At 34.5% G+C, this 72,089-nt stretch overlaps 3 protein-coding genes across 16 annotated transcripts in view; 1 reads left to right on the forward strand and 2 right to left on the reverse strand.

The window, feature by feature from the left end:
• Positions 1 to 2,660: 2,660 nt before the first annotated feature.
• On the reverse strand, positions 2,661 to 23,090 carry LOC112126116 (homeobox protein araucan-like). Its single transcript, XM_024227286.1, has 4 exons — positions 22,742 to 23,090; positions 13,141 to 13,645; positions 10,699 to 10,783; positions 2,661 to 2,932 (listed from the first exon to the last, which is right to left on the reverse strand). Exons 1-3 carry the CDS (start codon positions 23,088 to 23,090, stop codon positions 10,744 to 10,746), a joined length of 894 nt encoding a protein of 297 aa, XP_024083054.1. The 3' UTR covers positions 2,661 to 2,932; positions 10,699 to 10,743.
• A 34,667-nt stretch (positions 23,091 to 57,757) lies between these two features.
• On the forward strand, positions 57,758 to 61,640 carry LOC106667881 (the record flags this gene model as incomplete). Its single annotated transcript, XM_024227287.1, has 6 exons — positions 57,758 to 57,848; positions 57,933 to 57,976; positions 58,041 to 58,124; positions 58,190 to 58,334; positions 58,398 to 58,606; positions 58,669 to 61,640. Coding segments are annotated over 6 exons (2,715 nt in total), but the record flags the coding sequence as incomplete, so codon positions are not given.
• Positions 61,641 to 64,481: 2,841 nt separating this feature from the next.
• The window catches only part of LOC106667968 (kinesin-related protein 12-like), a 9,393-nt gene continuing 1,785 nt past the window's right edge, over positions 64,482 to 72,089 (reverse strand). For 2 of the 14 annotated variants that reach the window (XR_001340686.2, XR_001340680.2), the window contains exons 3-4: positions 65,517 to 65,624; positions 65,200 to 65,440 (exon numbers count right to left, since the gene is read on the reverse strand). Coding sequence is in view for 4 of the 14 variants with exons in the window: in XM_014396310.1 (XP_014251796.1) it covers positions 69,762 to 70,231 (470 nt within the window). In the remaining 10 variants the exon portion in view is untranslated. Of the gene's footprint in view, positions 64,910 to 65,199; positions 65,625 to 67,727; positions 68,198 to 68,501; positions 68,840 to 69,727; positions 70,232 to 72,089 lie in introns of those variants that run through there. The other 12 variants (XR_001340682.1, XR_001340687.1, XR_001340688.1 and 9 more) reach the window with 7 other exon arrangements.

A 72,089-nucleotide genomic window follows, 5' to 3' on the forward strand; every position in this document is an offset into this window, starting at 1 on the left:
GGCTCAAAGTGTTTGTCTTCTGTGTAATTGTGTCATTCTTGCGTGCCGTGTCGAGAGTGCCCGATAAGGAAAATGTTTTTCTGAAACCTACATCACACCAGACCGCATCTCACGATTTCTGAATAATTATCGATTAACTGTCACTATCATCACACATTCTTTAAAAGTACGACTAATTAAAAAGCTATAAAATCGGAACAATCTAACCAAAAATCTATAAAATCACACAAACTAACCAAAGAACTATAACTGTTAAACAGACACAAATTCCGATGACGTCCTACAATATTCGCTATACAAATTCTTCTAACAATGATGAGGCACCCAGTTTCCGTTTTTGTGGGAAACCGGGTATTATACGGGTACGATATTTGATTTATATCATACTTGATAGATAACTCGTTTTGCGTTTCTTTGTTGTATACTGAGTGAAGTATTTATTTAAGTGAATAAGTAGCGCGGACCGATGGCGGAATATTGAGTACCCATCGACCCTCTATTAGGCTTGGTCTGATAGAGGAATATCGAGTACTTAACCACCCTAATTAAGTGAATAGAACGTAAGTAGGACAGAATTTATTTAAGAATGGGTCCAGGTTTAGTCCAGGTTCTGTTGGGCTGAAATGCCATATTTTTTGACAGTGGAGCCTAACTTCAGCGTCGAATAATATCGAAGAATCAACAATTTATTTTTCCAGGAATGTGAATTGTCTATTTTGTTTATGTTTATTCGCAGGCATTGTATAATAAAATGTAAAGATCTGGGACTTTGTTACACTTGTTTTTAAAATGAACAATTGCCTGAGATAAATACTTTTTTTTCAATTTATTGGTTACCTATACACGATAGTATACTATACAAATATGTACACAAGTTCACTAATTTCGTGAACCGCTTGACCAATTAATACTTTACAATAAATTAAGGTTTTTACTTGAGATGAAAAAAAGTTGAGTTGATGTCCGAGTGGATCGAGGTCACGATAGCTCAAGTGGTAGAGCAGCGGCGTATCAAGCCGAAGGTCGTGGGTTCGAATCCCTCTCGTGCCATTAACTTTTTTTCATCTCAACTAAAAACCTTAATTTATTGTATGTACACAAGATTAATATATCACACAGCACGACACTAGCACTAATGCCAGCACTGCACCGGTAGAACATGTTGCTTTGAGGAGTCAGTCATTGCTGGCACTCAGTGTGTATGATTGCGGGTCATGAAGTCCCGAGGCCATCGTCGGCTGACGCGACGTGGTGGGTTGTCAGGATGGGAATGAGTTGAGAGGGCTCGAGCAGTATAGTTAGGATGGTCCAAGGTTGGTGTGCAAGGTTTGTAACCTGGACCGGATCTGTTCGTTGACAAAAGGAATGTGGAGGTCTTTGTGGGCAGTGAGTCTAGTGAAGATGCTTTGACAATTTGTCTAAGGACTTTCGATTGGATATTGGAAGCCTTGGCTGTACCCGACAGTTCCACTCCGCCTGTCCATATTGGTTTAAGTATAGTCTTGTACAGTGTCTGCCTTAATTGTCAAGGCGATTTCGGTCTTGGAAGTCTCCGTAGTAGTCCAAGTCTTGTATTAAGTTGCTGCTTTTTATGTCTTGTGTCGGGACGTCAGTCTGCTGTCGAGATATAGTCCCAGGTATGTGACCTGAGTGGAAACTGATATCTCTTTGCTGTCGACGTACAATGGAGGGCAAGACTGATTTTTCAGCGTAAAAGTGCACTGAATGCATTTTTCTTCGTTCAGTCTTGTCCTCCATTTTTGAGATAAATACAAGATATTAAAAATAATAACTTCGGACATTCTCGCAAAGGATAAAGAGGAAATTAAGGATTAGTAAAATAGATAACGTACAAATATCTTTCTTCATACAATTTGTCAATAAGAGAAAATAATAAACCTCCAAAAAAATAATATTAAACAAAAATATTTTATTAACATTTCATAGAAGGATAATAGAAAGCTTTCTTTTTATAATATTCAAGCTGGGAGAACTTTAAAAAAAAGTAGAAATTAGTTGACTTTAATACAATACAGAACAGATTAAGATAAATTACCTATGATGTGAGAATTATAAGAACATAGAGACAGTGACCTTGATTCTCTATTTATTCTATGTGCCTCTGACAAATTACACTATTTCGCTAAAGAAAATTCCGTGTATATCTATAATCTAGTGGAGAGAGAAAGAGAGAGAGATAGAGAGAGAGAGAGAGGAGGTACTCGTTCTATACATAGTTTCATCTTTCTTACACAGTTAAACTCTAACACAAAAATCTGTACCATTTACACAAAAGGAGTTTTTTCTCTTCACAGGATCACTTTTCTTTCCCATTTTAAGTACATTATTATCAATTATCTGATTACTAGCAAGGAATTAATTGATTGAAAGTTTGAAACAATGTATAAACAGAAATAAAAGAGCCTTGTGGCGTCACTGGTAAATTTTGACTTGTTTTGCACATTGCCCTAAAAAATACTATTTACATTTGTTTGTTGTTAAAAACAATTCGACCTCAGGCCCTAGCCTTTTAGGTCCTATATAATATAATTAAATTCAATTATATTTTGTATTTATATAAATATGTTCATTACACGATAAACACAATAAATAATAAAAACGATATTTTTTTAATCTTTTTCTCATTAATTTTTTTCTCTTTCAACAATTAACAAAATTAGCACAACCATAAACAATTAAAATGTATATGTCAAAGTATATCTTTTTTCTTTTAATCTAAGAAAGAGTAGTACAACTATTATGTTTATTCTTTCATTTAAATATATACAAGAGAAAACACAAATCCAGTGGCCCCAATCAAATTGTCCATTTATGGGGATCGTATACTTTAGAACACTTGGAAAAATTTACAATATACAACAATCGTCTTCACGTTACACTCTGTCCTCGGAGATTCACTTTGACACCTTCCCTGTAACACAAGACAAACTTATAAAAAACATGTAATTAGCGAATTGTTTTATTAAAAGTTATGATTAATAATTAATAAAGGTTCAAGGAAAACTTGATAAAATGCTGTCTGTAGTTTGATCGTTTTCAATTATTCTGGACTGACTTTCTTCCTTAGTCTCTAAGACGAGTTTAGGCATTTCTTTACGTACGGGTAATAAAAACCAGCGAGGATGCGCGGACTAGGATGATAGGAAACGGCCAAAGCACAAATTCTCAGAAAATGATTTTATTATGAGTAATTAAGGTTTTTAGTCGAGATAAAAAAGTCAATTATAATATATTAATATTATATTAAAGTTATTATATTATATATTATTATTATTATATTATATTAATATTATATTATATTAGCAGACACGAAATTCGTGAATTTAATGATTAAAAAAACGAAGTATACTTCACTAAAGCTCTCCGTGGCCATTTCATTGGTCGTCGAGAATCCAATCCGATTACACGACATTTGAAAAATGGCAAAAAGGAGGGAAAATTCAAAAGGTGCGGTTGAGATGAGAAGTTGGTGTCCGAGTGGATCGAGGTCACGATAGCTCAAGTGGTAGAGCAGCGGCGTATCAAGCCGAAGATCGTGGGTTCGAATCCCGCTCGTGCCATTGACTTTTTTTATCTCGACTAAAAACCTTAATTAATTTTAATATATCAATTGGTCAAGAGGACCACGAAATTAGTGAATTTTATTATGAGACTTCATTTATTTCAGAGTTACTGTAGGATCTATTTTTTGATATCCGACCTATTATTGACAATTGTTTAATCTTTCACTGATGATAAACGGCGATGGCCTGTAACTAAAAACTCCGATGGACCCAGAGGTCAAACAGGAAAGTTTAGTAAGCTGTTTGTAATTTGGTCATTACATAGAAGCATGTACTAAGCCAGCGAGGAAAGTCGGGCCAGGATGATCGTGAAAGGCCTCTGAGTCTTCAAGAAGAAATCCGAAAAAATATTTTCGTCATAACACCTAATAGTCCAAGTCAGCGGATGAATTACTGTTTGATGTCCGACCAAAATTACCAGCTTTTGTCGTCACTTGTTTAAACTTTCACTGATGATGAACGACGGCTCGAGACACTGTCGGACCAGAAGTCGAACAGGATACTGTGATAATAAGGTGTTTGTAATTTGGCAATTGCCAGTCTGGTTAACCAGTCCCAGACAAGCATTATATGGTTAAATGCACTGATGATACTAAACTAGCGAGGACGGGCGGACCACCAGGATGATCGTGAACGACCTCTTAGACTTCAAGAATCAATCTTAGATTGCTTGTTATGGGACTAGACAGTGGATGATATTCGATAAAAAAAAGACTTTGTTTGAGCTTCCGCTGTTGATGAACGGCGATGGCCTGTTAGTAAAGACACGGACGGACCCAGAGGTCAAACAGTTTTACCCTTTAATTTGGTCGTTATTTAACAAGATTGCTCGGTTTGGGTAAATTCTGACAAAATCAAGCTTTTCATTCTGTATTGTGCCATAGACTAAACCAGCGAGGACATACGGACCAGGATAATCAAAAACTAACAAACTGCAGATTAGAACACTTAGATCTCTGGAAGCAATCACAACAAATGTTAAGATCTGATTTTTTTTTTTTAATATGCCCTGTTGTAAGCTACTATTCAACAGAACCAGCTGTAGCTTACAAGCACTGACGAACCTCCAGGTCAAACTCATTCTAGCTCGAATTTGGGCCATCTAAAACATTTGGTCTTTTCTGTTATCGTTTTCTACTACTTGCGTGTTTGATCTGTAAGACTACTTTTCTCATTTCATTTTCATGGATCGAATTAGGTACTAAGCTAGCCACCATGGACTAAGATGAACGACCATGCTGCAGGTTCATCATCTCAAGAAGAAATCACAAAATATTTTGTTTCTTAGGAAACTTGATAGTAATCCCAGTTATTGGATGACCTATTGATTGACATCGGACCTTTACGGTTTATGGTACTGGCCTGCAGCAAAAGCTCCGATGTTAAACAGCTTTTACCCTCGGCAACCATCCAAATAGACAAGAATCAAAAGAATATTTTAAGTTTGGTAGTTCCCATTCTGGATTGCCAATCCTGGATTATTTGGTCTTGAAAATTAAGTTTGACATTTTGTTATATAAAGCGATTGACAAAAAACAAGGAGAACAGGCACACCAGGATAATCGAGACCAAACCGCATGTTTATCCACCGTGAAATAAGGAAATCTGATGATCAAATGATGTTTGTTTTGTTACAATTGATGATTTCAATGGAGGAATTTTTATTTGGCAGTCATGTACAATTGAATTAAACTTCCATTGATGAACTTCAGGGCAAGTAGATAGTTATGACAGAAGAGAGGTTAAACAGCTGTTATCCTTCAACCATCCAACAACCCGAGAATGGACAAAAAGACGTTAAAACCGAAAGAAATCATCGATTTATCTGATGATGATATTTCAGGAGGAAAGAAAGAACCAACTTTAGACAACTTGTTTGGTTCTTTCTGTAACATTTACTCGAAAGTACTCCATATCAATTTCAGCTACTTTTGGGAAAGACGTCTAAGGTATTTTTGATATTAACAATTGTTTTCTTTCTATTGTAAAATTCTTGTACTGTTTGAGCAAATTTTACAAGGAAGCTTTATATTCGTACAAATAAAAGAAAATTTTGTTCAGTTCCTGAAGCCATTTTCACTCAAATTATTGTACCATTTTCAACTACAATCCGAAGAGATCCACTATAAAATAATCTACTTAGGTACTTTGAGAAATTGAAAATTATTTGTACCCTCTTCCCACGCCAAGTATGAAATTTATCTGTAGATTGAAAGTCTTTATAAATGTAGGTAGGCTTATCTCTTGACGTTTTTCATGCTATGCTTTTGGTCTAGAAACTACGATCAGGCTGTCGAAAGACAAGAAAAAGGTCCGAGGGAGAAGAAAAAACACATCGAAAAAGTCTACATTTAACGGAACCACTCCTGAAAGAAAGGTGCCTGAATCAGTCTAAAAGGATGTGTCGTTAGATAAGCCGCTCTACGACTAATGACCGGGGTAGACAAAGAAACCTGAATGGGATAGGACCACTCCTATATATAAACATCGGTAAAATGTGATGCTATCTCGGCCGGAGAGGCATCCCACCTTTCTCAATGGGTCTACACGTCACATTTCAACCGGGGAGAGCGATAAATCCGTAATCTATATCGTTCCCCCGCGCCGTTTTAAAATCCGATTAACCAAGACTGAGATCGGTATCTGAACAAGGTACAAATTGAAGACGGGAGTCGGTTTCGTCTATCATCGGTCCATCATCTGATATTTCCGATGAAGGTGAACAAGCAGAAGTATTTTTAAAACTGATCAGATTTCGCTACGGTCAAAACTTGAAACTGCCAAATCGGAAGCACTAAAACATGGTTTCCACCCTAAAAAGTAACTAGGAACACAATAAATCTTAACTTAATAAACCTCGTACTAAGTACAAGTGATAACTACTGATGAACGCTCATATTATATGATGATGGTGATTCATTCTTGCTTTATTCAACGATGAGGTTTTATGTATTATTTCTAGTTTTGTCGTTTAGATATTATTTATTTATTAACTGCCCAGTTCGAACACTGAAGATGGCGAGAAGCCCAAACATGTCTGACTGATCAGTACAGCAAGAGTAGGCATATCAAAATGACCGGAAATTACCTAATATACAATAATTTATTTAATTAACCATTTCATAATTTAGTTAAGTTATCCCAGTCCATATTGGAAAATTGTATAACCCAATTGGCCAGTTGAAAAAGTGGAAAAATAGAAACTTTAGAGTTTTGTGATTAGTACTTCATAAGCGTTTCAATCAGACCAAGAAATAATATGAAAAGTCATTAGAAATAATAACTGCAAAAAAAGGTCTAATAAAAAGAATTAATTGCGTTAATTACCACAGCACACGTTATCATTTCCTTTTCAAAATAAAAGCGATTTTTATCATTTTGAACCTCACCCTACAATTTCATTGTCTATCACGCTATTTTTATATTTATTTTTATTGAAATACAGTATTACCAATATATCTTTTTATATACGGTTTTGGTTAAAATGAAAAAGTTAGCATTACGAGTGGGTTTCGAACTCACGACCTTCGGCTTTATAAGATCAACATAGCTGTCCTAATCACCTGAGCTATCGTGACAAGCCGAAGGTCGTGGGTTCGAATCCCGCTCGTAACACTAACTTTTTCATCACAACCAAAACCTTACATAAAATATTAATTAATTGAGAGAAGTAATTTGGTCAATCAGACCACTAAATATAATGGAATTTCTAATATACTTTTTCTCAGTTAAATGTGAATAACTTTTCGCCTTTTTTTTTTTTTTTTTGTAATGTTCTCCTAGGACAGCACAATTTTTTTAATTCATCCTAGTGTAGATTTGCTTTTCAAACCATGGATGGCGAATATCAGAAATCTTTATAAATATTTGACAGAATAATGAGTCGTTTTGGTATTTATGCTTCGTATTTAAAAATTACTCAATAATGATCGTTTTTCTCTTTGTGATGGTATATCAAACCCACTAAATTCCCGACAATATAAAATGTATTAAAAAAATGAAAAATAGTGAAAAATTTAATTGCGATTAATTGAGACGACAAATATTTTAAAATCGATATTTTATCAGTTAACCAGAGACTCTCAAGTCGAATTAATCAGCGTTTTGTCGCATTTCATTGGACAAAATTTTCGTCAGTATATAAAAACAAACAATTTTATTATCTATTATTCACAAAGAAAACTAAAAGAATTTTTAAAAAATTGAAACACTGTTCAGGGGTCTGCAGTGCCCGAGTTAAACGAGTCCGGTCCTAATTTTGTCACGTTGAAGGTTCTGGGTTGGAAATTTATATAATTATTTTATAGAGAAAAATTGTCTAAAAATTAGTCGTAAAAATTGTACGACATAAATTTAATTATAATTTACACATAGGCTAGACAAAAATCAGCAACTTTTCTGCAGTCAGATCTCGAAATATTTCTACCCTTGAGGAGTTTGACTATTTCAGTTCTTATCTTGTCTTTTCCTTAATGGTAAAAATTAAAAAAAACTTTATTGTATTTTAAGAAAGCCCTTAGCTGAATAAATTGCTTGGTTGAAAAATTTAATTATTTAGTTAAGTAATTTTTGATCATTTTGGACTGCAGATGATAGATTTTCGTCTGACAGATTCGTTTTAGCTTTACGCCACTCAATAATGGGTTTATCTCGTAAACGACCAAGTAACAAATTCATCACGCAGTGATCTTAAGATAATCTCACAGTTTATCAATGAGGCCACAGAGAGAAAACAGCTGAAGAATTGGATGCAGTTGACACAAGGACCAAAGCCCGCGTATAATCAGGCAAACTAAGAAAGTTTGTTCAATCTCACTTAACTGTAATGTATTTATTAGCGTAAATTTTTAGTATGGGAGAGTCGATGGTGGAGTGTTAAGTTCCACATCGAGCCACAATTAGACTAGTTAGATTTATAGTTGTAAAGTTGTTCAGGCTTAAAAAGGACTTTTTAAATTATTATATAAATAACAATTACAATAGCCAACGAGAAAAGCCATTGTGAATGACAGCCAAAATTTGGTTAATAGAGTCCATAGACCAAAAAAACTCAAAATCATCCTCTTATGAAAATAAAATTAATGGTAAATCAAATAGTTTGAATTTGTCAGATTTTTGCACATTAATGGACACTTAGTTTCCGAACGCATCCGGCTATTTACTTAGTATCATTCCTTGGCTCCGTATAAAAAGCGTGTAGGAATGTCATTGGGAGTGAGAACTTTGCTTGAGCATGGTACCTTGAATCTCCTGTTTTGAATTTTGGAAAAGGCTGTCGAATGCTTTTTTCATTCGATAAGGTAAAATGCAACATTAAGACTTATCGCAGTTGGTGTATCTCAAGGTGGCATTTTGGACCCTTTCCTATTTAGATTGCACACATGGCCCAAATCCCGCGAACGTCTCCAACATTCAAGCTCGATGTGTCCCACATAAGTGAAGGTCTTATTCCTCGGCTCCATATAGACAGCTCGTATGACGGCGACACTATATGAAAACTGTTCGTGAGAATTTGAAATGATTTGGGCCCTCTTAAACATGACATTTTACTTAGCACTTAATAGATATCTAGTTTTGTGTTTCTTTTTATGAGATTTTATTTATTAGTGTGAATGTGTACTGTGAGAGGGTCGATGGTGGAATAATGAATACTTCATAGACGTCAACAGATTAATGATATGGAAGTGAGTGATTAGCATGACAATAATAAAGGATTTAAGAATAAGTGAGTTCAGGTTACAACATGCATTAGGACTGAGATGACCTTATGGAAAACTCTTTAATTCTAATTTCGGTCTTGGCCGTGGGACATAGGGACAACGGTGGCCGATTGGTTAAGGCGTCCGACTCGTATAAACCAAGCTTGCCGTTCTGGGTTCGAATCCCGGCAGAGCCCGTTGTTTTTTACTGGACTATAGTATGAAAATTATGTTGTAAATGGTTGGACCCCTCGTCCGCAACAATAGATGGTAGTTGGACGTTAAGCCTTCCTGTACAAAAGGAATTGGCAGATGACATGTGATGCCAGCTAAATTTTTTTCTTATAACATTTCCTCATGAAGTCTGCGGGATGATGCACATGTTTTTCGGTTGTTGAGTGATATGACATCTCTGAAGATGGCCAAAAGCCGAAATATCTACCAAGCCTAGTATATCTATTTTTATATGGATTTGTATGAATATGTAATAAACTAAAACGTTCCTGGTGAACAATTAGTGTGAAGATTTAATTAAAGTTACGCCTTTTTTGAACATATGCTCTAAAACAAGAAAAGGTTTGATTGCGGAGGAGTCAAGGATAATAACAGGTTATGTAGACGTCGGGATCGTAAGCTTACCGCCATTTTAATAAGAATGTTCGTACCAACGTATGTAAGAGAACAATAAATAAGACATGTTGATGTTAACGGATGGGTTGAAAGAGATCTCTGTTCCAGAGGGAGAAATGAAATATGCTAACGTGGCTCTTCGTCGAAAAGTAACCGGCCCCCAAGAAGAAAGTCGGTCGTACATAATTTATGGAGTAAATTTCTTATAGTGGGCGGTTGAAGTGGGGGTCGATTGCCTAAGTGTTCAGGGGGAGGGCTTGATTCAAGTTTTTCCCTAGGTGCAGCGGCCATCTTGTACTCCCCACCAAGTTGGAACACGGTTGAGTCGGTGGTTGTTGCACAATCAATCCAGTCCGACCATCGTCCAGGAGGGATTTCACGCCAAGCCTTTTTCCGTTTTGTTTTCGAAAGGGGGGAAAACCGCGTTTTTTTCGTTTTTTAAAAAAAGGAGCTTTTGAGTAATTTGCGCCGATTTCCCGGACGCCTGTTAATTTCCATACGTAGTGGGAGTTTCCCTTTTTGGCTGATATATAGACCGAGAGCCGGGTAGGTGTCTGTAGCTCGGAGGCGATAAATTCCCGCAGGCGGAAATCTGTCTTGGTCCAGAATAAATTACAGGATCTGCCCTACTCGGCTTGCAACGAGGCATCCCTGACATTTCTCGGATGGGTAAGACGTCGGACGTGACTGCCATGGCTGTTCCGACAAGAAATCCCGATATTTTTCAGACAATATTTTTTTAGAGACTCGACGAATTTTGACTGGTTTTTGGTTCAAGGGCTCACCTGTGAAAATGGTAGACGAAGGTACGTTGACTCGGCGTCTTAGCTTTACACCGGAGAAACAAAGCTTCCACTCATCTGTGGTGAACTGGAAAAAATAAAGAAAAGTGAAAAATTAAAAAATAAAACAGACAAAACAAAAACAAAGCATGTAATAAAACTTTTTCATGATGTACCATAAAGGAGGGGGCAATAACGTACAACTTACCATCTACGCCACTTTAACATTTCTTATAAAGGGTCATGCACAGTACAAACAAGCACCACCCGCTTAAATAGTACGTTTTTAAAAATTTTAAACACTAAAAAAAATGATTTCCAACTTTACAATATCAATTTTTATAAATAAATTCCATAGAAACTTGTCAGGTTTCGCGGACTTTATTTATAAAGGAAGGTGGCATTACTGTTTAGTCCTAGTTATGCGGACTCGCGCGGAGGGGGGAGAGGAGCCGGCCATTGCTGGAACACTAGTGTTTCGGATTGTTGGTTGATGTTTAGGGTTGTGTTAGAAGGTCACGAGGGCCGAGAGGCGGCGTGGAGGATTGTTAGGGTGGGAAGAAAGGGCTTAAGCTAGGGGATGTTTGAAGTAGAGCCTGGACTGGAGGTTATGGAATCGTGTTTGGATCATGTCTGTCACGAATGAGATGTCTTTGGGTATGGTTTTGTTAGTGGCATAAAAGGGAGCGTTGAAGATGCGACGAAGGACATTTGATTGAAAGTATTGGATTCTTTGGAAGATGGATGGCTTTGCTGAACCCCACAGCTCGAATATTAAGTCCAAATAGGTCTAATTAGTGTTTTGTATATGGTTAGTATGCTATGTGCATTGTGTATTCGGGTCTATATTGGCGCCTAGGTTTTGAGGTTGAAATGAGGGCTTTAGCTAGTGGTCAGGGGAGGAGAGCAGTGAGTGGAAGTTGTGGAATCGTGTTTAGATAATGTCACGAATGGTATTTGTGTCGTTGAGGATGGTTTGATTAGTGTCATATAAGGGAGAGTTGAAGTGATTGAAAGGATTTTGGATTCTTTGGATGATGGCTTTGCTGAACCCCATAGCTCGAACCAAATAGGTCTAATTAGTGTCTTGTGTATTGTTAGCTTGTTATACTCATTGTGGATTTGGGTTCAAACAGGCGTCTGATTGGTCCGAATATTCCGTTCAATTGTTGTCTTTTTTTACATGTATGTTCCATATCTGCTGTCCAAGTAGAAGGTTGCAATAATGTTATAGTCCTAGTAATGTAATGTTGGGACCGAATGTAGCCTTCAAAGAACTTTGAAATCGTCTGAGGAAAACAATTATTTCAATTTGTAGGCATATTTTTGTTTTGCCTTGATGATGAAAGGTCGGAAGCATGACCAACATCAAGACCATACGATCCAGAGCATTCACGTCTAAGAAGAAGCAAAGGAGTTGGTTGGATGTCGGGATTACCTTACTGTATATGTACACTGGTGGGAATTTAAGTAAATAAAGATATAAAATCCACTGATGGTAAATGAAAATGTATTAGGTGCTTCCCTATTTTTTTAAATAGTAAAGTTTGGATAAAAAAAAAAGCACTCAAATGTTCGAAAACTTTTCCAGCCGCATCAGACAATTCCAGTAAGTCTCTCACTTATACCAGCGCCATACCATCACGAAATTGAACAGGATGTTGTAATTAGGTAATAAAACAGATTTATTTAATAAGCATTGAATGAAAATGTAGAATGTGAGTTTGTAATATTAACAGTGAATCCATGCTTAGTTACATTTGAGATTTTCTGAACAGGATTAAAATAATTTTAGCTGGGTTAGAATATTCTGCACTCGGGGGTTGAGTGGGTAAAACATTTCTGTGTAGTTTGATCGTTCTCGATCATTTTAGTCCTGCCCTTGTTGGTTTGTCACATGTGTTTCATCATTTCGGCATCATCAGTGTAACTGGGTGAATTCATGGCACGCCAAAATGCAGGTTAATCAACCTTAAGACCACAGAAAGAAATCAAACATGCTAATGATTAACAATTTTGAAACTGGCTGGAATTTGAAATTTGTTCGTTCTACCAACGAGGATTGAGCGAAAACTAGCGCTTCTCGGCTTCTTTCTGTTGTCATTAGATGAAAATTTACATTAAACCCACAGGATTTCATAAAATAAACAAATTACAGCATGTTTTTATAACTGATGATATCAACTCAGTACAACTGAGAACTTTTATTTAGATGACTGCTGGAAAAATGAAAACCCAAATTTTACATGACATTCTTTAGTTTTGTAGATTTCCTAAAATCATCAGTTTTCCCTTGAATTAACACAACAAAACAGGATCACCTTGGAGGTAATTTTACATGTAAACTAAGCACAGTAAAGGATGAATTGCAAATGAAAGAACGTGTCTTGTTGCAAAACGAACACTTTCTGTAAAGACAGTAATTAAAAACAAGGCAAACTCTACCTTTTGTAAAAAGGTTTGAAAGCAGTTTCTTCGTTGTTGGGCTGGTGGTGAGGTGGCGGTGGTTGGAGAGGACTTGCCTCCTGCCTAGGGTAGTATCCCGGGTGTCCCTGGTACCCTTGGGGCGGCCCTTGGTAGGAAGGGAGTTTCATGTTCGGCGGAGTCTGCGGCGGTGTGTCCGTCTGTACGTCCGGGTAGCCTCCGAAGTAGCCGTACCCGCTGCCCGGAGGCGGCCTGTAGGACGGCGGCCCCCAGGTGGCCTGCACCGAAGGCGGAGGTGTCTTGCAGGCGGCGGTGTCCGCCAGGGACCAGATCTTCGGCTTGGTCGCCGGGACGGGAACCCCGCAGTCCTTGGACATTTCGTCTTTGAGCATCATGTGGTGAGAAGGTGGACCGAGCATGTGGTGTGTCGGTATCATGTCGTTGCCCACCTTGCCCTCGTCGGACATGTCGTCGTCTTCGTCCAGCTCCTTCAGCCTGTGCTCGGCTTTCACGTGTAGTAACGAATCTAAAACACAAATTTTCATGCTGTGTGACGCGAGTGATTTGACATTTCCAGCTCTTTCCAAGTCGTCTGCTGTGTGCGTTTCTTCCGAATCCTTTGCGGCCTGGGAATCCATCGTTCATCGACTTTCGAGATAGGTCGGAAATGCTTCAAGGGAAAAAAAATTCTGCTTGGTTTCGGATGAGAACGCATACAATAGACAACTGTAAAGACTAACTGGGTCAATATTTAAAATTCAGCCTTTTTACAAAAGACATGATCTTCTTGGCCTATAATAGAATATTTTATGCAAGCAACTCAGAAAAATTGACCTTTTTGCTAAGCAATATGATTCTAATAACTAATGTAGCTAACATAATACAGCCTTATGTTCTACACTTTGATCTTTGGCTTCTGGCCTTTAATCTATAACGTATGATCCATGTATCACTGAACATGACGAGATGTCGAAACTCGACTGACGAACGAAAGTAACGAGAGAAGGAAGACAAAAAAGATCAGAAATAACCGAACATCCCGCAGATCCCATGTTATTTTATATTTATTTTTCATACTTTTAATATCAATAAACTCTTCTAGCAGCCAGTTTTGATTTACCGACCAATCTGTTCAGTTTGACCGTGTAATTTGAAATGAACTAAATTTAGTACATTCTACTTTATAAACGTTTGATCGTTTACGAATATTTTGGTCTGCGCATATCACCGTTTTGTTATGTTAGATGAATTTCTGCGTCTAGTCATCTTTATAATTGGCATTTTTTATTTATTTAGAAATCGTGAGATACGGTCTGGTGTGATGTAGGTGTCAGAAAAACATTTTCTTTATCGGGCACTCTCGACACGACACGCAAGAATGACACAATTACACAGAAGACAAACACTTTGAGACCTGAAGATGATCTCAATAAAGATCGAAACGTTGCACGATAAAGAAAATGTTTTTCTGAAACCTACATCACACCAGACTGCATCTCACGATTTCCAAATAAATATCGATTAACGGTCACTAATCACCACACATTTATAATTGGCTAAGAATGATGTCAGAAACCTGAAACACGCCGGACAGACCATAACATCCACAGTAAGTTTTTCAAAACGATTACAAACAATTAAACTACAGGTTTATCTCCCCAAATTTATCCTTTTTTACTGACATTTTCCATAAATGTTACTGGCATCGACCCGAATTGTTTTCCCTACCGGTCAGTCCAGTTTTCGTGCATAATTTGAAATGAACTAAATTTAGTACATTATTATTTACTACAGTTTGAACTTTCCAATCGTTTTAGTCTTCGTATTTTCCCTGTTTTGGTGTGACCGATGTATTTCGGCTTGTCGCTGTCTTTAGTATTGGTTCTCTGTGTCACCGAAGATGTCGACCTGACCAACGGCAGAACTAGGTAAGTACTAAAATGTTAATAGGACTATTGGCATATAGTCTTGGTGCACCGTGAAGATGTGCCCTGAAGATATGTTCAAATTGGATGTATTGGGCTTTCCGATGCATTTTGCTTCCCTCTATCTTTAATGTTGGATCTATATGTCACTGAAGATGGCAGGAAGCCGAAACGGTACAGACCGAACAAAAAACAGATGGTATGTCGACTAAAATGATTCGGAAATGACCAAACTGCATGGATGTAGTCTTGGAGCACTGTGAAGATATGACCAAAAAGTAGGCGAAACTGCTGGTGCGGAAGGCCAGACTAAAATTACTCGTAGGAGCCCGATGGTTACACACGGGAGTCTTAAACATAGCTTTGGGATCTGGGGTAATTGCAATATTTTAAAAAACCGACTCCTCACCTGAACCTTCTTAACTTCTTCCAGCAAAATCAAGTGATAGACTTTGACGGTTTGAGCTCAGTGCGATCTAAAATGTTATGATTTTTTAATGGGTACAAGTTTGTGGGAGGCTTTCTAGTTGTAGACATACAGTTCAATATGATAATATAAAATCTAAAGGGCATGGAAATTCACTAATCACAGTATGAACGTCTTAATGAGAAAAATATTCCCATCTGAAATAGATAAACGTAATAATCTCCATTAGACGTTTGTAGGAGATTTGAACATAAATGAAATATATAAACACCCCTTTTGTGGATTTATTATGGTCACGTGGCGAAATGCAAATAGGCCGTCTCATCGGCCGAGATAACTGTCGGAGTCAACAGAGTCTGTTGCTCCTCAGATTATACGGCAGATAAGCCGGGGGAGAAATGATTTCATTAACAGCTGCCGATGGCTTTCCAATGGTAATAGACTGGGGTGGGGTGGATTAACCCTCCGCCACTTAGGATATTGACACTCTTCCCCTCTGAGAAACGGCCCCCCAGCTCCTTTTATGCCCGCTGTTGACTCAGTCACCTAAGAGCTATATTTTTCCCATTATAAGTGCCTTTTCTCTCGAACAACAATCTTGTTACACTTTCTTCCCTTGGTTGAAACCGAGGATTATCATGGGGAAAGTGGGGTAAATGTTCCAAATTACACCCTTTCCAGCCTATCGAATTTCTCGACAGTTAGCAGTTTCATGGATATACTATTTTTTTTTTTAATGTTTTGGGACAAGGTTCTGTCAGAGACAGTTTACTGACAAAAGTTCAATTTAAATGATAATATGAAAAAAATACCCGAATGGCATGTCGTCATTTGCTTTTATGGTTAAACCGATCACAATTTTCACAATTTTCTACTTTTAATGATTTTTAAAAAATGAGATCAATGTTAAGGCAACATATTCGGATTTTCGTGTGGTGTATAGTGACCGTTAGTCAGATTATTCGGAGATCATGACATGCGGCCTGGTGCGACGTAGGTTTTAGAAAAACATTTTCTTTATCGTACCATTTAACTAGGGATATTCAAGTGCATTGTCCAAAGAAATAGTCTCAGCAATTTAAACATTGTAAACTCTAAAAATTTGCGGACACAATTAATTATCGGAGATTAATCGGAGATCGTGAGATGCGGTCTGGTGCGACGTAGGTTTTAGAAAAACATTTTCTTTATCGTGCGAACGTTTCGATCTTTATTGAGATCATCTTTATGGCCTGGGATTTATAACATATTGTTTAAATTTTATAAATACATGTAGGATGTGGAAAAAATGAATTTATACAATGCTAGAAAATTTTGGATTGACAAAAAAATGAATTTATACAATGCTAGAAAATTTTAGATTAAAAAAATGAATTTATTCAATGCTAGAAAATTTTGGATTGAAAAAAAAATGAATTCATACAATGCTAGAAAATTTTAGATTAAACAAATGAATTTATACAATGCTAGAAAATTTTGGATTGAAAAAAATGAATTTATACAATGCTAGAAAATTTTAGATTAAAAAAATGAATTTATACAATGCTAGAAAATTTTTTAGATAAAAAATGAATTTATAGCATTGTATAAATTCATTTTTTTATCTACGTTTTCTAGCATTGTATAAATTCATTTTTTAATCTATAATTTTCTAGCGTTGTATAAATTATTTTTTTAATCTAAGCCTTCTAGCATTGTATAAATTCATTTTTTTTTCAAATTAAAATGGATTGAGAAAAATGAATTTTTACATTGCTAGAAAATTTTAGATAAAAAAATGAATTATACAATGCTAGAAAACGTTTTGCATAAAAATGAATTTATAGCATTGTATAAATTCATTTTTTTAATCTACAATTTTTTAGCATTGTATAAATTCATTTTTTTTTAATCTAAACTTTCTAGCATTGTATAAATTCATTTTTTTTTCAAACTAAAATGGATTGGGAAAAATGAATTTATACAATGCTGGAAAATTTTAGATTAAAAAAATGAATTTATACAATGCTAAAAAATTTTGGATTGAAAAAAATGAATTTATACAATGCTAGAAAACGTTTTGCATAAAAATGAATTTATAGCATTGTATAAATTCATTTTTTTTAATCTAAACTTTCTAGCATTGTATAAATTCATTTTTCCCAATCCATTTTAGTTTGAAAAAAAATGAATTTATACAATGCTAGAAAATTTTAGATTAAAAAATGAATTTATACAATGCTAGAAAACGTTTTGGATAAAAATGAATTTATAGCATTGTATAAATTCATTTTTTTTAATCTAAAGTTTCTAGCATTGTATAAATTCATTTTTTTAATCTACAATTTTTTAGCATTGTATAAATTCATTTTTTTTAATCTAAACTTTCTAGCATTGTATAAATTCTTTTTTTTTCAAACTAAAATGGATTGATAAAAATGAATTTTTACTTGCTAGAAAATTTTAGATAAAAAAATGAATTTATACAATGCTAGAAAACTTTTTGGATAAAAATGAATTTGTAGCAATGTATAAATTCATTTTTTTTAATCTAAACTTTCTAGCATTGTATAAATTCATTTTTTTTTTCAATCTAAAATTTTCCAGCATTGTATAAATTCATATTTTCCACATCCTATATGCATTTGTAAAATTTAAACAATGTTTATAAGTCCCAGGCCATGAAGATGATCTCAATAAAGATTGAAACGTTGCCATGATAAAGAAAATGTTTTTCTAAAACCTACGTCACACCAGACCGTGTCTCACGATCTCCGATTAATCATTAGGATTTTCGTTATTTCCTGACCCGTTTTTAGAGTTTACAATGTTTAAATTGCTGAGACTATTTCTTTGGACAATGCACTGAAAGTCTAGGCCATATTTCTTTGCCCCCTAGCTCTATATTGTCCTTGCTGTAATGGAACTTCTCATTGTATCCCTGGTTTATGCCGTTCTACCGGCTAAATAATTGTCCCCAGCGGAGGTGTTCCAGCCGCATTCCACACGGTAACTTTGAGGAGAGAAAACGTTGCAGAAGAGCCGAAATAAAATTGAATATCCCTAGTTAAATCCCCGACTATCCTTTTATTACTAATACCGTTCAAATCCCCTTTTTTCAGATGGTCAATCAAGATAGCTTTGTAGATATTTAAAAAACGATATCGTTTTTATTTCCCTTCTGAACACTTCTAGCGTTGCCAGATAAAAATGTTTCGATTTTTCTTTATCGCACAAAGATCTTTACACCAGCGCGTTTAGGTGTTCCAAACCTCTTATTTCGTCTAATTTTTATTATATCCGGACACCTCGTTCAGCGAGAGCGTAACGAGTGTCACAATAGACCGATCCATCATCGGTGGGGACAGATTAATTGCGAAGGCTCTGCTCCTAGGACGGAGAGCGGAGAGAAGAACAAGGTTGGTAATGAGGAGATGCCACATTAAGATAATCCCAGTTCCAGTCGACCTACCCCTGCCATTGTCCTCTCTATTCTTTATTACTTTTAACCATGCAAGTCAAAATGCGTTTTTTTCATTGCACCCTTCTCCCGGTCTCGGGCTGACCAATGGTGTTCGATTTCCGGTCGGTGGTTCACAGGGGTAATTATTTCAAAAGATAAAGTTTCACCAATAGAAAACTCTATTTTAAATATCGCAAATTCTCCTTTCAGAACAACTTTTAAATATAATAACCTGCGGTATCATGAAATGTATGTTGGTCTTTACGTATCATTTTAGTCTATTTTAGCTGGATTGGACTGTCACCGGCAATTAGCTATCTTCACTAGACCGTTTGTGCCGTAACTGTCCCTACTTATAACCTTGAACAAGTAAAATCCAAGCATACATAACAAACCGTATATTTATGAGATTTATACATGAAGTTAGACCCAGAAGGAATACTGAAGTAGTTGGCACTACCCTCGCAGACCCCATGTTAATTTATGTTTATTTTTTGGACTGTTAAGAGCACAAACTCTACTAGAAGCTTCTCGTTTTTTGACCGAGCGGGTCAGATTTAGAGCTTAATATGAAATTAACAAAATTTTGTACATTATTATTTTTATAAATCCATTAGGTTTCGTGGTACGATTAAACAAATAAATTCCTTTCAATTAATTACCCTTTACGTAAAGTTAAAATTAAGGCTAAATACGCCGCTGCTCTACCACTTGAGCTATCGTGATCCACTCGGACTCGAACTTCCCATCTTAACCCATCTTTTGAATTATTTTTATATTTGATCGTTTCCAATCAATTTTGACTGCGCAATCTCACTGTATTGGGCGTTTCGATGCATTTGGCTTCTCGACATCTTCAACAATGAGTCTGTGTGTAACTGAAGATGCCAAGAAGCCGAAACCCGACTGACGGACAAACCAACGAGTGTGAGATGATAAGACGATTTGAAATGACCAAACTGTACTCAGCAGGCCGTTTTATGCTTATTTTTTAAATTGTTAATGTTACGTCACACCAGACCGTCATAAACTCAATAAATCTTCCATCAGGCTACCTTTTCATTTTCAAACAGATCGGTTCAGTTAATCGTGAAATATAATGAACTAAATGTAATACATTTTTATTTATTATTAATTGGAGGTCGTGAGATGCGATCGGTGTGACGTAGATTTTAAAAAAACATTTTCTTTATCGTGCCAACGTTTCGATCTTTATTGAGATCATCTTCAGGGCTCAAAGTGGCGCTCTCAACACGACAGACAAGACTGACAGATCTACATTTGAGCCCTGAAGATGATCTCAATAAAGATCGAAACGTGGGCAGGATAAAGAAAATGTTTTTCTAAAACCTACGTCACTCCAGACCGTCACGACGTCGAAATATTCATCAAGTAACAGTCACTCAACACCACACATTTATTTATTATGGTTTAATAATTAACAAATATTTTGTTCTGCATATTCTTACCTATTTTTGTCTTTCTTTGGCTTCTCGCCATCTTTAGTCTATGATCTGTGAATAGCTGAAGATTGCGAGAAGACATCCGAAAGATCAAACCTAGCGAGAATATGCAGACGAAAACGATTGGAAACGAAACAACTCATCTCCCCGCATACCATATTTTTCTATTTTTTACAATAATAAATACTCCATCAATCCATCAGATCGGTTTTCCAACCGTTCTATTCGGTTTTAGCGCATAATATAAAATGAACTAAATTTAGTACATTCTTATTTACTACAGTTTGAACGTTTCTGATCATTTTAGTTTCCGTATCCTCACTATTTTGGCCTATCCGACGTATTTCGGTTTTTCGCCGTCTTTACTATTGGTTCTTTGTGACACTGAACATGTCGAAATGCCGAAAACCGCCTGAGAAACGGCAGAACTACTCAACCTAAGACTTATAAGTATTAAAATATTGGAGGACTCTTAGCATATGAATAGTCTTGGAGCAGATTGTGAAAATATTCCGAGGAAGAGGAAACTGCGGGACATATCTTCTGTTAATACATAGGGCAGGTCACTCCTAGGAACCTTACGGACACAAAGCATTATTAACAATTAATTTTTTTAAAATTCTCTTTAGTTTAACTAACTCCCACTAAAACAATTCAGTAAAAGAGGATAGAAGAAAGAAATATGTTTTATTATGAAACGAGAAAATACCAAAACATAAAGGAGTTAATTGGTGTTCAGAAATATTCGTTTATCTCGTGTAGAAATGTGTGGTGATTAGTGACCGTTAATCGATAATTATTCAGAAATCTTGAAATGCGGTCTGGTGTGATGTAGGTGAAGATGATCTCAATAAAGATCGAAACGTTGGCACGATAAAGAAAATGTTTTTCTGAAACCTACATCACACCAGACCGCATCTCACGATTTCTGAATAATAATTCGTTTATATATTAACCGTTGTGTTATGCATGCATAACATAAACATAACGGTTTTTTTTCAGTTTTGTTTAACGTTTCCTATCAATGTTCTCCGTAATGACTAGATTATTATCGATTGTGATTCTTCTGCAAACGAACTCCTAAAGCTAACTTCTGGGTTGTCTTTAATAAGCTCAGATAAAATCCAGCTGATAGAGTGATAAAAAACGTGAAGAGACTGAAAACCGGACCAGGGAAATTAATCGAGGTGTCTGACAAGTATATTGTTTACACCTTTCTTTTGAACATTACCTGTTTGCTCTAATTGTACACTCCTATATCCAAATTAATAGAAATTATGGAGTGTGTGCGGTGTGGTCAATCCTGTTTTAAAAAAGATAGTTCCTACTCACAGGATGTTGTTTTCCAACGATCGGGATTTCGAGCCCTTAGCTCATCATCAGGTTGTAGAAATCCTACAACCTGATGATGAGCTAAGGGCTCGAAATCCCGATCGTTGGAAAACAACATCCTGTGAGTAGGAACTATCTTTTTTTTTTTTTAAAGGACTCCTACATTCAAATGGAACCATTCAATTAATTGTAGAAAGAAAAGACGATTTCGAGTGTGATCTATTTACCCTCAAGCAAGGGCGATGTAAAAATCTTCTCCAGGAATATCGCAGAAAAGTCAGAACTAGTAAACCTAGGACATCTAAGGACTAGAATGACAGTAGGACTTTAAGCAGAAAAGCAAGCCTGTGCAAAATTGCCAGGAAAAAGATGAAACAGCGGTATATGTCCTCTGGTGTTCTATTGCCTGAAAGATATAAACTGAAAGTTTTAATAAATTTTTGGAAAAAGCCTCGCGCAGTATGTCAATATTGGCCCAGAATCGACCTAATGGTCATAGAGATGGAAGAAGTTCAACAATAGTTGACATGAAGACAGAACGGGATCATCCCTGACGTGAAGAAGAAGGTAAACAATAACAATAACTGTTTTTAAACAAGAAATTAATTTATAATGCAAAACTGTTTAACATAAATTTTAATGAATCGTCTCGTTAGCCAGGTAAATTGGGGCGATGCAAATCTACCCGAGCTGGACGGCTCATAGATTTTTAACGAACGGATAATCGAAGGAGTTGTAATTTAAGAGTAGGTTTTTTGTTTCATCCTTTCGTCCCTGTCGCGTTCATTGAAAAGACCGTGGGTCCGGTTTGTTCCCCCCTCGCCCCAGAAGGAAACCCACGCACGGGTTTATCGCATCGTCCCCCTGATTTATGCGATGAGAGTATCTCCCATAAACGTCATCGGTTTATTGATCACCCCCTCCTAGGCGCAGTCATTCACAAGCTGGCCCATTATCTCGGCGCCTCCACGGCCTAACCCGGTTTTACGGCCAGGTAGCCCTCGGTGGAAACATAACTCACGGCATAACTGACCTTTGCCGATCCTGTGGTGATCCTTAATCTTGTCCTCGTCGTCGTCTTTGTCTTTGTCGTCGCAATCGGAGAGGACGGCGTCGTCGTCGTCGTCCGTCTTGTTCTTCGGCTCCCAGGTCATCTTGTTCTCTTTCTTAAGACGGCGGCGGGCGTTGGCGAACCACGTCGAGACCTGGGTCAGTGTCATTTTCGTGATTATCGCCAACATGATCTTCTCTCCTTTTGTCGGGTAGGGGTTCTTCTTGTGCTCGTTCAGCCACGCTTTCAACGTCGCAGTCGACTCTCTCGTCGCGTTCTTCCGCCGCGCTGCCAAATCGTAGCCCGCTCCATACCTTAAAAAACAAACCATTCAGTATAAATATAATCACTTAAAATACAGTTATTTAGATAAGATAGCATATTTGGAACCACAAGAATAAAACTGCCAACTAACAGCAACTTTGCCATAAAGATTTCGCTTTTTTTATTAAAGTAACGAAAAATGGTCATTTAATAATCAATATTTCAGTTCAATAGAACTAGAAAAATCTGCTTAAAGCAAATCTAATATCTATTGAATTTATGACGCTAATATTTTTCCTGCAAACTTCCCACACATCATTTGATCTCCCAGTATGTGGGAGTGTCCCTAAGCAGTATATTAATTGATTCGGACGACCCCAGAGGTGCCATATTTCAACGTCGAGAACAGTGGCTAGAGGCTTCTTTGTTTAAAAAAAAATATACTGAGCGGTTATGAGGAACACGAATAACATCCGGTCCTGCGAGCGAACGAGTTGCGTGTCTTGCCACCTGTCACCTGCCACTGGACACCTATTGATCAGGAAATTCAACGACAAATGTACCGCCGATTACGGTTAAAAAGGGTATTTATCGATTCCGTGACCTCTTTAAGTTCACGGGAAAAAAATTATATTTTTTCCTGAACTTAGGACTTTACCCACTAAATCTGTAATACCCGCTGCTAGCAAAAATTTGTTTTAATTAAGGTTTAAGTTCAGCTTTTAGGACTTAAACTGTCAACATTCAAAGTTGAGAAATCAAAAAATCACTGTTGTTTTAAACAATAAAATAAGATTATGCCGTTGCAATGAATATAATAAGTGGTGTAAATGAACTAAAACTTGAACTACAAACTATTCTTCTTCGAGTCGTTTAAAATCTTTGTTATTATCTGTATATTTTTTTTACAGGGGCATCCGACAGCTTGGTAATTTCAGCCCCGAAGCACTAACTAAATACCGCTAAACACAATCACACTAATAAATACATTCATACCTATATACATTGAACGCACTCATTCTGTTAGGTATATGAAGTACTCGATATTCCTCCATCTACCTATGCACTACAATAAACTATTCAAATTTGAGGTCGATGCGGTACTTTAAAAATTTTCCGTCGTACACCCAGGTTACGCACGCAACAAGGGGCGATGTATGCTACTTCGCCATCAGCCCCTCCCCTTCACACCAATAAATACATTCACACCAACATAATTCACAATCAGTCAGTTTCGTAGATGGAGTATTCGATATTCCTCCATCTACCCGTTCCCTGTAATAAACTAATCCAAAATGGGGTCGATCGGATATTGTTATAAAATTTCCGCCATCAGCCATACACACAACCTGAGAGGCGATGGAGAAGCTACTTCGCCATCAGCCCCTCCCCATTCACACTAATAAATACATTCACTCTACAAGACACAGAAACACAAAACACATAACTTAACTTCTATATACAATAAAAAATTCCCAATTCCCTTAAAAAGCGAAATAGGGGACTGTGAAACTCGCTGCTGTGGCCGAGAACCTTCTTTAAATCTGGCGGCATGCCTACTGGCGCCCTGTAGGGCGCCAAGGCATGACACGCTTCGACTATGAGGGAGCAACCTTTCTCTGCATAAGCGACACCTTCGGGGGATTGGCCCACCAGCAAGTGCCCATGTGTCAACCGCGTATGACCTATTCTTAATCTGGCCAGAACTATTCCTTCTTTACGGCTCAGATCCTCAACCAGTGTATTAAAATGTATGATTAACATTGTAATAATGGTAGCTCCGGTACGCAATTGGGGATCCGACGTGTATCGGAGGCCCGGAAGTCGGGGCAAATTACCGGATGAATATGACGTAAATTATTCAGCCGAAATATTATCTAGGGCCTCGGATACTTTCGTTAAATTATGCGCGCTTCTTGAACCGGACCCACCCTCGGCGAAGTTGTCGGAAACTCATTAGCACCGAGCAGGCCGAGGGGGGACATTTTACGACCCTCGACGCGAAATAGAGCAAGAGAATTTATATTAATGCACTACAAAGTGGTTATCAGCGATCTGACATGTGTAGTAGGTTTCACGTTCGGTTTTTATTCCATTTTCCCGCTTGTTCCATCGTCAGATCCCAACCATTAAACAACCATTTCCAAGACGTTTAAAAAATAATTACTCAGATATAAAATTTCCTTTTATTACACCAATTACAATTTTTACAACGCTCACCTTTCATATTTACTCATGAATTTTAAATGTCGTAAATATGTATAAGTTGTTATTTATTCGGCAATCAAATCTTATAGCTTCACGTTTCTGCCAAGACCGAAGATAAAATAAAATATTGAATTAAAAAAAAAAAAAATCATAAAAAGCCTGTACATATCAAAATGCATATTACATATATGAGCGTGTATGTTTTTTTTTTCTTCAGGACACAAATCTTACTACAGCCTGTACTACACCCTCAGGTCACATGTGGAAACGACGCTGGCACTCAACATGAGATTTAATGGGCCAGGAAGTCTCGAGGCCATCTACGTGGCAAGTTCTCAGGATTGAAAAATTGTAGATAAGCTGTTTTACGTTTTAGTGGTCTATTGATCAAGTTACTTCTTCCAATTAATTATTCTTTCTATGTAAGATCTTGGTTGAGATAAAAAAGTCAGTGTCACGAGCGGGATTCGAACCTACGACCTTCGGCTAAAAACGCCGCTACTCTACCACTTGAGCCATCGTCCTCTCGGACACCAACTCAGTCACTCTCAAAAAGGGGGAGAATTCGAACGGTTGTAGGTTGAGATGGAGAGTTGGTGTCCGAGAGGATCAAAGTCGCGGTAGCTCAAGTGGTAGAGTAGCGGTGTATTTAGCCGAAGGTCGTAGGGTCAAATCCCGATCGTGACAATGACTTTTTCATTTCAACCAAAAACTTACATAGAAAGAATAATTAATTTAAATTACAGATAAGGCTTGGGCAGCCATATTAGAATAGACCGAAACAGTGAGGAGAGGTAGTTAGAAGTTTTGACTATTTGTCTGAAGACTTTTGATTGGAAGGATCGGATGCCTGGATATTAAATAACTTGGCGGAACACTAAAGATCTACTCCTTATGTCCATAATTGTAGCAGTAATGTGTCATAATTGAGTTTTGACGGATTTCTTCCTAAAAGTCTTCGTAGCTCTCCATGCCTTTTGTTGTCATTTAAGTTGTGAGGATTCCACATCAATTTGCTTTCTTAGGTCCAGTCCTAAGCATCTGACTTGAAGTAAGATCGGAAGCCTTTTTTGCTTCCTTATTCATTCTTGTTTTAAGTTTTGCTGTAATCCTTGATAAGCTTAAGTGTTCTTGATATTGCATAGAAGACTGAAATGCGGTGTCATCAGCTAATGGTCATGTTGGGGTGTAAAGGAATGTTAGAGGTTTAAACTTACAGGGTGGGACCAAGAATGCTACCTTGCGGGACGCCGCCTTGTACTGGTCTTATATCCGAACAGTCCGTGCTAGTACTACTTGCTGCTCCGCACTCTGGAGCAGTGGTCAGTTAAATAGGATCCTTGGTGAGGTGACGGAATTTGGAAATGACAGGTAAATGGCTGGAGGATGTATAGGAGGATGTATGATTAGGAAGTTTGTGAGCTTTAAATATAAGAATGACTACGAAGTACTTAGAGAGGAAGTTTACTAAGAGAGAAAAGTCAGTGATAGTCGGTAGTATTGTATGTTGTGGTTAATTTTTTTTTATTTACACGAATAAAAACCCACTTAATATGTATAAAAGAATTCCTCAAACTTTTAGACTTCCAAACTCTTACGAATTTTTTGAAAAAACACCAAGGTGGTTATAACTTTCAAACAACTAGACCGATCTAACGAAAATGTACAGTAGTTTAGAAAATTAGAAACTACACGAAATGGCATATCTGGTCTCCGTAGATAAATGTAAAAGTTTAAGGAAATGAAATAGTCTAAAAAATAAAAAATTAAGCTTTCCCACTCTTGTAAAAAAAATTAATTAAGAATTAATATCATTAATTATTGATTAAACAAATAATATCATTTCTATTAATTAAGGTTTTCAGTTGAGATTAAAAAAAAGTCAATGGCACGAGCGGGATTCGAACCAACCATCTTCGGATTGATACGCCGCTGCTCTACCACTTAAGCTATCGTGACCTCGATCCACTCGGACACCAACTTCCCATCTCAACCCCCCCTTTCGAATTTTCCCTCCTTTTTGCCATTTTTTTATCTCAACTAAAAACCTTAATTAATTGTAATATATTAATTGGTCAAGCGGACCACGAAATTAGTGAATTGAATCTTGTAAAAACGTTGAATTTGGGAGATTTTCACGAACGAAAAACCCCAGTACAAAATTTTTGGAAAAGTCACCTCAAACCTTTGGCCATCCAAATGCCTCTGATTATTTTTTTGAAAAATCATAAAAATGATGATAACTTTAACGACTCTACTGATCTACAGGAAACTTCACAGGAATTTCAGACCTCATAACTGCTCGCAATAAAGTAAATCTGACATCAATAATCAAATTGGAAACGGAAATGTCTTCGGTATCTTTAAATAAATTACAAGTGGAAATATAAATAAAATGTTCGAGGTTGTTGATTCCATACTTGTTTCACTTATGACGACATAAAATCCAAACATAGTTGACACAGTCTAAAAGTTGGAAAACGCTGTGAAAACGTTGAACTTTAGGGTAAGTTTTACGGACAAAAAATCCTAAACAAAATTTTTGGGAAACTTGAGAACTATTTTTCCCAAAACTATTCTAAATTAAATAAAATAGACAAAACGTAATAATAGTGCGAGCAAAGCAAGCAGACAAAAGGCGATAAAGACTGTACATATTGTCCATTGTCCCATATAAGGGATGGCTACGTTTTCCAATCAATCAATTACGCCTAATCTAGTAGGCAGTAGGTAGTTAAATTAATATCTACATTTTCCTTATGGAAATTAGAGATATACTTGTACGAAAATTAACATTGACAATCTAAATTGTACTATTTTTATGGGCAAAATTATATGTCTGTTTCTTCAAGTTTTATCCTAAAACACATATTTTTTTTAAATTTCTAACCAGAACAACATTTTTCATTGTCAAAATTATATGACTTGCTTCAAGTATTATCGAAAACATAACTTAGATTTTATTTTTTTACTTCAAACCCTATCAAAAGTGTTAATTGTGAAAATTATATGTCTGTTTCTTCACGTTTTATCCTAAAACATACATTTTTTAAATTTCTAACCAGAACAAAATTTTTCATTGTCAAAATTATAGGACTTGCTTCAAGTATTATCTAAAGCATAACTTAGATTTTATTTTTTTACTTCAAACCTGATCAAAAGTGTTAATTGTGAAAATTATATGTCAGTTACTTCTCGTTTTATCCTAAAACATACATTTTTCAAATTTCTAACCAGATCAAAATTTTTCATTTTCAAAATTATATGTCAGTTTCTTCAAGTTTTATCCTAAAACTTAGATATTTTTATTTTCAACTAAATCAAAATTGCTCATTATCAAAATTATGTCAGTTTCTTCGTTTTATCTAAAACATAACTTTTTTAAAATTTCTAACTCGATCAAAATTGTTCATTGTCAAAATTATATGTCAGTTTCTTCATGTTTTATCTAAAACATAACTTTTTTAAAATTTCTAACGCAATCAAAATGGTTCTTTGTCAAAATTATATGTCCGTTTTTTTTTCATGTTTTATTCTAACCCAATCAAAAGTGTTCATTATCAACATTATATGTCTGTCTCTTCAACTATTTTCCTAAAAATTAGATTTTTATTTTTATTTCTAACCCGATCGAGTGTTCTTTGTCAAAATTATATGTCCGTTTTTTTTCATGTTTTATTCTAACCTAATCAAAAGTGTTCATTATCAACATTATATGTCTGTCTCTCTCAGGGCCTGGGATTTACAAACATTGTTTACATTTAACAAATACATTTAGGATGTGGAAAAGTGGATTTATACAATGCAAAATATATTTCTTATATTCAATGAAAGTATTTCTACTCATTCAAAGTGTTTGTCTTCTGTGTAATTGTGCCATTCTTGCGTGTCGTGTTGAGAGTGCCAGTGAGATTTTGCTGTCTCAATAAAGATCGAAACGTTGGCACGATAAAGAAAATGTAGAAACCTACATCACACCAGACTGCATCTCACGATTTCTGAATAATTATAGATTTTATTTTTTTAAATTCTAACCTGATCAAAATTGTTCGTTGTCAAAATTATATGTCTGTTTCTTCAAGTTTTATCCCAAAATATAAATTTTTTGTTCATTTCTAAATCGATCAAAAATTGTTCATTGGCTGTGTTAACCTGAAGATATTTTTCAAGGAATTAAGAAAGCTTTGAAAATTTTATGAAAGATTCCCGAAGTGATATTTTACAACGAGTCGGCGTCGTAAATGGTGTAAAAATCGTAATGGATACAAAACATTTATAATGGGCAAAGGGCCGGGGGTGAGACCTGTGAATAAAAGGGCTCTAGAAAACGTGCTTAGCATGTTATAACTCTCGGAGTCTGTTTAAAATTCAGCCCTAAATGAGCTCAGTGTTGCTCCCGAATTACGCCATATTGGCCGTTCCTGGCGGATCTAATGGCTCGCCTTGCCCTCTTCATTACCCCCGGTAATACCAAGTAATATAATACTCTGTAATAGAATTAGCATCATCCACTTTTAAGCTGCGATGAGCCGGCGAATAATTACGATTTGGGCGATTCAGCATGCCACTGGCACCCTTAAAGCCACACGTCAAGTTTCTATCTAGACTTCACCTGTATGTTTTATGTGTATACATATATTTATGTTTATATATTACATTAATCGACTTTGAATAACTGTTTACATATAGAAAATAAAACACGAAATAGTAATTTTATTTGACTTTGAACTTAATTGAGGTAGACATTAAAAATGCCGCCAGCTTTGCAGCTATAATTATAATCACATTTCTATTTGATTCCATGTATGATTTATTGAAATTTTTTAAATCTTTTCAATTGAATTTATGGTATCTCAGTACCTAGTGCTATAGATCTTGTGAAACGGGCAGCTTGGACATTTCAAAACGGTAGATTTAATCGAGAGGACTTGACTGCAATCGGGACTTAATCACGCCGAGGCCTTTGCCAACATCTAGATAAGCCTTCTCCTTGGCATTTACTCGTGAAGGCGGATTTCATTCCCGTTCATTCTGACCCGTGTGTCGAAGTGCAGTCGGTACGTTTCACCGATGGCGGACCGGGTTCATGCCAACCGGTCGTAAGTCAACACGAAGCAGATGGTTGACAAAAACACTCCGACGACCATTTGTCTTCCGGATTAATGACTACTAACATGGTTTATGGACGGTCGGATTGTTTATCTCCCACACACAGTTATCTACCGCACGAAAATGACGCCATGTTTAATTCAAAGCCGGACATAAAGTCCCTATCTTTTTATTTCCGTGTCATCCCATTTGAGTGAATTGTATAAATCCTTTGAGAACGTCCATTATCGACAACAACATACTTCCATAGACAATTACATTTAGACAAGTACACTAATCTCAGCATTATATATTTGTCCAGTGTCAGTACTTCATTATTTCATAGTCATAAATATAAAACATGATGATTTATACTATGCTTTCTGCCGTTTTTGGCTGTTTAATTAAATGCATCTAAGGCTGATGAACTAGATCAAATATCCGCTTCTTTATATCAACAATTCAACAGCACACAGTCGTGATCAACGTAGAGCAAAGGTACAGCATTAGTACACGACCCAACTTACTAAAATCTTTTTTCCACTATTGGCTCTCTTGCATTAAGATGCCAACGGTCTTGGGTGTTTCTGCATAATAAAAGTCGGCAACTTTCTTGCATCATCCGGCTCAGCAACAGCGCCGACACCTACCCGAGAGTGCACGACGCTGAACAGCTCCACATGAATTAAGAAGAAAATGGCATAAATTTCCGAAGGGTCCTGGAATTCAGTTTGAATTCTTTAAATGCTGAGTATTCGGTGGATTCCCAGAATTTAATTATGTTTTCTGTAAGTCGTTTATTATTTAAGAATAGTTTAGACATAGAGGCTTCGAGTAATTTGAAGAGCATTTGATGGCGTATATTGGGTCCAGAATTTTAGGCACCATGCCTGTCTTTTAGAAAAATAATTACATAAATTTCGAAAATAGCAATGCATCTTTTTTATGTTTTACTATGCTGACATGTAATTTAGTGTACTTGTAATTGACATTTAGTTATTTGTTTTATTAAATTATACAGCTTTATAGATGAAAATAAAACAAAACAGGGTCCTGGCGTTTGGCGTCAGACGGAGGGCACTGCGCAGAGCCGCGATCAACGGTACAGCGACCTCTACTCGACCGTCTTCGGTAAAAACCCCTTTACAGTTTTTATTTCTCTTACGTTAAGATGCCAAAAGTCTTGGGTGTTCCTGCAGGCTTCAACTATATCGGTGTTGTATAATAGGATTTATCATATCAATGTTAAAACGATCTTTTGCACATTAAAACAACTTGTAGACTTCTAAGGAAGTTCTAAATTATTTGGATTGTACATATTCTTATTTTACGTTTCAATAATGCTCTGAACCTGACTAAAGTAAAACGAAATGGGTCGATTTTAATCTGCTAATGGTGTATTTCATACATGGAAGTATCGCCCGGAGTTTCGGGTATGGTGATGTCGACGTGAGAGCCTCAAAACCCAATGTAATTAATAGCCTCTTGTAATTGCTCTTATCATTCGATCTGCCTAAGGAAATTAAAGCTAATTGTTATTAATACTGCCGCCTCGTCGAGCCTGCCGGCGCTGTTTTAATACCAATAGTCATCTGAATTCTACAGAACACAAAAACGTACTGTACTATAAAAAATCAGAAGATTTCAGATCCAAGATACAAGAAGAAAAGATCCCAATCAAATAAATTCAGCAGTTTTGCGTTAAACTAACTGGAAAGATAAAAAATAAATCAATATTTCCATGATATTTAAAATGTTGTCTCTGGCCTGTCATTGGTAGAAATTTTCCCGAGGAGTATAGTGTATTACAACACTAATCCCTTTCACTTAAGCTAGTTTAATAGAGGCTTAACTTAAAGCAAGTTCACGACATTCAATATATATATGTACTACCACGCTTATCGAATGCTTTCACGTTTAAACTGCCATTTTTATTGATGTCGGTTTTATTAGACTTTACGAGACGTCGTTTCTAATCGAATTATGCCAAGTAATAAATGAACGTCAGCCGAGCGGCAAGTTCGCATAATCAATCCTGGGGCGTACCTCGCAAAAATAAACGGCTGCTGTTGACAAAACGGCTGAAACGCTTTTCAAATATTCAACTTCACGGCTCCCCATCTGCTGAAAGTTTTATCAACCGAGTCTGAGCCGAAGGCGCTCGCCCGGTTCTGTTTTTTCAACCGTACCGACGACGACAATGGTACTTTCTAGCGTTGCATAAAGCCCCGTTGTGATATTGCATGGCGCAATTGAAATTACCATGACGTAACTTATTGTTCCTGCTTACATTTACAGGCGAAATGTATCCCATCGCTGACACAATGTCACAATTGATTTAATTGCACTGTGTATGAAAATAAAATCCAAAACATCTCTAGACCAGTACTTATAATACTCGATAGATGGGAGTTACTTTATATGAACGTACTTTTAAATCAATTAATCTTTTTATTTAAGGTTTTGTTTCAAATGAAAAAGTTAGTAACACGAGCGGGATTCGAACCCATGACCTTCGACTCAATACGCCGCTGCTCTAACCACCTGAGCTATCGTGGCAGGTTAGAACAGCGGCATATTGAACCGAAGGTCGTGGGTTTGAATCCCGCTTGTGACATTAACTTTTTCATTTCAACCTAAACCTTATATAAAATGATTAATTAATTGAAAGAAGTAATTTGGTCAATAGATCATTAAATACAATGGATGTACTTTTACATATTTAAAAATATTATATTTCATGTTTATGACTATGTGGAAGTCTTTCTTCTTTAAAAAGATATTAGAAAGAATTCACAATTCACATTTGAACTTCAAAGCGATTTTGTTTTTTCTTTACTTCTCCTTTCGTTGGCCATGCTTTAGTAAGCTTATTTGAGCTCTTCTTTAAAAAGGCCAAATTATCTAAGGAGGAGTACAGACAAGGACTTCCCAACGAAACGTGAAACAAAGACTAAAAAAAGCGCTGTAAAGCTCAATAATAACAGTACTGATTATTTGAAGATCGTGAGATGCAGTCTGGTGTGACGTAGGTTTTAGAAAAACATTTTCTTTATCGCGCCAACATTTCGATCTTTATTGAGATCATCTTCTGGACTCAAAGTGTTTGTTTTCTGTGTAAATGTGTCATTCTTGTGTGTCGTGGTGAGAGTGACCAAAATGAGTATGTCAGGATTATTTTTGAGAATTTTTTTTGTTGTTTTGGTTTTGTGTTAATGCATTTTGATCGTGTTATGTCTTTTCCTTCTTCTGTTTTTGTTGACTTTTGGAGTGCATAGTCTACATCAGTAATTAATTTAGCTGTTGGGAAATCTGTTTTGTTGTAAGGAATGGAATGCTTGGGACCAAGTGATAGGAAGTTTCGGATTTCAGGAGGAATGTTAGTTTTTGTTAGGTATAGAAACCAATTGTTTGTGTTATCAGCTGTTTTTTTGCAGGCACTCTCAGCACGACACGCAAGAATGACACATCTACACAGAAAACAAACACTTTGAGGTCTGAAGATGATCTCAATGAAGATCGAAACGTTGGCACGATAAAGAAAATGTTTTTCTGAAACCTACATCACACCAGACCGCATCTCACGATTTCTGAATAATTATCGATTAACATAAACCACACATATATAAAATACTTTTGAGATTTTTTCATGGGTTCTGATGTGTGATGAATTTGTTATTTACCGATCATATTTTGGTCTGTTAGGCACGTTGCGGTTCCCGCCATCCTCAATGACACACTAAATTGGCGAGAAGCCGAAATGCATCGGAAAGACCGAAACAGTGAGGATATGCAGGCCAAAAAAGATAATAATATATAGGGATAAGAATACACTAAATTTGGTTCATTGTAAGTTATACGGTAAAACTGAACCGATCGGTCGGAAAACGAAAAAGTGGCAGCTAGCAGAGTTTGTCGATAATAACAATATAAAAAATAAACATAAAACATGGGGTCTGCGGACTTTAATCTTCTTCCTTTCCTTGTTTTTGTCCGACAGTCGCGTTTAGGTTTCACGCAATCTTCATTGATATCATAGACCATCCCTAAACATGGCGAGAAGCCAAATGCGAAAAATTCTATACAGTGAGAATGAACAGTCCTAATTATAGAAAATGAGAATGAACTAAATTTAATGGTCAATACTAACTTTTTAATTACTTTTATCAGCTTATTCTTAATTTTAGAATTACTCAATTAATTATACAAAATTTTTTCGAAGTGAAAAATTTGTGTCACAGAGGGATTCGAACCCACGACTGAGCTACCGTGACTTCGATCGCCCATGCCACAAACTTACCATTTCGCTTAAGTGGTAGAGCAGCTGCGTATTTAGCCGAAAGTCATGGGTTCGAATCCCGCCTGTAACACCAATTTTTCATTTCGAAAAAATTGTACATAATTAATTGAGTAAATTTAATTCATTTCATGTTAAGCTCTAACATTGCCCCGATCGGACGCTTTTCGTCTTTTTACTATATTTATAGTTTCATTTTATATTATTTATAGCTAAATATAAAAGTAGCACTTCTGTAGAACGTAATAAGCCGAAACGGACCAAATTGATTGCAAACATAAAATACAAATATTACTTTTTTTAAATTAAAACCCTTTTTTTCTTAATTACATTTAAATATAGCAGTTTTTAGATCAATCATTTTAATATTTTGTCCTTATGCTGGTCTGTCAGACGCTTTTCCGCATTTCCCCATGCAGAGCATATTTAGCATAGAAGCTGGTTAGATTGCGAATTTTATGCCGTTCGGAGTAAAAACGGTAGGGTTAGTTAAATGCACGCGGGCAAATATATTTAATGTTCATATCATTAATTATATAGCTGGTTATTGAATGTTTATTAGTCTCTTTCTAGGCACATATGCTCTAAACGGTGATGATGTCATCTCTGAATATTAGCTTCTAAACTCGCCGACCCGCTTATTTTACAGCTTTATATTAAAAGGGGCCGTAATCCGTTGGACGACATATGCGACTCCGTATCACCAGCCGTGGAGGGGTGCGAATGCGTGCTAAATCATAAATATTGGATAATGCCGTTCTAAGCAGAGTGCCGGGGGTGGTGTGACGGCTAAGTGACTCGAGTAATCACCGCCGGGGGGAGGCGCACATGAAGATTTAAGAGGGGTCTCTAAGTGGTCACCACGACCTCCTGGGGGACCACATGCTGGATGCCCTCATGAATTTTACATCGGCGCCTCTTGGACACAAGTCCAGGATTCGAGCCGTATTCAAAAATAGTTCAAACCTGCTCAAAGGTTGTAAAATCCGACTTTTTTCCATACTAAATACTCATATAATTTTCATATCTTTAAAAACCAGCTTTCATTCGACCATTCAATCAATTTTATTTATTTTTTGTTAGTACATATTAAAGTTTTAAGTAAAACAAACATAAAAAGCTTACAAAGGGAGAAAAATTACACATGAATTATTATGGTAGGAGGTCCTGTGGTCATGTACTTTTGTGTAAGTAGTGTAATCTGTTTTCGTGGTGTTTTCTATATGAATATAAAATACACCTTGTATTCTTTTTAAGAAGTTAATTTAAGTATAGACTACCGTTCAGGTGTCCTGGACTTTGGCTTGAGGCGGAGGGGTTCAAACCACAATATGCAAATCCACATTAGCATACTAAGTTCCAAGGGCAACACCAGGAATTTGAGAATGTCGTCTATTTTTTTCTTCTGTTTTCCACAGGTGAAAGTTAGGCTGTTCGTGGTGTGAGCTAAGGCCATTTAACATACTGGTCGTTTTGTTTGCTATGGCTTAATAAGGAAAGTTTTTTTTTAAGTTAAGATTTATTAAAGCAGTAGCATAAAAGTAGCACGTAGCATAAAACACATGTATCATATTGAATTTATTAACTTGCCATCAGTGGAAAAATAAAATGATAAAGTTGATGTATAAACAAAAAAGTGAGAAATATTGTCCTTAATTTCAACTATGATATTGTAAATACGCATTCGCTTTGAAAGTAAAATAAATAAAACGCAGCTCGAACCATGTCAGCTTTACCCGCGATAAGGCATTTTTTTGCCCTGTGATCCTCACGTGGTAATGAGCAGGAACGTACGCTGTTAAAAGTTATTAGAAATTCGTGTCCCGCGGATGGCGTGCGTCAGGGAACAGTGTAGCCACCCTTGTTTTCAACACTGATCTAGATCTAATTCCTGATGGCACGATGTTTCCCAGATACTGTTTCATTTTATTCCAAACGTGTTACCATTTAAAATGGACTTTCGCTACAGAGTCGAGAAGACTGGTTAAAACTGGAACCTTCTATTAAACATGTTTTCGTATATTGTTCCGTTTTGAATTTATAACAATTGGCTATTACATAGTCTGATTTTTAACTAGGTGGTATCTATCTGTTGTCGGATTATTGGCAAGACTCGCCATCATCTTGGGACGGGAGGTAGTGGAGTGGTCATGGGCTGTATGTTTAGGATGAAGAAGTGGAAAAAGATAAATTCTTTAGCCTAGAGAATTCTTCCGAGGACTTTCGATAGGAGAGCTAGTTGGCACCCTACAGCTATATTATGTCCAAATGTTTTGTACTAACCATTTAACTCAATCTGTTATGGGATTAAAGAGCGGAGGTTTCGTCGTTTTAGGTATGATAAGTAGTTCGGGTTCGAGCAGTAAGGTTGAGTTGAAACACTGGCGGTCAGCAGTGTACCTGGTGGACATATGTTATCATAAACTTGCCATTTCTAGCAATTAATATGAGTGAAAAGGGGAGGACTCGATCGTCTAAAACTACGTGCCGGTTTCTCGGGATGGTCAAGTGTGGTTAAGGCTTGGGCAGTAGCATTAGGCTAAATCGATAGGTTAGTGTGGAAATTTTGGAAGCGGGATCCGTTAGTTGGCTAGAGGAAGGTCATTATTGATAATGAGGTTAGACGCGTATTAAGCAAAATATTACAGTCAGCACGACATACAGATGGGCGAGGATGGACTTAGGGGTGTTCATGTCAGTAAGAATAATGAGATTAGTGACATAGACAAGTTTGTACATTCGTTTTAAGAGTTTTGATCGGAAGGACTGGCTGCTAGTTATAGTACGATTGTAGGTCACATTAATACTTTGTATAAACTTTTTTATTCATAGTTGTACATACAAATTTAAACAGTGACATTACAGCCTGCACGATTCCCATAGATACATGGAAGAAACCCGATGGACCTTGGATGTGGACATCTTACTTAGGTTGGAAGAGGATTGACATGGCTTGAGAAGTATTGTACAATGGATTGGATTATAAAAGGAGCTATTTATTATAGGAAGGTTCAGGTCATTGAGAGTAGTAAAAGTTATGGCATAAACAGAAGCTTGGAGAATTTTTCTGTAGTTTTGATCGGAATACTCGGATTAGTTTGATGTTATACGACTCTTGGTAATGTTTTATACCATGGGAGCTGTTACAGCTGTAAAGCTCAGTCGTATCTTCGTAGTTGTCTAAGTCGTCCGATTATTTCTTGTCGTTTGTGCTTTGTGTGTGGATTCCACTTTAGTGTATTTATATTTAACCATTGTAAATGTCGCTAGATCGTTGCTGGTAATGTTCAGACTGTTTACTTATGTAGTTTGTTCAGTTTTATTTTCCATGTTTTGCACATTCATCCATGAGATCAAGATGCTCCTGAATGCAATTATATGAATCCATTCAAGATAGGGCCAAGGGGCAAATGGTCTTTCTTAAAAGCGTGAATGAGAGAATGGAGGTTTACAGTTTTTGGAGTTGTAATAGATGATATATGCAAGGAAGAACTTGTACACTTACTCACAAAGTATAGAACTGTTCTGTGATTTACAAATCAAGTGAAAAGAATCAGAGTCCAAGGGTCCTTGCTAATTGAACCTATGACCATGTCATTGCATCACGTGATGATTACTTTACATTATCTTATGTTGCACGACCTGTTTCGTGACAACGTGTTTTGTTTCTTTCATTGAGCATTATCGTATAACACAAAGATTTTCACCTTAAACCATCCTGCGTTCGGAAGAGGTCATAAACGTCTTCCGCGAACTTTCCCCCGAGGGTACAAACGGAAATTTTATATGACTATAAAACCGATGCCAAGTTCAAATGTAAATGTAAGTGAGTATATCCAAAGGGGGTGTTGAGAAGAGCACCTGGGAGGGAGGCGTCTTGTCAAGTCGCCATGACAACAAGGATCGATGTCTACTTCGGGGTCGATCCATTATTGATGTCTGGGGCGGCAAACAAATAGAGCCGCTCTATTACCGCCGCCTCCAAACAAATCAAAACACCATTTTTCTCCCCCTTTTTCTCCTTTCGGCCCTCTCCAGAGGGAATGGAACATTTGTCAACAAGTGATGGTTGCGGATGAAAGCGTTTTTCGTCCGATAGATTCTTTTACGCCTTAGGCATTTTACTTTCTTCTCCTGAAGTAGTTTTTTCTAATAGGTTTTGTTACTTTTTTTTGAAAACGAAAACTGCGGAAAATTTCTTACGATTATATTTTTTTCTCTTTATCAACTCATATAGAAGGGCTTCAAACATTCAACAGTTCAGCTGCCCGTTAGGTGAAGTCGTCTGCGGGTCAGAACCACTTTACAAATAAGTTTTTCCAAATTGTTCTCAAATAAAACCGAAGGGTTATGTTGGGGTTCGAATCCAGAACTGATAACATGACAAATGCGATTTCGGAGACCTAACCACACGACAAAAATCAGTATTATTTTATGTAAACGATGATCCTACTCATGGTTCTACTAAATCCTTAAAAAAAATTAAATCTGTGAGTTGGACCATCATTTACAAAAAGTGAATCTATATACTGACTCCTCCTTCATCATTTTTAAAAAAATCAGTTTTATTTTATTTATTTATTTTTTGTAAACGATGATCCTACTCATGGTTCTACTAAATCCTTAAAAAAAATTAAATCTGTGAGTTGGACCATCATTTACAAAAAGTGAATCTATATACTGACTCCTCCTTCATCATTTTTAAAAAAATCAGTTTTATTTTATTTATTTATTTTTTGTAAACGATGATCCTACTCATGGTTCTACTAAATCCTTAAAAAAAATTAAATCTGTGCGTTGGACCATCATTTACAAAAAGTGAATCTACATACTGACCCCTCCTTCATCACTTTAAAAAAAATTAGTTTTATATTATTTTATTTATTTTTTGTAAACGATTGTTCAGATCTCAACCCCCACCTTTTGAAATGGGAAGTTAGTGTCCGAGTGGATCGAGCTCACGATAGCTCAAGTGGTAGAGCAGCGGCGTATCAAGCCGATGATCGTGGGTTCGAATCCGTTCGTGCCATTGATTTTTTTATCACAACTAAAAACCTTAATTAATTGTAATATATTAACTGGTCAAGCGGACCACGAAATTAGTGAATTTCATTATAATGCTATGTTTCTACTAACTGTTCTTGTGCAATGAAACTAAATGGTTATGTTAATTGGTCCATTTCCACTTTTTACCTATCAGTATGGCACGTTAATTGCAAACAACCGATCCTTTGAAGTAGTTTTGTATGAACCGTCCCTAGCCACATTCCACTTTAATTCGTGAATGCATTTCTGTCATTGGCACCGGCAGATCGTATAACAAAACTCACCGAGTGGCATATTAGCCATGAGCTGTAATTTATCGTCAGGTAAATCATTCCGTTAATTCCTCCGGTTGGGCAAGTCGGTTGAGAAAGCGGCAACTCGTGACGTGAGAGTTCGAAAAGTTTAGTTGCAACCGATAAGCCAGCAGCTTTCTCGCATATATGGGCAATTGTCACGCTGATAAAAGCCCATGGATATGAATTAAAACACTAGGGAATCCGCGTTAAAAGCCACCTCCTAGCCGGGTCCGAGCCGGGTTTGAAGCTAATCGGTGACCTTCCATTTGAAACCTTGACATTCCTTTTTCAGAGAAGAAATCATGTTGGGAATAGGTGGGAAAAAAAGGAAATAGCGACGATTTTCAAGTCAACTGTTCTTCTTCGGCTGAAAACACGGTTAACGCATGAATTTTTAAAAATGTTCGAACAGCGTAACATTCTAAACCCCTGAAAGTTAATTCCAATTCCCTTTTGTGAAAAATTAAACACGTCAAAACTGGACAAAAGTAATCAATACGTCAACCTTTTATAAATCACCCTTGGAACATTGTTTCACTTTTGGACAAAATTTATTCTTATTGTGCCATTTTTAGGCCTATTTTTACATCTTGTCATTAAAAAACTAACCTAATAAACATCAAAAAAATAACCTAATAAAAATTGTCCACGATGGAATACATCAAGGAGAATAAAAAACAAAAAATAGGAAGAACATAATTACAATATATTCTTCGAAAAAATGTTTTTAGTTGTTCTGTGCAGATACGTAATACAAAAATGTGCATACAATTTCATAAAATCATTAAGAACAAGCCGTATACTTTTAACATGGATAAAACCGCTTTTTTGCCCACTTTTGATTATTAACTCTACCCTATTCTCCCCATGCATGTTTAGTTTCCGAATTTTTGATTAGATAATTTATTTCCTGTGGTGTTTGTAATCAAGCAAGACCAGGCGGACGAAGACATTACTTTAAAATTCCGTTGCTGCTTTTTTATACCATTTAAAAATAAATAATTTATTTGTAGCTAATACATATGAAAATACATATAAAAATGTTGTGATTATATGGTTGGTTTCTACTGGTCACAACACTATACAATGGCCACTATACAGCACCTGATGGAAAACGTTGGAAGAAACCATCTAACTATGGCCGACCAGGCATTTACTATGTGATTAAAGGGCGAGGTCTCGAAGATTTAGTTTAATGTGGCGATATCTCAAGATGGGAATGTTGATAAACCTTGGGTTAAGACGGATGTTGAGGTCATTGTGGATAGTGAAGTTGGTGGCGTTGTAAGGAGCTTTGACAATATGTCTGGGGACATTTGATTGGATGCGATGGATATTTGATGACATGGCGGAACCCACAATTCCATTCCGTATGCCAAAAGTGTCGCAGTAATGTCTTGTATAGTCGGTTGAGATTTGGCAGTCAAAACAGGTTTTGATCCTAAAAGTCTTCGTAGTCCGTCTTCTCTTAAGTTGGTGTCTCTTCAGTTTTGAGAGAGTTCACATCAGTATGCTCTGTAGGTAAGTAAGTTCTAAGTATCTCACTTGAATGGAGGTTGTTGTCGATATACAGTGGAGGGTCAAGACTGTTTTTTCAATAAAAATGTACCCTGTGTATATTTTTCCTCATTCAATCTAGGCCCTCCACGTTTTGCACTAGTCTTTGTTGAACTCAAGGTGTACTTGGATGTTGGATGTTGCTTGGATAGGATTTGGATTAGAAAACAGACTAGTAGTTTCATCCTTATGAGGGTGGTAATGATGGTGTTGGGATGTGTAAGAAATGAGCAGAATACATGATGGGACCTAGAAGCTCCCTTATGTGACGCCGGGTTGTGTCGGTCTAATGTATGTGCATTCGTAGCCGCACCCCGGTCTGAAGCAACGATTAGTTAATTAGGATTCCAAGATGAGGTAATAAGGGGCGAGTAGGAAGCGTTTAAGTTTATGCTGATGAAGTGTAAGTGATGCTTGTGTGCCAGACCCGATCAAAAGCCTGAGCCATTTAATAATATTTTTATTTTATGTTGAAAAATAATAGAGATAAAAACCTTATTTATTATATTCACTAATTTCGTGGTCCGCTTGACCAATTAATATGTTACAATTAATTAAGGTTTTTAGTTAAGATGAAAAAAAGTCAATGGCACGAGCGGGATTCGAACCCACGATCTTCGGCTTGATACGCAGCTGCTCTACCACTTGAGCTATCGTGACCTAGATCCACTCGGACACCAACTGCCCATCTCAACCTCACTTTTTGAATTTTCCCTCCTTTTTGCCATTTTTCAAATGTCGTGCAATCGGATTGGATTCTCAGCGACAAATTAATTAATTTATTAGTTATTTATTATATTAAAAGTAAGCATCTTACACAGTGGTTCATTTAAAAAATAAAAACAAATGGATAAATAAACTGCATCTCTGGTTACTTTACTTCAATGTTTGCAATAGTTGAGAAGTATATTTTTGGTTTATACTTGCGTAAAAAATTAAAATAATCAGAGTATTTTTAGATCCAAACTTTTATCCGTTGGCTAATCTTTTTATCTTTTATTTGACGATTCCAGACAGGCATAACATTGCCCTTTGGGTTTTTCGTTTATTTATTTTATTTTACATTTTAACGAGCCATATCAGTATCTGAGTAGGACGAGCGACTCCCACAAACTCGTTTTATAACCGGAGACTTTCTATTGCGGATTTTCAGACAGCATCTATAAAAATAGAACACAAATTCTTTTTTTATATACCGACAAGGTCTATTGATAAAAGTTCAAACTACGTTTAAGACGGCTTACACGCCAGATTTATCAAAATAAATAAATAAACAAATTTTAAGGAGTGGAACAAATAAGAAGTTTTGTGGTTCAAACTTTATATAAATTTAATGCGTAGTTGCTTCTAAATGCGTTTTAAAATGAATGACTTTTAAGATGATTCCTCTGTTCTTTCTAAAAATCACTATTGCCACCTGAATTTCATTACTTCTCTCGGTACTTACTCCCCCTCTAGACCTTGCTATGGTCCCTCGGCGAGGTCCAGCCACATTGCTAATCCAACAGCTTTGGTCTTCCCCTACTACTCCTTTTTCTATCTAATGGAGTGATAGATAGATGCTTCGGTGTTAGTAGAACGGTATGGATCTAGGTCAGGTGCATGGAAGTGTTCGACAACTCCAGAACCTCCACTCTTCGTGTCGATTATCGAAAGTTCATAATTTGTTGGTGAAACGACTCTGGAAACGATGTAAGAATCATCCCTCTTGGTGGCTAACTGTTTGTAAAGCTCTTACTTTGAGAAGAGAGGGTACGTGTCTTAAGACCCTGTCACCGCCCTTAAAAACATTCCTCCTGTTTTTATCTGCAAGATCTTTCCTACAGTCCTGTCGTAAAACCAATACACTCAGTAGCTACGTAAAGACTTTAAGACAATGCCTACGAGTATGGCGTTCCGCTGAACATTTTAAATACATTTTAAACTATCAAAAAACCTTGTAAAGATACGAGATCACGAATGAACGTGACGAATACAATCACCTAACTAATTCCTTTCCAAAGTTTGCAAACTATAATGACTAAATAAACATTGTTTCAAAACATAAGAGGGGTAAAATCGAATTATTGAAAAACGTTACGAACTTAATTTACAATCCGATAGAACATTATTTGTTCGGCAATTTTTTATATGACGATTTACATTGACATATTGCTTAAACACGTAAGAAGACTTACTTTTCTTAGGTGTAAGCAAATTATTTCACAAAATAATAACTACCAAACGTTATACATTTAAAATCGACCTATCCTCTCTTAATTCCCTTACGTTTGTTTAATTTTGTCTAACAGTATTTACCCACATCGGGAAAATATAAGGAAAACATACGTCAATTTGAGAGTTTTCGCTCAAAATGGAAGGCTTAAAAAAATATTCAATGATAATAAATTATGACTATTTGGAGATCGTGAGGTGGTCTGGTGTGACGTAGGTTTTAGAAAAACATTTTATCATGCCAACGTTTCGATCTTTATTGAGATCATCTTCAGTGCCTGGGATTTATAGACATTGTTTAAATTTTACAAATGCATGTAGGATGTGAGAAAAAAATGCCAGAAAATTTGAAATTAAAAAAATGATTATAAATTATTTTGAAAGGAAATGCTTATTACTCTACTAAAAAAGGATTAAAAAACGCCTAATAATAACTCAATTTTTGCAAAATGATAATATTAGATCATCCTGTAGTCTTGACAATTTTCATTACTCACCCCATCACACATAGCCTACGATAATTTTTAAGAATTATGTTTCGTTGAGAATTGTCAGTGTTTTGTTGTTAAAAATCTGTAGAAAAGAATTTATAATGCATTTTTATTGGTAAAATTTATCAAAAGTTGAAGGACTTTACAAAATGTTGCTTTGAATAGAACATATTTTATCCATACGTATTGTTAAAGGATAGCTTTGGAAATAATTTGTCAAATGTGCGAAAATCTTACTGTTTAGGCATTCGTTACCCAGGTCAGATATATTTCTGTGGCATTTTACCGGCCGCTGCCACCGTTTCGCGAGCAATGAGCGGTTATGTTTTCCATCGGAACGACCTCTCCTACCATGCACGGATGACACGATTTGGCCAGGCAGCATACCTTCAACTGTTTGGAATTTGATTTACAGTTATTCATTCTGCTTTCGCAGGAAACAATCCTTCTTGATCTTTCCCTCACGTCGGGCTACATCCGTTAATAATGCTAATTTGGCACCTAACGCGTCTCCCGTATGAAAAAATAATAAGGGACGCTTCTGTTGAACCAATGGAGAATTATGAAAAAAAAACTGTTACCAAACCTTGTGGTTCTAAGCTGTATAGCAATTATACTATATTACTAGGTTGTTTGGAAAACCATTGTGCATAAAAAATGTTACATTCAAAAATATTAATGTGAAATACTTCTATGAATTTAGTTACGCAAAAAATTATAGATTATTATCGACAAATTTTCACATCTTTCAAATAAAAATTCTAGGCGGAATAACTCCTAAGATCCAAATTTGAGGTTTATGATGGTTTCAGAAGAGTACCGTTCTTTCAAAAAAATTTTTATAGGTTTTTCGTTTATTTAAACAAATTTATTCTACATGTACCGTTTAAAATATGACATGTATTATTAATATCGAATATTTAAATAATTAACAGTTACAATTCCAAAAGAAAAACAGATCAGTTAATTGTAAATATTTTTTCATGATTGAAAGAAAACTATATACCAAACATATCTATAACCTCCATGATAAAACCACTATCTAAATGAAATTATAAAACAAATAACACTTCTATTTTCAATCGTTTATTTAATAACAGAACAAATTTATATGCATATTTTTTTAGATCAATTCTCGCTTTTTAAGGAGTCAGGCTTTACTATTTAGTACATGTCTAATTAGACGTTAGTGTTAGAGTTAAGAGCAGTTAGGTTAGTTTTAGGTTAAGTGTTAGGGTTAGGTTAGGTAGCGTTGGCGTTAGGGTTAGAGTTAAGAACGGGGTTAGGTTAGGCGTGAAATAGAGAAAATATACGATTACCTTTTAAATCTGTTCAATTGAAAAGTTTGTTGTGAATTTACACTAAAAAAACTGGTATTGTTATAAAAAAAAAATTTTTAAATTTCAAAAGTTAACCTATTATGATCTGATTTTAATTTTAAGTCATTATTAAATTCTAATTGTTCCGTTAAACAAAATTATTTTATAATATTTCGATATACATTTTTTCTCAAGTACTCATTGCAATTTTGATATGTGTTTAAAAATAATAATATAAATATATTGTTGACAATGTGATCTGTTTACAATAGAGGATCGAGCATCTGGTCAACCTTGGGTTTGGCTGGCACAGGACAAAATCTACTGGTGTACCTGTATACTAATCGTATTTATTTTCATATTCAAGCTGCCGAAAAATTTTGTTAAACTATTCGTTATTTAAAGTAATTGAGTGGAAAATTCTAAAGGCAAAATAGAAAATATACGAAGAAGGCTACGATTCTAAATACTAATTCAAGGACATATTAAGTAAGAATTATACAAAATACCATTCCTTTCAGAAATACAAGTCACGGACTAACAAACATTGCTTCATCTACAATTATCTAAACATTTATTATTATTAATATTACATCTATTAGGTTTTGTGATCCGATTGACCAAATAAATTCTTTTCAATTAATTAATCTTTAATTAAGGTTAGGTTGAGATGAAAAAGTCAGTGACACGAGCGGGATTCGAACCCACGACCTTTGGCTAAATACGCCGCTGCTCTACCATTTGAGCTATCGTGACTTCGATCCACTCGGGCACCAACCTCCCATCCATCTCAACCCCACCTTTTGAATTTTTCTGAAAAATGGCAAAAAGATCTCTTTTATGCATTATTAACACCAGATCAATGGCATTATGTGTAATTTGATGATCTTTGATACTTAAAACCGTCTCCTGTCGTTAGGATTTGTATAAATAAGATTTTAACTAGGAAGAATGGAAGGGAAGACCAAGAGTTAATGTTAGTTTGTTTTTAAATTATAAATTATGTTTTCTTACATGACTCGAGTTCCACACTTATCAACATTTGCCCGCTTAATAATTTAAGTTTTGTCGGCCCATGTAAACAATTTTCTTTACCAATAGAAAACAGCGCTAGAGACTCATGCTGAATATTCTGAAAGGAACAACAGTGAGATTAAATAGTCAGGTTGCTGAGTGAAGTCGTGCCAACCACTTGTACAGATGGTAGTTTTTTCTTGATAAGCATGGTTCAACGTGCAATTAGTCCGTTGATTTAAGGGACTTAAAATTACTATTCATTTGCCCTCACGTTCTTCTATCAAGGGTTTCATTTTCTCTTAAATCTTCTCAACACCGTCTATCCATTTGCAATATTTTAATCCGCACAATTCAATTGTGTAATATAATCCTATGTTGTCTGTAATGGCTAATTGTTACATGTACTAATTTTTTTGTATGAAATACTTCTTTTAATTAGTTAAAATTCTATTTTTTTTTTTTTCAATTGAGGGGTGACTGGTGACTCTTATCTCCCCTTCTTCACTGCGACCTAAAAATTTTTCTTTAATTACCCCGGAAAATAGCACTATTTTTAAAGGTAAATAAACACTTTATGGGGTTTCTTATCCCTAAAATCCCTAGGCGTTAATAGAGGTACCTTTTTAATGTTTTGCAGTCACCCAAGACATGTTCCGATGCCGCTTTTTCATGAAAGTCGGCAGGTCTCTGTTTAGTTTTTCCTTAATTCTCGCCTGCTGAGAGAGAGGTACATTTTTTCCTGGTTGAGATGTTAATGAACTTATTTTATTGTTTTGCGCCTGGTGAATTCATCGAATGTGTTGTCATTTCTTTCTCCGCCGATTTGTACAGTCCTGCATGATTTGGGGCGTGTCAATTTTCGGTTCTGCTCCAAAGGGTGGGATGACTTTTCATATTTTTGCTACATGTCTCATGTTTTGGCTGTTCGTTGAATTCATTCCCCTCGTGTCCTGGGGCAACCCATATCATAGCTGATTTGGTTTTCTCAGGGGCTGGAGATATGTTAGCCACTCCCAGACCAGCTTTGATTGGAGTTTGGATTTTGATTTGTATAAGCGCAGATTCGCAAACATATATACAAACACGTGCCGAGTTGAGCCTGTTGGTTTCTCGTAGTAAGAGAAAGCCATAATAAAATCATAAAAAAGAATAAAAACAAATGAAATGGTTAGAAAAATGTCTGACAAAATGAAATTTTGACAGACCCTCCAAATCTGGCAAAATAACAAGGGCTCCTTGTGAAAGGATCGTATGTAACTATGGCAAAGGGGCGTCGGTGGCCGCAACGGTTTAGGCGTTGACACGGCGCTCATCACTGTAAGGTAAAGGTCCCGGGTTCGAATCCAGCGGCCCTGCATTCGAACCCGACAAAAAAAAAAAAAAAAAAAACTGGCAATCTCAGTGCCAATTTCATTGCTGAAGTTGGGTAAACCAAATTTTTTTCCTGACTAGTATATTCAATACTAGAAAAATTGCAGGATTTAGAAATGACATCTTAAAATTATTATTATTTCCGAGGCTCGTTGTCCCTCTCGAGTGTTCTAATTGGCGCAAATTTTCAGACGAAAGAGAAACCGGTTGGAGATACTTCGTCCTCCCGGATGGGCGGGTTCTTTAGCATTTATTCATTATTTCTAAACAGGATTCTGTTTAGCACCATATACTGGATGTTGTCAAACAACGGATTATTCCACAGGAAGTACGTTGGCCTCACTCTTGTGCGCCGTGATTTTGCCAATTTTCTGCAAATAATACATCACGACGGCAATTTCCCACGTATTTTTGTTTTTTTGTTGTTAAATACCCACGCAACTAGTGTACGTTTCATGAATCCTCAGTTATCCAATCGTCCTACGCACTCCTTCTGATAGCATTTTTTTCTTCTAATGATAGACAATTAAGGTGCTTTTTAAAAAGTGCCTTCTTATCTTGAATATCTTCCCACTGGTACTTTAAACTTCATAGTATGTGCTTTTAAATTCCAAGTGAGAAAAAAGGCCAAAATGAACATTTTAAAGTTTATCGCCAACTTTTATATACATGCGAAGTTTCATTAACTAAAATAAATTATAACTACTATAAGTGAACAAAAGAGAAACACCTTCTCTGATGATCAAGGCAGAATTCTTGCGAATTTTAAACTATCCCAATTATAATGTTTTTATACCGATGGGTCTAAAAATCAAATTGGCGTGGGATATTTGCTGATGAGTATAACCTCAGCTGGCCTCTATCGAATGAGGCTAGCGTATACACAGCTGAACTTCATGCAATCAGAAGATCATTGAGCATTATAAAGGAATCGCAAGGAATTTGTAATGCCATTATTTGCTCTGATTCGAAAAGTAGTCTCGAAGCAATCAAAAATAATTTCTCGGTTGACCCTTACATCTTAGAAATTCACAAATATCTCTATGAAATCAGAACACTCAACAAACATGTGATATTTGTTTGGGTTCCTAGTCATGTCGGCATTTCTGGAAATGAAAAAGCTGATCAACAGGCAAGAAACGCTGCAAACCATCCACAAAGAACAGATCAATTTCCTCTCCGTCCAGATGATATAGTCGGTTATGTTAAAAACATTATCAAACGAAAGTGGGCGGCAAGATGGAATGTCTGTAGAGATAGTATGAAAGAAATTAAGCCAGTTGTACATAAGTGGCCAACTGAGGAACTTGAGAGAAAAGAACTTGTGATTCTCACTAGATTGCGAATAGGTCATATCAGGCTAATCCATAATAGGCTTTTAATAGGCAACAACCTTCCAACTTGTCCTCGATGTACGCGAAGTGGAGAACGCACCATTTTGACAGTAAAACATATTTTGGTCGACTGTCCCACTTTACAACCCTTTAGGCAAAGGCTCAACCTTTCGAGTGATTTACAGGAGTTACTGGGTCCCCAGTGTTTCTTTCGAAGAGCACTTTTCAGCTTTCTCAAATTTATTGGAATTTATAATGAGATTTAGGCCTTTTCCCAAATTGTTATACCATTGAATGCCTGCTAATGTTTGAATAAAAGTTGTGCGTGCAAGATTTCTTTTTTCAGAGGTTTTTGAGGTTGCCGGAGCGGAAAAATGAAATGGAAGAAAATACAAATTGCGGGGGAATAAACTGCAATGCCCAAAATCGCAATTTAAATAAGAAAAATAGCTCAAAAAAAAAAAAAAGTTTTGTTTCTTATTATTGTTATGTAGAATTATTTATGTATCATATTTCAATGGAAGAATAAAAGGATAATGATGAGCCTATACTCATGCTGAGACTGTTAGTCTGACTTCATTATTATTATTATTATTATTTTTATTATTAGCCATACAAACCTATGGGAAATGTTTAAATTATGGAACAAAAAAAAAACAATAAATTTTATATGTAATTTAAAATGGGTTTTTTGCATACATTTGGCCTTCCAAATCAAGAATTTTAAAAGAATAAATTAAAGCTTGGATGGCAATAGGATAAATTAGTTTACGAGTGAATGTTTGGAGTCCGAGCTTTATAGCACTCAGAAGGGTATAGCAAACTAAGGTAGAAGGTTTGGAATGTTAGGGCGTGAAATGACCTTACCCGTTAAAACGCCCTTAAAAAATAATAATAACTACTATAAGTAATAATTATTATACGCCCAATTAAGGTTGGTTCAAAATTCCGTTTTGAACGTGTACTAACAATTTTCAATTTCACACTCCATTCATGGCTAAATAAATACATAAACCTGCGTGATTAACCAAGCAGAAAACTTAATTAAAATATAAAGTAATAAATTTATTTTTAACTTTCGTGAACAGTAAATATACAAAATCCTAGAACTGGAATAATTTTACCTTTAAACGATTTGAACAAACCGTGTCAAATGTGAATTTAAGTGTGTATTTTTTTAAAACTCACATTCAAAAATTAAACCGTGATTTCATTTTACCGCCTCTTTGTATGTTGTTGTTAAATACCCACGCAAATTTTCTAAGTTCCGTGAGAGCAATCTTCCACTCATCCTACGCACTTGTGCTGGCGTAATTCTGTCTAATAATAGATAATTAAAGGAGCTTTTAATTTTATTTTTGAGAACCACTATATTGCCTGTTTTTATTTATAACTCTCTGCTATTTTCCTGGTAATTCTATGATACCATTCTTCCAATACTTTTATCAGATTTTGGTCGAAACGTTGCAACATCCCAATTTTCTCCTTTCATCTACAAAGCTTTATGTTTTTTCAAACAAATTGAATGAAAAGGCATAAAACTTTTTAGATGAAAGGAGAAAATTGGGATGTAGCAATGTTTCGACCAAAATCTGATAGAAGCATTGGAAGAATGGCATCATAGAATTACCAGGAAAATAGCAGAGAATTATAAATAAAAACAGACAATATAGTTTTTCTTTATAACTCTCTGCTATTTTCCTGGTAATTCTATGATGCCAATCTTCCAATACTTTATCAGATTTTGGTCGAAACATTGCAATAATCCTATTTTCTCCTTTCATCTACAAAGCTTTGTTTTTTTTTTCAAACAAATTGAATGAAAGGCATAAAGCTTTGTAGACGAAAGGAGAAAATTGGATTATTGCAACGTTTCGACCAAAACCTGATAAAATTGGAAGCAAGGTATCATAGAATTACCAGGAAAATAGCCCAGAATTATAAATAAAGGCAGACAATATAATTTTTGTTATAACTCTCTGCTATTTTCCTGGTAATTCTATGATGCCATTCTTCCAATAGTTTTATCAGATTTTGGTCGAAACATTGAAATAATCCAATTTTCTACTTTCATCTACAAAACTTTGTTTTCTGAAACAAATTGAATGAAAGGCATAAAGCTTTGTAGATGAAAGAAGAAAATTGGATTGTTGCAATGTTTCGACCAAAATCTGATAAAAGTGTTGGAAGAATGTATCATAGAATTACCAGGAAAATAACAGAGGGTATAAATAAAGACAGACAATACAGTTTTTATTTATAACTCTCTGCTATTTTCCTGGTAATACTATCCCATTCTTCCAATGCTTTTACCAGATTTTGGTCGAAACATTGCAATAATCCTATTTTCTCCTTTCATCTGCAAAGCTTTATTTTTTTTTCAAACAAATTGAATGAAAGGCATAAAGCTTTGTAGATGAAAGGAGAAAATTGGTTTGTTGCAATGTTTCGACCAAAATTTGATAAAAGTATTGGTAGAGTGGTATCATCATTACCAGGAAAATGGAAGAGTTATATGACCAGAAAATATAGTTTTTGTTTATAACATCTGCTATTTTCCTGGTAATTCTATTAAACCATTCTTCCTATGCTTTTACTTTTTTTTTTAATTTTGGTCGAAACATTGCAATAATCCAATTTTCTCTTTTCATCTACAAAGCTTTATATTTTTTCAAACAAATATCCACTTCATCGGCTTTTTAGGCAATTTTATACTATAACTACTGAAGTGAATCATTGATCTTAATGAAATTTATTTTGTGATACTATTTCGAAAAACATTAGACGTCCGATCGATCTTTCCAATGGGCCCTAGAAGCCGAGAAAAAATATTCATGTAATTTGTATATTTCTTAAGTGTGAGTTTCTGTCTTTATTTCGGTTTGTCATACACCAGTAGATTTTTTAAAAATATTAGATTTATAAACAGTTGCAAAAACAAAAAGACGATACTAGTAAGGACAAAACATATTTTTGTTTTTAAAAAATCGCATTAGTTTTAAGCACACCTTAAACCTTTAAATACGCATTTTGATCGCAGTAATAGACATTTTTGGCTAGATTCGCCGGGGACTTATTTTCTTGCCGATGTCCCGTTTTGCACTTAAAAATTCATAACTCTTCTGGATTCTACCCAAATTCAACTTTATTACAACCGTTCGAAAGTTTAATTTCTCTTCTTTGTGCCTTTACCAAGGTTTATATATTATGTCATTATATGAGAGAAAACTAAGGATGGACCAGTGGCTCGTAATCGAGCTTCTGAGTCTTCGACTTAGAGTAAGTAAGCTGGCATTAACATTTCTAACTTGTCGTTGCGGTAGAAGTCGTGCTCAACAGCGGTAGAATGTCGATTACGGAGTGCATTCGAAACAATAAAACCATCATCTCTCTGAGATCTGACACAATGGCGGGCCTTCTTGAGTATCCTCCAGTATCTTGGTAACGATGGAACACCCTTAGGACATTGTTCTGAGAATGTTAAGTACCCTGGCTACAAACTTTTGACTCCCATCTTCCAACAAAGATTCTAGCCGAGTCTGTATCATTTAAAATCATCACTCAAACAAATTTGAAACTTAGAAATGGTAAAATAATCATACCACCGGAATGTTAGGAAGAAGCTTTACAGAAAAATCAACAAAGAATAGATTTATTATTGATAGATTTATTTACAAAATCCAATTGTATCTTTTATCAGTGTTTTATTTTCCTCTAATCCTTTAAAATGGACTAAATATTGTTGTAAGATAATCAATGTATGATTATCTAAGAGATTATTAAAAATATTAAGGGTGGCCACTTTTTTGCCTCACAGTCTAATAACATCAAGAAAATATTTCATAAAAAAATCGATTTTTATCATCGAATCATCCTTGTAAGATTCTTTCAAAGTTTTTGAAAAATCCACTTTTTTTTCAAAAACCTTTAATGTTTAAAAAAATTTGCATTAGATAAGATTGTAGTGATTGCCCGGCCAATCTTGTGGGTGAATACGGCAATTTTTGCCGCGTCACCAATTGCCCCTTCGTGTTGTGATTGGTCAAGAACAGATTTCGATCAGTTTGTTTTACTGACCCGAAAGGTTTTCGTAATTGATAATCGCAAACCTCTTAATCATAAATCATCTCAACCTTCAATCTTTAATTTAGAAAATATGTTCGTTCAAAAATGAACTATTTAACAAATATGCGTGATTTGATATTTGTGTGGTGATTAATGACCGTTAATCGATAATTATTCAGAAATCGTGAGATGCGGTCTGGTGTGATGTAGGTTTCAGAAAAACATTTTCGTTATCGTGCCAACGTTTCGATCTTTATTGAGATCATCTTCAGGGCTCAAAGTGTTTGTTTTCTGTGTAATTGTGCCATTCTTGCGTGTCGTGTTGACAGTGCCCACTTTTTGATTTTCGTGTTTGATATTTGTATTCGACTGTAACACCGTAATAATCATTAGACTTTCTCTAATAAAATAAAATACTACTACCAGTTAGGTAAATGTTAAAAAACAGTGTCGTATTTTTAATCATAATCCTATTTTTGTAATATGGTTAATAATAACTACAAGATAACGACTTCCTACTATTTTTCATGTCAATTGTATTATTGCATTTTAACCTTTTTGCAAAAATAAATACATTTCTATTTTCTTCTTTAGTTAAAAAAGTTTTTTTTTCTCTAGTTAAAAAATTAAGAAATAATTTTGAAGTAAAGACGTCGTCTGGCTTGGTAGTGGTGATGAGCGCAGCAATTTTTGCAAGCTCGCCAATAAAATTGAAGCTTTCTAGCTGGGCTTTTTCATTTTTGTACAAACTTTGTTTGTGATAGTAGTTTTGGTTTTTACACATTTCTGTGTAAACTGGTAGAGTGATAATCGGAAAGAGCGATAGTTCGCGAATATGGTAGGTGAATTTATACGACTCAATTTGTAATAGAATAATAAACATGGTTTTTAGGTTTGTTTTCTTTTGTTTAAGAGGCATTAAGATTTTTTTAACATAATAATTTATCTAAACGGAAATCAGTTGTGTTTACAAAAAGAATTCAAGAAGAATTGTTGCCTTAATTTTCGAAAGGTGTGAATTTGATATTTGAGGTTTTGTCTGAGAAGATGGTGGTTTATAATCAATTTTTATATTTAATGAACAGCATTAATTTTTTTTATGAACCTACATATATAATAAAACTGAGATTACCAGGATGATTGACTATGCAGACTTATTTGATAAAATTGCAGGTTTTTTGTCTTTTCTAGCACGTTTCATTGCAGTACTTTGTTATGTTCCAAATAGCCACTTTTGCAATAATGCATTAAAATTTAAATTTGACGGTTCGAAAACTAGGACCGGGTCAACCCGTCTCGTTGGAAACCCAGTTTTTCTCCTTCCGTCCTGTCACTTCCTGCCTTTGCTTTCTACCCGATTCGTCTGACGTTCCCAAGGAAGAGAATGGGAAAGCTGTCTCTCGAAACGTGCCAGATTTGCCCTAAAAAATGTATTTTCCCCATCGAGTCCAATCTGTAATCATCGCGCTTGCTTTAAACTAAAGCCTGACCTGTACTTTTGACGTTTGCGATCGATCATTTTGTACTGACCATTCGTCGTTTTAGATGTGTCAAGCACGTTTCAGCTTCTTCTTCGGTGCCGGGTCTGTGTGATTTATTATTTTAGAAAACAGACTTTGATGGCTCACCCACGAACACTTACTTTTGGTCGTAAGCACAAAGATAATATCGTTTGACATGCCCCTCGTAGTAAAAGTGTGTTACTTCACTCCATATAGAGAGGGATAGCAATTGCTCTTAAGCACAGCAGTGAGTTTATGCATTTTTTACGAAGGAAATAGAAGGCTTTTATTGCAAAAAAAGTGTTTATTTCTCTGTTTTTGTGTTAGAATGTTTCATTGACTAGATATAATTATTCAGAAATCGTGAGATGCGGTCTGGTGTCATGTAGGTTTCAGAAAAACATTTTCTTTATCGTGCCAACGTTTCGATCTTTATTGAGAACATCTTCAGGGCCTGGGATTTACAAATACTTTGAAAGAGAATTACTTTGGTTGAATAAAAAATATATTTTTTTGCATTGTACAAATTCACTTTTTTCCACATCCTTCATGTATTTGTTAAATTTAAACAATGTTTGTAAATCCCAGGCCCTGAAGATGATCTCAATAAAGATCGAAACGTTGGCACGATAAAGAAAATGTTTTTCTGAAACCAACATCACACCAGACCGCATCTCACGATTTTTTTAATAATTATCGACAAACGGTCACTAATCACCACACATGAATAAATATTTATTTATTTACGGATCGAAATCCACTATAAAAAAGACATTTTACAATAACAAAAAATATAAATAATGTATGTAAAAATACAAATAATATGTATAAAAAGAATAAGGACGTATATACATGATAATAATATAAATGATAAATATAAAAACACAATTAAAGAGTAAAAACTGAACAACAAAAATGAAAGACATAATTACTAACCAAATAAGGCAGAGGAAACGAAATAAAGCTGAAAGACAATTGAAACTACAATAATTAGGTACATATTTAATGAAAATAATGCTCTTTGTAAATATATAATAAGACTAGAGTGTGAGAATTAGTTGAACCAGTAAATGAAATTGTAATAATTTTGTACAGCATGAAATATAAAAGCATTCAACTAAGGTTGTAGGATAAGGTTTTTCACAGATTGCACAGAACTATTGAAGAAGTCAATGCTATTGCAGATAGCATGTAGTTAGAGCTTTGGAATTCAATATAAAATAATTTATAGGTTTTAAGAGAGTACGAAGGGACATGTAGCTGTAGTAGAGGTAGGAGATAAGGACTATCAATGAGATTGTTTAATAATTTAAATACAAAAACAATATCAAAGTAATCCCTTCTTAGTGCCAGTTCGAAAAGTTTAAATTCAGAGCGGATTCCAGGGAGGAAAGGTTTAAATTCAGAATTCGGAGGAAGATTGAATTTGTAGGAAAGTTTTTTTTTAAATTTGTTTTGTACAGATTGAAGAATTTTTTGATAATTTAGATAGAATGGGTTCCAAACAGGTGTAGCATATTCTAGTATGGGTTGTACAAAAGCTTTTTAAAGATGGACAAAACATAGAGGATTTTTAAATTCATAGGTGTTCTAGATGATGAAACCTAGCATCTTCATAGATCTATTTTTTATTGAAGAAATATGTTCTTTAAACTTGAGCTTTTGATCAAAAAGTACACCAAGATCCTTTACGGCCTCAACTCGCGTTAAAAGAGCATCGTGGAGAGTATAGAGATAAATAAAAGGTTGTTTCTTATGAGAGAATGTAATTGTGTAGCATTTGGAAACATTAAGAGCAAATTTGTTATTGGAGCACCAGGTTAGCACGTTATTGATAGAATTTTGTAATTGTAAGCAATCAGAAGAAGAAGTGATTATGGAATAGATTTTCAGATCATCAGCAAATAATAAAAATTGAGCAGAAGGGAGAGCAAGATGGATATCATTAATAAATAAGGGAAACAAAACTGGTCCAAGATGAGACCCTCGCGGGACTCCCGAGGAAGCTGCAAAGGGACATGATTTAAATGATTTTATTTTGACTATTTGTTTTCTGTAGGAGAGAAAGCTGGATAACCAATTCAAGATAGTTCCAGTGAAATCATAATCCATTAGTTTCCTTAACAGTATTGTGTGATTTACTTTATCGAAATCTTTAGAAAAATCAGTATACACTGAGTCTACTTGGTGTCCAGAGTTTATTGCATCTAAGATGTAATTTTGAAATGTGAGCAGGTTAGTAACAGTTGGTCTATTAGAGCAGAAACCATGTTGCTGAGGTATAATAAAAGATTTAATGTCGTTTTTAAGTTTATTACAAATAATAGAATCAAATATCTTGGAGAACATGGATTGAATAGATATTGGTCTGTAATTGAAAACATTAGATCTATCGTCAGCTTTATGTAGAGGAATGACAAAAGTGCTTTTCCAAGCTTTGGGGAAAATACCTGTTTTTAACGACTGATTCAGAATATAGTGTAAAGGAGCAATAAGAGCCGCAGAACACTTTTTAACTAATATAGGGGGTATGCAATCAGGACCAGAAGACTTTTTCACTTTGAGTAATGAGATAGAATTTAGTATTTCATAATAAATATATTTATGAGGACGAATGTTATGAGAGGGTCAATGGTATAATAACAAACCATTATTAAAAATCTGTTGTATATTTTGTATATATGGTGGGGTATTCTATTGCCCTATTAGTATAATAATATTAATATATTGGAGAAAATGAGAAAATTGAGAACGTATGAGAAAATGAGTGATGCATGTTTGGAGGCTGTTATTTTATTATCAATAGCTGCAATTAATATTTGGTACCAAAGTTTAACCCTCAACTGCAAACAACACTATAGAGATATCTAATTTCAGAAATGCATACAGTGTCAAATACAAATATGAATAAACTTTTAACAGTTTCCATTTTTTAATTTTTACAGGTCAGCACCTTGTTTTGATCTCAGATCCAGAGAAAGGTGAATCTGTTTTTGCATTTGACAACCCAGGCTTTAAAGGTTAGTAAACTTGATTCCTATCTAAATTGTCATTTAAATTTGAATTCTCATGTTAATTTATTTACTTTTTGTTTTCAATTTTAGAGGGTCCGTCGATTGTACCGAATGAAAAAGAAAGCAATAATAAGGTAGTTGAATTTGTACATTCTAAATAAAACTGAAGGTAATGGATTTCTTTTTGGATATTTTTAGTTGAAATGGCCTCACTGGAATTCAATGGGTTTGCTGCGTTCAAGCAGCGACAAAGTCAAAGCTATGGATGATTCATATACAGCTGTAATTATCGCTATTTAATAATTAATATAATTTTGAATAAGAATGAATAACTGAATATTTTTCAGCAACCTCCTTTGACAATTGTCCCATTGAGAAGCCACGATTTCACTGGATTAGGTTTCAACATCTGTGGAAATATGAGAGATGGTATTTACATCAAAGATGTATTGCACAGAGGACCAGCTTCTGAAAGTGGACGCATTACTTCTGGTAGAAAATTTATTATTTAGGGCCTCATAATAATAAAAATAAAAAATATGATGCTTGTTCTAGGTGATAGGATTGACAGTATTAAAATCAACTTGAGACATGTCGTTTTTGAAGATGCCCTTACTATTTTGAGTTATGCTTCGCCTTATGAAGTTGAACTGGCAATTGAAAGAAGTGGTCAGAATACTTCAACTCTCCTTAGGACTCCACCACCACCTCATAAAATTTGCCACCCATTTTACAGGAGCCATTCTATTTCAGATCTTCAACAGGTACAATTTTGAATTTTGAATTTTGTTCGGAATAGATTGACTTTTGTTTTTTATTTCAACAGATTGGAAAAGTAAACAGGAAACAAGGGGATCAACCATCAAGTTTGTTATCTGATGTGAGCTTAAGTGATTCTGGAAAACCCACAACTCTTGATAGAAAAAGCAGGTCAATTGAACATGAAAAAACCCAAAATTCAAGAAACTGTATGCTGGAAACTGTCCAGAAACATGAAAGTATTTTCCATGAGATTGATTTGGAAGTAGTCGAACCTGAAAAGTCAAAGGATTCTTCGCCGAGTAACGTTAAATCTTATCTTGTAAAAGGAATACAAAACCTAAAAGAGAAGTTACACAATTCATTGCATATGGAAGATCCTCATAAGGAAGAAGTAAAAGAGGTGAAAGATGTCAAGGAAATTAAGGAGATCAAAGATACCAAGGATGCCAAGGAGACAAAGGAATTTAGCACAGTGCCAACTTCGGGAAAAATTATTGTAGGTGATGGATTTGTAACTGCAGATTTAATTGTCCCTGAAGTTGTAGAGAAAGCTGGGACTGCTGCCAAAGAGAGCAGGAAATCTTCCATTGTTACTGATGCTCATGATGAAGTTGACAATAAATATTCTCTGGACATAGAGGATCCAATAGCTGCAAAAAGAAATAAAAGAAAAGCTCCAATGCCCCCTCAAGATGCTGAAGATGAACATGAAAGTTTGCATTCTGTGCATTCAGAAAGTGATTCTGAAGCAGGAGACACATGTGGTACTATTGAACTTAACTCTACACATATTACAGTACACCAGGTACCTCAAGATAATGAAAGCCGTAAAGCTTCATCCTTGGGAGATTTGTCACGCTATGAAGCAGACAGCGTTGTACTTTTAGAAAGAGCTGTGTCCCTTGATCTAGGAGACGGAGCACCAGGTTGTAAGAAAAGAAAGGCACCTCTACCTCCTCAAGATGATTGCGTGTCCCCGCAAAAGGAAGCTAGATTGGATAACGGCATAGCTGGGACTTTGAAAAAGTCATCGGTATGGGGAACGCTTGAAGAAATAATCCAAAATGGAAGTGAATCAGAAACAGATTTGGGCATTTCAGGCTGTTCAACACCAGAAAAGGGGGAATTAGTTTCATCTACACCGTTTAAGTATGAAAACTCAGACGGTGACATCCTGCTCACTTTGGACCAGCTCAATGATGAGGACACACCTCCAGAACTACCAACCTCTCCTGTGCCTACATATTCTTTTATTACTGAAATACAAGTACCATCAGAAAGACAACCAACCAATGATGTGGTACATTTTGATAGCACTGAGCAATTTCTTGACCACATGGCTACACTTAAGGCTCAAGAGGTCAGTCCTATTTTGACAAAACATTTTCAAAGCAGTCAAATTTCTCCTGAGAAGATAAATGAATATGAAACTTCCCCACAATTTGAACGTATAATTACGACCAACCATAAGACTGTAATGCCAGATGACAGTTCTCTGAACATACAAATGACTTTTACACAAAGCAAGCAGATAAGTAAAATCACGAACAATGATAATACTTCACAGAATGATGATTGCGATGAAACAGAAGAAATAAAACCAGATATGACTTCTTCAAAAATTGAAATGACAGGAAAAATAACTGATTCCTCATTTCCAGGCAATACAGAAAAGTTGTTAGATCATCTGGTCCAAGAAACAATATTTCAACCCCAAGAAACTTGTTCCCTCATTTCAAAGTCTCCTTTGAAAAAAGCACCTGTTAAACCACCAAAACAAAATAATAATTGTGAAAATACAGAGTATTTTCTAAAGCAAATGATAGAAGCAGAAATAAGAGAATCCTCTCCGCCAGAAAGTCCTCAAAAATCCATTGCAGAAAAAGTAAATGACAAATTGCACGATCAAATTTCTAAATTACAAGAAACAAGCTTGGCTTCTGATAAAAAACCTACGACAAGTCAAAGAGACAGTTTCAGCAAGGAAAATATGTCGGATGAACAAATTTTAGCATTGAAAGCTTCACCTTCACAAAGGGCTGAAATAGCTAAACCTACACGGTCAAATGTGACCATCACGACAATTAAGTCAACGACTCCTTCGCGAATCCCTGTGAGAGCTGGACATAAGAGCCCCAGGGCTAGCCTCTCTCCGACATCTGACAAAAGGAGCATGATCCACAGGAATGGGCATAGTTCACCCTAAGTTTCAAATTTCTTGTATTATTCATTTATGTATTTAGATTTTTGTTTCCTTAGATAAGGTGGGCCTGTTTTGAGGAAATTAAACCTTTTTAATTTTTCTTCTTTCTGTTTTTGCTTTTCTTTTTTTCAATTACAACTGATAATATGCAAAAAAACAAGTAAAACCATAACTAGGGTAAACAATTTTTCTATTTCAAAACTAGTCATTATTTAAACTTTAGACTTATATTTGTTTTCTAGAGAAACATAATAAAATCAAATGATAATTTTTCTAATGTTAAACTGATTTATCATGCAATTTTGTAATAGCTTTCTTCTTTGAAACAAATTTCTTTACAAGGATATCAAAATAATAAAATTTAATTTTTCTATAAATTTTTTGAATGATGGAATTGTCAATTTTTTTCTGGCTTGTGCATACCTACATTGTAGAACAAAAATGGTTTAGTCTTACCATCACTGTAATAATTTACATATAAGTTTGCTATTTGTTGTATTACAAACACAGGTTCACCTTATACATCATTTATTTTGTATAAAAAGTTTTGCATTTCTTTCTTTCGGTTTTTCTCAAACATTCCAACAAAAAAATCTGGCTGTCATTTAATTGTGAATAAAAACAAAAGGAGGAAAGAAAGTTGTATTAAAATATAGTGTTGAGATCAATTTATTTTATTTACTTTAGTCATTTTATCAACAAAAAAAAGTTTTTAAAAAAGTAGTTATCACTTATTTTTGTAATATGAACATATTTTTGCTTTCGATTGTAGTGCCAAAGAGAGATATCAAGATTTTATTAAATTACTAACATTTTTTTTTGTAAATTTTTTTTTAAATGAAATAGCTGTATATAAACTAACTTTTTAGAATTATAAGATAAAATGTTTATAAGATCAAATGTAATTTTATGGTGCTGTGCCAAGATGAAGTGAATATTTTTTAATATATATTAAAGTTACAAATATATATTATAATTTGCCAATGCATTTTGCAGGAAATAAAATTGATTTTTTTTTGTTTTGTTATACTACTTGTAATAAATAGAGGTTAATACCTCTAGTTGAAAGTTAGTGTTGTACATTTTAAAAAGTTATGTACTTTATTATTTAATACAGTGTAAGTAAATATGAAAATTATTTGTTTATATGGCCCATCCACATTGTCAAGATGATTCATATTCATTAAAGCATTATTAAATTAATTGAAACTATAACAAGTTAAAAAACAAACCTAATCCCGACTATCAAAAATCAAAATGATCAAAAGGATTGATCTTGATGAAAATGCTTTTATAAAATTACAAATTAATGTTTAAAATCTAAAAATTGATGTGTATTAAGTCAAGAAATGAATGAAGAAACTGAATAATTGTATGTTCAAGAACACCTAATAAACAATCGTTTATTTTCAATTCACTTTCTTGAACTGAATGCCCAGTATAAAATTAAAGTGTTAATCTAAACATGAAGTCTCCAGTGAGGGTAAATAAGTTGTATCTTGAGGTATCTTTAGGTAAATTGTTAATATAAAAGCAAATTGATTTAAAAACACTGAGAAAGATAGAGAGAATTCATGTTCATCTTGTGTTCATATGTTCCTCACGCATGATATCCATGATAATTCCTTCATGGACCTTCTTTTTCGAGAGACACCATGAACTGAAGCAGCAATTGTTGTTGTTGGGGTTCCCAGACACATAGACATGGAGGTAAATAAGAAGCGGATGAAGTGGCTATGGCCAGAACATCCCAACTTTGGGACCTGACCACCGCGATCCGGCTCTCTAATACTAAAAAAGAAAAAACATGATTAACAGGAAGTGGCAGCATTGGTGGGTGGAATCCGCACAGAAGCTCCTATGTATCAGAAGCCTGGGTGACCCTCGGAGGACCTGAATCAAAGAAGATGGACTAAAAATAGCTGTATGAGGTTGACACACAGACAACTTTTGGGCCAAAATCCAGTAACTAGAAAAAACTTGATTGTTCCTTGGCTACATACAAAGAAGGAGTAGAAATGCCACCTGATATTAGAATTGTGTATGAGCAATCTCCTTTTATTCCCTCTTTTGGTATACTCAGAGTAAGTGTATTTATTAGAGTGAATATATAGTGTGAGAGGGGTGGAATATCCACTATACATTGATACTCAGATTAGTTACAAAGTATACATAATGGGTGATGGAGGAACAAGTACTCCACCAGCCTACTTAAGTTAATGGCATAAAAATAGGGAAGAATGCATTTAAGAACAAATGTGTATGTCCCTAGGTTTAAAAAGTACATATGTTCGAGTTTGAAATGACCTAGCTTTTGACAGACCGAGGAGCCTAATTTTGGCAGCAGAATAGATAAGCCCTAGATCTGACTGGCCTTCAAAACATTGAAGTTGGCGATTCTTGCAGGTCGCCTCTACATGTATGTATATGTGGACGTATGTACAGAATTGAGCTTACATAAATCAATGTTTGTTATCGAAATATAATTTTATTTTATTTTATATTTATAATAAGACAAATCATGGCCTATGGGGTAGCTACAAGAAGAGAATCGGTTTGGCATCGTCTACGAACTGTTCCACTTGCAATTGCCCTTCAAATCCTAACCACATAATTTTTGAATGTCCAGAATACGAAAATGAAAGAGACAAACTGCTAAAAAATCTGAGCAAAGTCCCAAACATTTCCAAACCAATAAACTTAGAATCTATCCTAATAAGCAACAATCCATCAGCTTTCAACATAATCTATGGATTTCTAAAGTCGATAAACGTTTCTTTTTGATTATCTTCAACCATGAAAATTTAGAGATGAGAAGATGATGGAGCTGAATGAGAGGGTGCGGGTGCGCGGCGGGGACCTGGTCCTAGTCGGCCGATCCCGCTCGACAGTAAAATGAAAATAGAAAACTTCATGGGTAATATGCCAGCATAAACCAAAAAAAAAAAAAAAATTCTGAAAAAATTTCTGCGCTTGATTTTAATAATTTTTTATATAGTAAACTGACAGCTTTAATTTGACCAACAGCACTTATCGCACAGATATATGATGATGTAGGATAAATAAGAGTAATATAGAAAAAATTTATAATTTTTTAGTCAAAGACTTAATTGTCAAAAAGCATGTATGTACTAAATATTCAAACTTTTAAGCAATGTTCCAAGGTAATTTCTATGGGTTCTAAATAAGCAAGTTTCGACATTTTCACCTTCACATCTTTGAATTCTTTAATGCTTTTTAATATATAGTTAAGGACTAGGAGGTTATGGCCCAGGCATTTTTTATTATTATTTTGAGTTCTGTTTTTTAAAGGTGTAATTTTAATATTTCGCAATAAACATTAAGGTGGTATCATCTTGATATAAAATAATATACCCGAGCTTAGACAAGTCTGACGTGAATGTAAGTAAAAGTATTGGATCAAGAAAGCTTCCTTGTAGAACACAATTTTGCGGAGTTGGTTTGCTGTACATGCCCAAAATTCATGTGATCTGTTCTCTCCTTTTAAGGTAATTTGTGAAGAAATCAAAGTATTCATTATTTATATTTAATTTATTTTGAGTACTGATATTTTGATTTGAAATGATTTTATAAATAATAAAAAATAGAAATAATAATTGTGTTAACTAATTTTAAGAAACCAAGCAGCAATAAATTTGAAGGCTTCTGTAAAATGCAGTTTACATGTTTATTTAAAGCATTTTGCTGTCTTATTCATTCCCCATAAGCCCAGTTTTTTGATATCGTCATATGATGGGCACCTGGTTATTCTATATGACCTTCGAACCGATCTTAACGTGTCAGCTATGTACACGAAACCTTGTTCGTATGAGCACATTCTTTCTGTTAATGGCTTATGCACGTATGATAATTTCTTCAGTTTATGTGACAATGAATTGCAAGCAGCATTTGTTGGCTTTTGCAAAGGACCACCTCTCCGGATAAATTGACTTAGGAGATTTCCAATGGATGACATGTCTACATTCTATTTGAAATTAATGTTTGACAATTTTTTGTTTTTATCCTCTTTATAACAGTTTTGTACTGTCTTCAGCACTATTTCTGAAGAAACTATATACTCTTTTGATTTCTTCTTCGAATTCTAAAAAAACAAAAAGTAATGAAGTCTTGCAACTAATTCATCATCACTTAACTAACAGATTTTCTCTAATTTTCTCTTAAGATAATGGTTATTAATTTAAGAAGTAGATGACTGATTGATAAATAACATTTTTCTTTTAAGAGAAAATTACAATAGTAAAACCAGAAAAAAAACAATTCTCCTAAATAATATTGATTATATGTACTTATTATTTTACAAATTAATAAAACTAACTAATTTAGTATAAATAATACTAACAATCGATGAATTTCTTAACATAGAACATAAGAAAATTTTTAAAACATGTTTTATTCCCACTTCTTTCCAAATATGCTGAATTTTGCTTTTCCTCTAACCCTGCGGCATTTTTGGAAGTTTTTTTCCAAGTTCGTTCTCATATTCATGGCGAAATAGCATCTGGGGGTAACATGGTATGTTTTTTGGAGTGACCGTAGAGCATCTCCTAAATAAACAAATCCTTCTTGGTATGACATCAATCTCTTCTCAATGTAATTACATTTTGCAATTGTCCTTAAACATTTTGTCGAGTATTTTAAAAACGGCTCTACCATTTTTGTTTGCGATTTATTTTAGTTGTAATTCACACCATGGAATGTTTTTTGATTTTGTTTTTTTACTCCGGAAGGCAATTAAATTTTCCCTTAAGTATTCAGAAAAAATGATGTGCCAGTTTCTCTTCTCCCACTTTCCAGAACTAGAACAACAATTTAAATAATTTAATTCTTCGTTTTTCTTGATTGGTTTACTTTGTTTTAATGTATAAAATGATAAAAATGTTCTGAATTGAACAACTTAAAAAGTCATTAGCTTGGTAACATCATAAATTATCCTAAAATCCTTTGAACAGTCAGGAATTATTGTGACAATAAAATTATTTTAACCAATTTTAAATCTGTACACTTTCTTTGTTATTGTTTAAATTTAAGAACTATAAATAAAAAAGGCACTGTTACAAAACAACCCTGAGAAATTAAATTACTTGTTCTACAAGGAGTGCATAGTTGTTTAGGCCATGTAAAAATTATGCTTAAGTAAAAATAAACTTAAAAAAATATTTATTCAATACCTATTACTTTCTTGTCTCAAAAGAAGTCATTAAAACTTACTTTGAATATCTACAATACATTTTAAGGACCACAGTGGCCGAGTTATTAGGGCATCAGACTCGTATTTGCCATGGGAACGAATGTTCTGGGTTCGTATCCTGGCATAGTCTATGTAGTTTTAATTGAGAAAGTATGAAAAAAATAAATAATGTAAAGTAATTTGGCCACTTGTCCAGGACTCCTAACGGGTGGTTGGGTGTAAGCCCCCTTGACAGGAATTACTTTACTTTTAAAAACATTTCTTAGGGGTGTTGGTCCCCGCAATGGTTAAGGCGTTGACATGGTGATCAACACTGTAAGGTAAAGGTCCCAGTTTTGAATCTAGCACCTATGAAGAGGCTTTTTTCAAAAACACCAGAACACCAAGATTGTAATTGAGATTCTCAATTGATACTGTGTAATATTTTTTGACTTATTTATATATAAAAATATTTATATATTTTTTTAAATGGGGGTTTGCAACAGTAGAGGTACGAGAAACCCCTGGGATACCTTTAAAGAAGCCTTTCTGAGTATGCAGGGTTCAAATTTTATCATACAGTGCCTCCTAATATGATGTTATTGAGGTAAATAAGTAATATAAGTGGTAAATATTATACTTTCCAAATAAGCCAAAATTTTAACAAAAATCTGTTCATATTTCTCTCTTCTTCTCATCTATCCTTTTGAACAGTTTCCCAAAAACCAAAAAATTAACCATTTTCAGTAATATTTTCATAGGCTTTTGCCTTCCAAAGTATCATCGGTTTTATATTTGTTTAGGGTTTTGTGTAAATAAATTAAATTAAAAAGTAATTGCAAAAGCTTTTCATAAATTTTTTTTAAAATTCCGATTTTAAATGTTGTTTTCATGTTAAAGTAGTTTCCAATTTCATTGAACTCTAAATTTACCTGTTTGTAAATCAAACTGAGAAAAATATATGCATAAAAGATTTTTTAAATATATTATAAATCCATTTTTTATCTTATTACTTTATTATATTCGATAGACGAAGATGACCAAAAACAATTTTTGTGAAAATTTACTTTATTTATATATATTTCGGGGTGCTATTCGCTTCCCATCTTCAGATGTTTTAAACTTAAATAGTTTCCAGTTTCATGGATACTAGAGCACTTTGTCTATGGAATATAATTATAGAAAAACAGACTGATTATAAATCATTTCTTTAAAAGATGCCATTAAGTTTATTTCAACTTCCAATTTCTTAAATGCACTTGTCTTAATGGTTTTAACTAGAAATAAACATTCCTTAAATATTTTGCTGTTATAAATGCCTTAAGAATATATGAATGTTCATAGAGTACTTGAAAAATTATACTGTGAGCTTTTTCCTATCACCATTATAGTAAATGTGATAATTATTTATTCCCTGTGCTATTTTTATAAATAAATTATATTCATATTACTTTATTACTACAAGTTTCAATGAAAATTGTAAGCAATAATTGAAAAAGCACTGTTTTTGGGCACCAAGATTCAGAATATGATTTGTTGTTGTTTTGCCTTATTTTATTTAAAATTTCATAATTTCAAAACACAAACAAAACTTTTTTATCTCAACCAAAACCTTAATTAATTGAAAAGAATTTATTTGGTCAAGCAGACCACGAAACCTAATAAAACAACCAAATAAATTGAACTTGTATGAAAATTATATGACTTATAAACAATAAATAATGATGCTAAATAAACTTTTAGTACAAGTATATTGTGTGAATAAAAATAATACGTTGGTTTATAAAAGCCAAACAAATCAATTCTTCTTATTATTATTATTAGTGTTATTATTATTATTATTATTATTTGGACGTTTGTGTGGTTTTGGTTTTAGTTTAATCCCTGCGAGAATTGAATCTTCATATTTCGATGTGTATGCTACTAAATCAATGTCAGAACCCTCAGTTTTTGGGATACGACGTTCTTTCTTGCCCGTTATCCTTTGTAATGATGATTCGCGTCTTGGTTCTTCCGGGATCAGGATTTCAGCTGATATGGCCTTCACTTGAGAACGTCTGGCTTTTCTTCTTTCTTCAGCTAACATGGAAGAGACATAAGTGAATTCCTCACTCGGTTCAATATTACAAGATTTTCTGAATTTGGACTGTCTTGCCGATCTCATATTCTGTGTCATCTCGAATCCGGACTTAGACTGCCCGCCTGAATTTCACAAAAAAAGTTTCATTTATTGCTTTATAATTAAAATTTATTTAAACATCCATTTGGGAGACCAATTGAAAATAATTGTACGATTGAAAATTTTTCCATTCATAATTGAAATAAAGAACCATAAATAAATTGTAATTAAATGCAAATAAATAAGGGGTAATTATCTAATAATAATAATTCAAAAGCATTAATTTCAATTGTTTATGGTAGAAGTCAGTTTAATAATGAAAGCAACATAACATGTTTTTGTATATTAAAGCTTAATACTTGATTATATAATTTTACTGTCACTCACTAATTATTTTAGTTTTCAATTTTAATTGAACCAATTATTGCGTCTTTAAGGTATATTACAAGTATTCCCAAGGATTAATTCTTCCTGACGTACACCGTAAATTGACTTTGCAATTGTTCCTTTGTAAGCGCTCACAAAATAAGTGTTCTGTACAGTTTTTAATTGTATGAATCGCTCGTCAATTGGTTTCCGTATTTTTGGAGGTTCCGGTCTTTCTTGTATTTCTGGTTCTTTGTCAATAAGTGTGTCTTGTTCAATCTTCTTTTCATTGTCCAGTACAGTTTTATCAGGTGTTGCATTTTCAAATTTCACAATTTTCTCAGTTAACCTTTTTTTATCTAAAAAAACAGGATAAGAAAGCAAACCTAAAATAACCATAATTATAAAATGATATTTTGGAGCTTATGAGAATGTGTTGATATAAGTTAGTAATTTCAAGTATTAATGGCTGAAATTATACTTTGTTGAAGAATCTTAAAGTTAATTATATTTTAAACATACAGTTAATTTTTGATTAGCCTAAAACATTATGATTAATCTGCTCGAAAGAAATGAATTGGGCAAAAAATGCTGCTCTCAATCTACCAATTATATCAACGAAAAAAAATTTTATTCAGAAAAACTACACGGTCACGTTGACGTGTCAATTACTAGAGTTTATTGGATATGAATTAATGCTACAATTGATCATTTTTATAGCATTTTATCAGCAAAGATCTGTGATGACATACAAAGAATTATATTATTATTATTATTATTATAACATTATACATATTTTCTATAATAATATGACATTTTGAACAAAAGACCAAGTTTTAAGTTATTTTTAAAGTAATTGTGATACTCATAGATATAAGTTTCCCACAGCTAATATTATTTTTATACTAAATTTTCAATTGGTTATTTCATAGTTTTCCACATTTATCTAAAACTGCTTGAAATTGATTTAGAGGGTAACCAATTAAAATATTAATTTTGTTTTTGCTGTTTTATAATAGAAGTTAAGATGAAAAGAACACAGAAGTCAAATTAATATAGCTAGAATATGTTTGTTCTTTCTAGAGCATATGTATGTTAAAACAAATATAGAAAGAGCCAATTAATTTTATCTTAGTTAATAACTGACAATCTTTAACCAATTAACTCAAGTAGTGAAGAAATTTGAATTGAACTCTTGTTACGACTAACTTGATTATTGTGATATTATTCAAATAAATACTGAAAAATGTTAAATCAAAGTATTTTTGTTTATTTGCAATATCAGGTAAACTTTGTTAGGGGTAGATTTTTCTGAACAACTGTTTTTCTTTGTCTCACGCCTTGCAAGAAAGACATGGGGTTGTTGACATGATTCTTTAAATCGGAAAAACTATAAGGCCGGATAGTACTTGGATGTGGATCAAAGTAGCGGACTCTTGGTATTAAAACTTCTTTGTTGTGGGCTGAATGCTGGTAAAACGAACTTGTCGGTTTCGTAACAAGAGCCATTTTCTGTTTGTCTGTCTGGGTTGTAAGTGGTTTTCGAACAGAGAGCATAAAAGGAGGCGGCACCGGTGGCGGCGGAGGTGGTGTCGGAGGTAATTTTCGTTTTTTTTGTTGTTTTAATTGTGATTTACGAGACTCAATGTGCAGAGATCGTGCTATGAATGACAACTTTTCTTCACATGCCAACTGAAGAGATTCTTGCCTTTTAGGAGGGGTGGTTGAGAAACTTCTTTTACTCGGTGAGCCTGGATACCAGAAAAAGTATCAATTGTAAATTCTTCTAGGGAACATGGTTTTCAATTTTTTTTCTCAATGTTATTTTGAGAGCACAACTACATTGGAAAAACTTATAAAATGAAAAACAAATCAGCATACAATAAATGAAATTTGATCATAATTACAAATATTTATACTTTGTAGTAAACTTTTTATAAGTAATTAAAAAAATAAAAACATCAAGAAGCGTGATATTTTATTGTACATCCATTTTTTATACTTATTCTTTACTTATGTAAAAGTGCAACTTTTATCAGTTAATTCACCATAAACGACATAGAAATTTGTATTTGGAACATATTTAGGTGTAAATAAAGTTTTTTTATTATCGGTTGACAAATTCACAAACTAATTTTGCAAAACCAAAGCAAGAAGTAGAAACAACTTCTAATTAACTATCTAAAAAATCAACGACTAAATTATTTACAGGGTGTGTATCAAAAAACAATGTATCACCTAGTTAAATGGATTTTGGTGCATGTTCTAATTTAAACAAATTTGACAAACACTAAACGAATTTCATTTCAAATTTGCAATATAAATATGTTAAAAAAATAAAGCTACAAAATCCACTGGTGAAAAATAAAAATGTATTAGGTACTTTCAAGTCAAATGAGGTGCATTTCTCAATTGTACTGATATCATAATATGTTTGTTGTTGCAACTGGTTTATGTTTTGAAAGCCAGTAGGATTGAAATAAATTTTAGACTTGATACAACTTGATCATTGACTCAAATAAGCCCACTCCGCAAGGAAATGAGCTTGAGTAAAACATAAAAAAATCCAACGAGTGTAGATTGGCCCAGTAATGTCCCAGTGCTTGTTCAACAAATGTATTTATATTTTTGATAATTAGGTACCTAATACAGTTTTATTTCTTGTCAGTGGATTTTGTACCTTTATTTAAACATAGAATGATTTTTTGCTGATGCAATTAATGCCTTTACATTGCAAGATTGATATTAAAACGTTCAGTGTTTACCAAAAAATTAGTTTTAATTGGAAAATTAAGGCACCAGAGTTAATTTAAACAGTTGATGCATTGTTTTTCTTATAATGAGTCAAAAATGCACCACAACTCAGTATAAGGCTAAAAATCATCAAAGAGAACTAATAAATTTTTAATCAATCTGTGCTATTCAACTGAGTAAATTCCTAGTTATAAAAAAAAGAAAAAAAAATCAATGGGCTGTATTTCTGTATGTGGAATGGTCTTTAATGATAAACAATCTTTTTAAAATATTCACAATAAAAAAATTGACCCTATTCTGACAATTCAGTCCATATAGATCATGAGTAAAAGTCTGAAAACTTCATCCAAAAAGACAAAGAAACAAATAAATTCTTGAAACAATGCAGTGAAACATGAAAAATGAGAAATAAATCACACATTCTCAAAAAAAAAAAAAAAATCTTGAAACAATGCAGTGTAACGAAAAATGAGAAATAAATCAATCACATTAAACACAATTTTCAAAAAAAAAAAAAAAAATTATTGAAACAATGCAGTGAAACATGAAAAATGAGAAATAAATCAATCACACATATTCTCAAAAAATAAAAAAATAAAATAAACAATAAAAAAAATAAATTAATTAAAAAAAAAAAAAAAACAGAATGAGCAAACAAAATTTGGTTCTCTTTAACTAGAATATATTTCTCAATAAGCACGAGCTCTTTTGATACATTTAAAGGATAAATTAAAATTAAATGGAAGACGGTAGAAATGCGCAAAATGTTTAAAATACGTTTAAAAAAAGTTTAATGGGTTTAAAAAATAATAAGAGTTTGACATTAATAGGTGGTGAAACATATGTAAGTATTTA

This window comes from Cimex lectularius, unplaced genomic scaffold (assembly GCF_000648675.2).
Source record: "Cimex lectularius strain Harlan isolate CLEC.00 unplaced genomic scaffold, Clec_2.1 scaffold42, whole genome shotgun sequence".
In the NCBI taxonomy this organism is placed as follows: Eukaryota; Metazoa; Arthropoda; class Insecta; order Hemiptera; family Cimicidae; genus Cimex; species Cimex lectularius.

Coding starts and splice junctions, on each gene's coding strand:
- LOC112126116 (XM_024227286.1), bottom strand. CDS start 23,090: ATGGTTTGTTTTTTAAGGTATGGAGCGGGCTACGATTTGGCAGCGCGG. Junction 13,646..22,741: donor TCACCACAGGATCGGCAAAG/GTCAGTTATGCC, acceptor TTTGTGTTTTAG/ATTCGTTACTACACGTGAAA. Junction 10,784..13,140: donor TTCAAACCTTTTTACAAAAG/GTAGAGTTTGCC, acceptor TATTTTTTCCAG/TTCACCACAGATGAGTGGAA.